Source organism: Cygnus olor, chromosome 3 (assembly GCF_009769625.2).
Source record: "Cygnus olor isolate bCygOlo1 chromosome 3, bCygOlo1.pri.v2, whole genome shotgun sequence".
NCBI classification, from domain to species: domain Eukaryota; kingdom Metazoa; phylum Chordata; class Aves; order Anseriformes; family Anatidae; genus Cygnus; species Cygnus olor.
In genome coordinates, this window is record NC_049171.1 from 47,212,298 (window position 1) to 47,273,245 (window position 60,948).

The 60,948-nt window shown below is 40.9% G+C and overlaps 2 long non-coding RNA genes across 2 annotated transcripts; both read right to left on the bottom strand.

Moving 5' to 3' along the window:
• Positions 1 to 6,895: 6,895 nt before the first annotated feature.
• LOC121067814 lies at positions 6,896 to 16,204 on the bottom strand. The gene is made up of 3 exons (XR_005818463.1): positions 16,100 to 16,204; positions 7,863 to 8,293; positions 6,896 to 7,220 (listed from the first exon to the last, which is right to left on the bottom strand). It is a non-coding gene; the product is annotated as an uncharacterized LOC121067814 (long non-coding RNA).
• A 20,045-nt stretch (positions 16,205 to 36,249) lies between these two features.
• Positions 36,250 to 52,986, bottom strand: LOC121068472. Its single transcript, XR_005818903.1, has 3 exons — positions 52,907 to 52,986; positions 37,289 to 37,424; positions 36,250 to 36,374 (listed from the first exon to the last, which is right to left on the bottom strand). It is a non-coding gene; the product is annotated as an uncharacterized LOC121068472 (long non-coding RNA).
• Positions 52,987 to 60,948: the final 7,962 nt, after the last annotated feature.

Here is a 60,948-nt window from a genome sequence, read left to right on the forward strand (position 1 = left end):
TTTATGGTTACTACAACAGACCACTGTGTTTTGCCTGATAGAGGTTTTTTGGTGTTTTTTTTTTCTTCTTCTTTTGTTTTTTTTTTTCTTTTTCTTTTTCTTTTTTTTTTTTTACTTCCTATTCTGAGTAAAATAGTTTTGCAAGCTAACAGGAACAAATGGGCAGTTTTTTAAAAGTATTTAGGGACTTATCCAATGTCAGGGCAGTTAGGTGTCTAAGTGCACTTAAATATCTGGGCCAAAAGAACAGCAAAGCCAGCTAAACCAGCTAGTATGGCTATCACTGGGGATAGGTGGTGTCTCTGAGCGGCCTAGAATTAGCATAGCCTAAACCAGATTGAAAGCAGGGCCCGTCCTTTTAATAAGTGTTTGCCTAGTGACTCACATCATCGGGGCCCCCACCTCTAACTGAAGCTTCTTAGACTGAAGCTGCTGGGGTGCTATTACTAATAATAGTATCAGGAGCCATACCTCACAGGGGTAGATCTGTACCCGGCAGTAGCTGCAGTGTAATAGGGTGTAGCCAGCTCCAAAGGGGCTCTGGAACGGTTCCACCTCGATGATAGAGCTTGGGCTGCTCTCCATGGCTCTTTCAGATTGCATCTAAACACTCCTCCCTGGAACAAAGTCCTCAGGCACTTCTCCGCTTCAAAGCCTGCCTGGGATAATAGGAATGAACAAATGCTTTGTCGTGTATGTTGGAAGTAGGAAGGAAGATGCATGTCTCAAGTGTGAGGCTTCTTGTAAATAGATCTTCCCTGAATCTTTCAGCCATGCCTAGTCTTCCTGCAGCTGCTGTTCGGGCTATTCTTGCAGCAGCTGTCCTGACCTTAGCAGGTCTGTGGTTATTTTGGTGTTAGCTCACTTGGGACCCACGGTGCAATTCCACCTGCATAGTGACTAGATCTGCCAGAGTCATCCTGGCCTTGCTCTGCCAGAGCATGGAGCAGGGTAGGGACTCAAAGGCAACTGCATGGTATATGCACCCTGTAGTCTGCAAATTGCCATGGCTCTGGAAGATCAAAAACTGCTCTATACCATGCTAGAGAGGTTTCTTTCTCCCGGGGTCTGGTCTGGGGAGGCTCTTTAGATACACCTTCCCCTTTCTTCACTTCTTAGCCTAAGCGAGTGCAGAGGCTGCAATAAGAGATGTGTCAGGGGTTGGTAAAGGAAACAAAGTCAAAGTGAGTTTTCCTGACTGGCTTCCATGTCGAGAACGGCTCCCATGAAAGAAGAATAGAGTAAGGGTACCCCATTGCTTCTGCACCCCCCTGAAGCCGTGCTGGGAGTCCTGAGGAATGAGGAAAATGAGTCCCCCTGGTTCTCTCACTAACATCCATTTCTGTCATGTCAGGCAGCAGGTTAAGAGAAAAGTTTGCCAACAAAATTGGCAGCTTGTAAGAGGGAAGTGAGAAGTCTGAATTTGGGATACTGCCATCACAAGCCAAGCCACTGCACTTTCAGGGTGTAGCTGGGCTGCAGTGGGCAGCATAGAACAGGGGAGAAAGGAAACGCACAAGCAAGGAGGCTTTACAAAGAAGAAAACAAACAGACAATGAAAGGGTGTGTTCCTGAAATCCTTCAAAGGGTGTTAACTCTTTCATAACAAGACTAATGACTCCCCCTTTAGCTGGTAGTTTCCTCTGTTCCTCATTAAGGTTAATTCAGTGGGCCAGATTCATCCCAGGAGTCCTTTCATTGAAATCACTGGAGTGATATCACTGATAACCACCACAAAACAATGAGCCAAACACCCTGTATATGAAAAAAACAGTTGTGCTGAAACTTTTTGTGAAACTTTTGGCAGGTTATGGCCCTGCCAAACTCTCTGGCAACATTTTCTTGCTTGCATGAATGGAATAGAAACATGTCAAAAGTAATTTAGGAAACTGCACTTCAGCCTGAGGTCGGGCTTGCAATACGGTCCAGCAAAATCAGCCCTGTCAAAGAGCTGGGAATGGCTTGCTTCTGAGAATGGCTCAGACATAGCTCGTGGAAAGACTGGATGATGGGACTCCACAGGTGGGACCATACACGGTTGCATGCTGCTCCCTGGCCACTTTCTTTCCAGTGAAGGAGAAGGTGGGTGCCAGGACTGCAGCCATTTCCTCCTCCATGTCTGTGGTTTGAAGGCTCTGCTCCATCCATCTCTTCTGCAGGGGTTCAGACTGCAGGTGAGGGCACTGCTGATACCTCCCTGCCAGCATTGCTGCGTGTTGGCCAGCTCTCGGTGACATCCTGCTCAGCACGCAGGAGCTTTGCATCATCCTGACGAGGTGCTTGGGGGTGCTGCTGTGCCTTGGGGTGCGGCCCTCCATCTATTTTCTTTGGCAGCAAAACAGGCTTGTGAGAGTCCTGCTCTCCCCCACGCTTTATTTCCACCCTCCTAACCACGGCTTGCCACCCCCTCAGCTGTGCCAACACAAGTGCTTATGAAGCCACCCCGCTCAGCCAGGTTGCTGAAATGCCCTCCGGTGAACTGGGGCACAAGGAGGGAAAGGAGCTGAGGGAAATGGGCTGAGGGAAGCAGGTGCGAGTCGCTGCATAAAGCCTTGCTGCTGAGCAAAATGGCTGTGGAGTTGCACCCAAAAATACAAAGACAAAATAAAGGGTTTGGGCATTCACTCCACTGTGTTTCCACTCTGCAAGTCAGAGGTCTGAAGCAGAAGGCTTGCAGCACCCACCTTTCTGTGCTTTCATCTCTTATTCCAAGTCTTCCTTTCCTTTCCTCTCTCCAGAGTTATTGCTCTTGAAGCTAGGAGAATATCAAGCAGGACAGGGCATCATGAATGAAACATTGCCTGGCTGGGAGCTACAGCTGAGGCAAAGACAAAATTTAAAACCCTGGAGATATGCTATTGTTCATGAGTTCTAACAGGGCATTTATATCCAACTCCAATGCATCTGCTTTCTGTCTTTCCTGAGAAAGAGAGGCAAACAAGGAGGCTGAAGAAAGTCAGGGAAGGAGGGAAGGAGGGAGGGAGGGAGGGAGGGAAGGAAGGAAGGGAGGGAGGGAGGGAGCGAGGGAGGAAATATGCTTTTGAAGCAGCTTTTGAGTTCAGTACCAATTTTCAGATGGGAACACATCATCTCTTCTTGTTCTCTCAGCGGGTCATCCAAACATCACCAAGCGCCAGAGATCTGAAGTGGTGAATTATTTGGAGACTGAAATTTGTTTGGTGCTGATCTGTTTCTGATAGGGCTTTTATTGTTTTTCTTTGTATTTATTTTTAAGACTTTTCTTCCCCTAAAAAAAAAAAAAATCAAGTTCATCTGATAACTGTCCTGTAAAAGTGGGAGTGAATGTCTGGGAGGAGGAGGAGAAGAGCAAGCAAAGATTTTCTCTGCAGTCATGTCCTTGATTCCCAGTGGTCCTTGCAGTCTGAGGACTGAGAGTTAGTTCAAACTTTTCTGTCTGTCTGCTGACTCATGTCCTCTCCTGCAAGGAAGAGGCAGTGAGGGAAAGACTTTCTCTGAGAATGGGTTTATTTCTCAATGCTTCCACCATCTCAAGCCCACCGAGTTTTCCTAGTTCTTCACAAATTTTGTGATGTGCTACTGTTTCCTGGGTTGATGCTCCAGGACACCTGGGTTCCCAGTGCCCCTGGGCACTGGAGAAACAGCATTATTTTCCAGCTGAAAACCCTAAAAGAATCTCAGCAATGATTTCTTATTAAATTGAAGGATATACTAAAACATGTATGGCATATCATAAAACACCACAAAATGCTGTGACATGTAGTAGTGGAATGAGTAGGATTTTATTTCCCCTGGCTTTGAACTACCTTTCAGTTTCTGCAAAGCCCAGCTGTGCCCAGAGATACTGTTGATGCAGCTTGTTACAAAGGAAATATTCACTGACCACAGACTTGGATGAACACGTTCCACCATCACCAACCTTCCTAGTCTGAACTAGGCATTCATCCTTCAAGTCCAGAGGAAGGAAAAAGACACTGACAAATATTCTAAGCAAATGCTTTCATTTTAGAATATCTCCCAGGTTCTGGTGGGGGTTGTGGAGAGAAAAGTAGTTTTAATCACGAAAATCAGTTTATGCTGTTAGCATGGTAATCAAGTCAGAACAAAATTGTTGGCTTTTTTGCTTTAGAATTGAGTGACCACAGAGTGATCCAATCTGGAGTCACCACAAAACAGCTTAATCCACAATAACTGTGCCAGCCAGCTTCTCTGTGTAGGCATTTCTTACCAGTCTTGTCTGGCTTAGGAAAATTAAATGAGCTTAGCAAATGCATTGCATAACACATATTGATCATCCTGTTTTTAAGTGTCAGATAAACAAAGAGTATTCCAATGTTTAAAAATGAATGTATCTAGAGATAGTTTGATACCTCCAGGAAGGTTTCAGTTGGATCTTGTTAACACAAAAGCCTTCCCGGGTTTGATCACTGCCAGCTAACATGTTTTTCCCTGGCAATTTCTAGTTAATCAGGATTGTTTAAAATCTTGTTACCCACTATGTTACAAAAAATACCTTTCTCTTGGTGCAGAGAGCACTTCAAAGTAGTAGGCTGCATATTTCTGTCTTTGCTCAGTCATTTTTAACTAACCATTGCGTTCAGAAGTGCTTACTGGAGAAGATGAGATAGCAATCAGTTATATGCAACTTTAGGAAGTATGCAGTAATGTGAGCCTTCGTGAGACCGGACTTCATGTGCTATGAGGGGTTTGTTTGGTTTTTCAGTCCGTGGCTATGATGAGAAAAATGATATGGGCATTTTGTGATTTTACCATCAATAATTCCAGCCCTTTACACACTGCTTTGTCGTCATTTTAGACTGTGCAAAGTGAGTTGAAGTGGGTGTACCAATCAGACTGATAGTATTTTACTCCCACTCTGCAGGGACGATAGTGACTATGCATGGTTGCAGGTAATGGAGAATCACGGTCTCTGTTTTTCCACATAAAGGTCTAAATTCTGCCACTCCTACTCAGGCTGAAGTCCTAGTTTTGCAATACAGGAACTTCAGCAGAAACACCGTTGTAAGGGGTTCATGTTAGCCACCCCCGCCTTCAACCGCATCTTTCCAGGTATCAGCATGCTGCCCCTACGTTAGCAAGCTCATCTGGGTTTGAAAATACCCCCCCATTTCTGAAGGTTGTTTTTCTCCTCGGTGGTTGACGGAGGAGGCGGAGAGTGCACTGGGGGCGAGAGGAGGCACACGGAGGCAGGCAGGAGCTCCTTCCCTCCCGGTGCCTGGGTAGCTTGCCACGGCAGCCCAGAGCATTTCATCCCTACCCGACCTACGGGCAGCTCAAAGTCTTCAGGGAGTCTCATCGTGCACAATCCCGCCCATGTGGGTTTGTGCCACGGCAATGAAAAGTTGTTTAAAAATGGGCTTTGTTTCCCTTTTGCATTACTATCTCAGTGGTGGATCTTCTGACACTCTTGTTTACATTTCTTCTGATGACCTCGCCAGTGTCTCAGGAGTGTACCTTCTCAAAAGACATGCCCTTTCCCAGAAATTGCCATAGGCCTAACACCAAGGCTTGATACAGGGGGAGCTGCAGCAAGAAAGGAAGAACTTAATATATAGGAAACTAAACTAGATGATCTAACAGTTTCTCTAGTCCTTATTCAGACTCTATAGGTCCAATATGAGAATTTGCGAGTAAAGAGTTAATCCTCCAAACGCTTCCCCCACTGAAGCCTGTTGCTGAAGCCAATGGTATAGCTTGTGCATAAGAACTTCACACACATGGAGATTTAGATACTGACAGAGCAATGGCTTTTTACTAAAGAGTTGTTAGGATTTTGCTGTTATTTTCTATAAATTATTCTTTTATTCCTGGAAAGTCCATAACAATGATCCAAATTTTCACTCATACAGTCAAAATACTTCCCCACAGGCCAGGACTTCCAGTATACAAAGCACTTCTCAGACATCCATTAATCCTTAAAACAGCCTGTGAGGTAGGAAATTGTAAGTGTTATTATTCCCACTTCACAGGTGGGGACTCTGAGGCACTGAGATTATGTGATTTGCCACAGGCTACACAGCAAATCCATGCCAGACCCAGGATTAAAATTCAACAGCACCTGACATCTGGGCAAATACTCAAGCCCTGGTCTCTGCCGCCTCTAGAATACGCGTTTACTTGTGTACATGCCTATCTTAAACAGGTCTCCCAACGAGGACTCACAACCAGTTACTGTATGTCCCTGTGTAGTACAAGGGTGTTCGCACATACCAAGAATGTACAAATCTAAGCAAAGAACAGGCTAAAACATGTCAATTTGGAGAAATCTCCACAGAAGTCTAAAGGAAGATCTGCACAGCAAACTTTCAAAAGTTATATATTGCTAGTCAACTTCAAACAAAGCAGTAAAGTCTTGAGAATAGTATGTTTTGTGTTATGCCAACACACATACAGGATATTATTTAAATCGGTGTTTTCCTGTCCATTTGCTGAAGAAAATGCATAGACTGGTCTCTGTTCAAGAGCAGACAAAAATCCCAGTTTCTTTGTGCTAGGAAACACAGGCTTGATCCTTAAATTAAAAAGAAACACCATAAAATTTCATATAAGAAGTGAATCATCCTGAGCTCCATATTTTGTTTTGAAAGAGATAGATAAAATATACCTTTCATTGCTCATGTATCATGCAGGGTGTTTTTGTCTCTTTTCATACTACCGACTTCTCTTTGTCAGATCATTATGCAAAACCCTGATCACAGAAGTTTAATGTTTTTGTTTTTCCACAGTGGAAAGTACTTCTTTGCTGTAGTTGTCCTGTCAGTTCTTGCCAAAACATGTCATTGTTCATTTTCCATCTCAAAGAGGGTTATGAAAAGATTAATTTCTAACCTTGACAGAAAGAAAACCATTTTTATTTCTGTTTTCTTCACAGTTGTTGAGCTGTTTCTAATGAACACTGAAAAAGGCAGGAGATAAAAAAGTACGAAGACAGAAGGTTTTGAATCAAATTTCTTCGCTGGCACTGGCAGACCCTCCCTTTTGTCTTCTCACCATGCGCTGCATCAAGATTCTGTGGCCTAAGTTTGCATAACATCCTGTCAGACCCTTTCTCCTCTGTGATTTCTAACCTGAATCAGTACAGAACAGCTACTCATTGAACCACATCTTCAATAAGACTATGCACAATCCCTCGTTCCTCCAAGTTCTTCTTTCTGAGCACAGCCCTGTCTTCTTCAGTGTTGCTCACTCATTCTTACTCATCTGCTTCCTTTCATTGCAACCTTAGAGAGACCCATAAGGTAAAATATTAGAAGCAGAGTGAAAGATGAAGAGAGAAGGGAAGACTGAGATAATAAAAGATAAGAAGATCTTTCATGAAAAGAAAGTAAAATAATAACAATTTTAAGGCTTTAAATATATGTCCAAATATTCCTACACAACAATTTCTTTTATTTGCTTAAATAATTTTGCACTGCTGTGTGTATTCTGTCAAAAACAAAAAGTGCATTATGATAGTCAAATGTTAATATTCATTCAGATATTTCCTGCAGAGAGTATTGCAACACTGATAGGAAAATTAGTCTGCACTGCTAAAGCAAGCATGCCTAAAAGCCAGCAACAACTCACCTTTCCCCTTTAAAGCAGATTATCTATGTAATTAACCAAAATATCCTTCCCAATTCACAGAGCAAATACATTACTTGCTGCCTTCTTAAATATACATATTTTTTCTTTTATTTTCCTGACCAGTTACACAGAATGTACAACAGTACAACTATTCCAGTCACTTTGATTTATTCTCACTCCTTCTTTTCTTTCTCTTTTGTTCCCCCCCCCCCCCCCGCCCATCTCCCCTCTGCCCCCCATCCCACCCTCCTTTTTGCAGCTATTGAGCTATTGTTCATTTTTCTTATTATTTTTACCAGGGTGTTTCATCATGGTGTCCCATCCTTCTATATCGAGTGGTAAATTGCTGCCTCTGGAGATCCTTGTGAAGACCCATCACAATTCATTCATAACTGTAATGAAATTATTCTTCTTCTGCAAAGGTGCTCACTCAGTGGTTGCCCATGTTATACTTGGGTTTGGTTCAAAATGCAATATTTAAATTTGCTTCCTGAGCTTTTATCACTGAGCTGTGCAGTTCAAACCTAGCTCAGATATGAACTTCTCGTAATCAGGTAGATTGCCCATTGCCAAAGCAATGTGAGGCAGGAGAGCAGTAAGATACAGTCCAAGTTGCTCCAATTGAGCACGGGGAGATGAGTTGTTCTCCATAAACTTGGGAGCCAAGTAAGATCTCACTGATTCCCCAAAGTCCATTTTGCTTAAGAGCTGTATCAGCCTTTGACACCTGGAATGATAGCACATAGTAAGAGTCATTTTAGAGATAAACAATGCATATACTCGGACTGCAAGTACCAGAAATTAATATGCAACACCAGTTCCTGCTGGGACTCTTCTGTCTGGTCTTAGTCATACAGATCAGGGGTGAAATAGCAACGGTAATATTAGAAATATTGCTTAAAGTTCATTTTCTTTGCTCTCTTCATATAAAGATAAGAATGCCCATTATTTTTAAATCACTCATCTGCACTGGATAAATGTTACAGTTTGTGGGTGTGCCAATTAAAGTTAATTATTACTTGACTGATCTGACTTAGCATTAAAATGTCTGGTAGAACTGGCTCTGATCTTGCAAAGTGGACTTTTTCTTCTGTATTCCTGTGTGATAAGGAAGCTTGCTGCTTTGGGATCTGGATTTCCTGGTCATCCATAAAAAAAGACAAGATGCCTGATAAAATGTGAAAGTCATTCCATATAACAAAATTCAGCTGCATTAGGCCTGACCTCCATTTCCTTGGAAAGATGTAATTGGTGCAATTCATCCCCTTCATCTTAACAAGAGCTGTACAAATCTCAGCATTGCCCCAATCACTTTTCCTGCCTGAAGGAAAGAAATGGGAACTTTGGAGCCAGACCATCCTAAAAAGGTGTTGGAGAGAGCTGATATGAATCACGCTCCAACAAATGTTTCTTTCCTGTCATTGGCTATACAAGAAATTCACAGGGATTAGTTTAGGTTTAGACAGCAAAGCTTTAGATGCTGAAATTAGATCAGATAAATCCCATTCATTTTCATTCAATGGCAGACCATGACTTTTGGATCTGTGGTGGGTAGATTATCTGCATCAGAATACATCTTTCCCTTTCCAACTTACATGTGTGGTTTCAATTACAGCTTTCAAAAGTTCAGTTTTAGTTCTTTCAAGATTTTTTTTTTTCATTTGTTTTGATTTAGTCCGAAACTACATTTTTAGCTAGGCAATACAACAATAACAAGACAACAAAAATGTTTACTATTGACTGAAACTTTTCATTCAGCTTAGAAAAAGATGTTTTGCTTTCAGTTTGCTGATTTTTAGCTGCTCTTTGAATTTTCTTACCCTTTTAAAAATTAGCATTAAATGCAGACAAATTTTGAAACAAGCTAATGCCTCAATAAAAGATCAGAACATATTTCAGAAAAAGTTAAGATGAAATAATGCAAACTCAAGCAAAATTTGTGTCAAAGCTATCCATAAAATCATGCCAAATGACGTTTCAGATCTTCAGACATTTTGCATCTTGGAAAAATAAATCACTTGTAAGAAAAAAATGTTGCTCAGCCCTAGTTTTTTGATAACTTATTTCAAATCAACAGCCCTAAACAAAGCAGTTATTTCTCTAATGTGCCTCCAAGTATATAAAAATAGGCATCAAAGCCTGCATATATACAGAAGAGTAAATTAATAAATTTAATTGTCTTAGTAAGAAAAACAAAACAAAACAAAAAAAACCACCAAGGATTAAGATGGAAGTGGAAGGAAATTTTATTTTATTTCTGAAATAATTTAAGCATGTGCTCTGCTGCACTATAGTCTGTTAAACATTTTGTTAAATTACAACTCTGAACTTGGCAACTAAAATATGTGGAAACATATATTAGTAGTTATGTTTCTACTGAAGTAAAAATGGAAAAAATGCATGTTCCAAATGCATGCGTGCTGTCCATTCTTGACACTAGCATTGTTATTGTCTGGCAGGTAGATGGTGAAATGCGGAGGTGGGACCAGTCTACCAGCCATCAGGGTGCTGATGGTATTAGAGGCCCTTGAGAAGAGATGTTATTGTACTGGGGAACGTTTAAAATACAAACACCCACTCAATTCTTTATTTTGTATTCTGCATTGTGCTGTCCCCACCTTACCATTCATAGATCCTGTATTCCCTTTGCTCCTCACCTCCGCAGTTTTTTTTTTCTTCCTTTTGCCTGTCAGGAGGCTGTGGGTGGGGAGCCCTCAAGTACCTTTTCCTCTTTGTTTCTTTCATTCATTCATTCATTCATTCATTCATTCAGGACTCTGGGTTCCTTTCAAGTATTGCTCATAACAATTTCTAAAGATGCTGAGATCCAAATTTGTCTTCAGAATAAGCTCCATTAATTGCACAAAGTTCCTAGGAAGATACTGATTTTTGCCTCTAATTAACATGCATGAAATGAAACATAAAACAGAAGAAATGATCTAAGTTAGTAAGCAGAGTTATAATAACACCTCCTTAGAATGTCTGTGCTATTATGACATTTATTTCTTTAAAAAAATCTTCCTGTTCTGTTTCATTACCATTAACTACTCTACTTTGTACATATTAAAAAAAAAATAAAAATAAATAAATATATGTCATAGAATTGGCGGTGCTTCCAGAGACAGAAGAGAAAAGTGTAGGGCTGGGGAATGCTCTAAGCCCCAAACGCGAAAGAAAAACATACCTCATGGACCCTTTACATTGTCAAAGACCTCAAACACTGCCCTAAAGTTCTCGCTTAGCTAGTGGAATAAGAGTACAAAACAGCATTTCTTGGAGTGGGTGAACAACACATGGAGCAGGTGAATTACTCCCAGTGAGGCTCGGACATGTGGTGTGCAGGATCAGAGACTAGGGTGGGAGCCAGGTGTTCTCTTTTACTTACCCACTCAACAATTTTTACAACCATTTGAGTTCACGTTATACTATGCATATATATGTCATCATAGCTGGGGCTTATTAAAGAGGTAAAAAAAATAGCCATTTAGCACACTGCAATTCTGTGCCAAGAGATATTGTCACATGCTCTCCATATCGTAATCAGAGCTGCGCATCTTTCCCTTATGCTTGGCACAGCTTACTGATAATGAGATCATGGCAGATGGGAGTCTGGACATGATAACGCACTCGCTAGGAACTGAAGCTGCTGCTGGTAGTGTCATTTAAAATTTTTTAAAGAATCCTCAAAGTTGACCTTGAAAACTCCCTCATCTCATCCTACTCTGATTACTAGTAGCGTTATGAACATGGCATTCCTGAGAAACTGTAGAAACTATGCTAGAAGTGGACCCAGAGCAGAGCCATCTAATTGCAGCAACACATCACAGTAGAGTGTAGCATAAGAATAACAATGAATATTTGTCTGGAAACACATTGGGTTTACCGGCAAAAAGGCCTCAAACCCAAGGAGAGAGTACATCTCAATTACACAGCTGCCCTTGCTGACTCCTGGAATGATAGGAAGTTGGTTGAAGCCCTGGACTGATAGAGCCTAGATAAGGTAGCCCTGCCTGCCACGTGGTGAAACCTGATAGCCAGCTTCAGTTAGGTCATCAGAGAAAATGGTTTCAGTGATGGATCTTGAGGACACGCACTGCAATATAAGAGGTATCTACATCTTTTTTTTTTTTCCTCAGAAGAAAAAGTAACCCACTCAGAAAACAATTACTGAATTACTGTCAAAACACTGTAGGAGGGAATATTACATCAGCAGGGAGCGTTAACGCAGCCGTTTACAATAGCTCACATTCTGACTTCTCTTCCACTTATTGTCAAGTACAAAGGGATGGTCAGGAACTGTGTAGAATAAGAACCAACCAAACAGTACATGAACAAAAGAAGGAAATGGTGCAGATGCAGTCACTCATTCACTTCTGTGCCAGTATCTCTTCACTACCACCCAGATGCGAGGACATACAGCTTTCTTGGTCAAAGGCGCTTTGCCCCATAGCTAGGCTGGCCTGTACATAAACCCTCAGCAGACATGGAAGGATGGCAGCTCCGTATCATCCTTAAAAGGAGCTGTTTTGTTGCATACTATGCCTGTATTTTGTGGTGCCGTTCCCCTTTGAGTCCAACCTTGTGTCTTTTACTTTTTATTTCCCGCCTGATAATTGTCTTCCTATTTCCTTCCGAAGCTCATTATCTATTTACATGCTGAGAGCCTGATTTCTCAGGGCCCACGAATTCCCCACGTCCCACCAGGCATATCTCATTTATATCCACATTATTCCATTACCCAGCCTGGCAAGGGAAAACTGGCAGGATCACATGGATACAAGCTGTGGGGCATGACAGAGGGGTAGGAGTTGGAATAGGTGTGGTGACAATCCATCCCAGAGCTCTAGGGAGCCAATAGAGACATGATACTCCTTTTACTACCTGTAGAAAAGATGACTTCAAATAATATTCATGTTTTCCTATCCACTGAAACAGGATTTTTATCTCCGAGAACAACTGAAAGACATTGTGCTTGCTCTTAACAAGAAATAAGTGTCATTTCTTGGCAAATGAGGGAAAAAGAGTTGTTATCTAAAAGACAAGCAACTGACAGAGATGGTGGAAGAAGAGCTGTTAGTAATGCTGAACTAGAAAAATACATGTAGGGTATAAAATAGGTCATGTCAAACAGTTTCCTCAGGATCAAAGGTTCAAACCATTTCCTCAAAGGCCCTTTTAATGTGTAATGATCAGGAGTGAGTGCTTCCATGCTGGCCAGGACGCATGATAAGGTATGGCTTCAAGGAAACTCTTTGCAATTTCATGGAAAGATAAAGTAAAAAGCAAGGTCCTGTCTTAAAATAACAGGAAAATACCCCTTATGAAACCCTGCCAGATTTATCCATCTAAGGAAAGAATGAGTTGGAATTCAGTCACACTACTGAAGAGTTTGGAAAAGCTAGATTTGGGTGAGTTCATGCTTATCCATTCTTAAAACACGTTGCCTGAAATCATAATCAGGGCTATACACATGTATCTATATATGCACCTATGCAATTGCTTTTAAAATGCCTCTTCTGTAAAATACGGCTGTAGTGTATGCCTAGAGACGTGGTGACTGGTGGTGACTCAGCTAGCTCATGCGGATAGTTAAGACATTTCTCTAAGGTACATTAGGAAAGTTTCCAAATCTGTTGTTTTCTCACCCTCAAAGAGAGTTAAGACATAAAATACGATTTTGTAAACAAAGAGATTTCCAGTGTACCAATGATGTGGCTGTATTGCACAATTAAGAGACATGTTTAGGAGTAACAGACTTGAACGCCAAGGGACTCTAGGCTAAAAATCCTTGCCTGCAATTCTTAATAGACCTTTCTCCTCCAGAAGACAACCACCAGTGACTGCAGAGCAGTTCACGCGAGGCCACTGGCTGCTAGTCACTGCACATTAGGTATCCCTTCATGATATTTGCTCTACAGAGGTTTGTGCTTCTAGCCGTGGAGATCTCTGTCTTGATTTGAAGTGCTATCTGAGATGCAGTACTGATACATTAGCTCTGGGAAGGGTAGTTGTGAAGATACGGCAGCAAGTCTTCATCTTCCTGAGTAGAACACAGGACTTTCAGCAACTGCAAATACACCTGGATACTCCTGCCACACTTTAGTAACTCTTTCGCCCAAACAGGCTTAAACAAGGACAGCACCCGTGTGCCTCTAAACCAGCGTGGCTTCTGCCAGCAAAGCTCTGGAAGCAGAGCAAACAGGCAAGCTTCACAACAAAGCAAGCGTGCGTGGTGGGCTCTGGGGTCTCTCCCATTCCCAGGGGAAATAACAGCAGAGCACCTGAACCCTGAGCCAGAACGGAGGCCAAGAACCCGTGAGCCCTGCTATTTCCATCCACAAGAAAGCAGTTGTGCTATGTGCTCAGCATGTGCCAAAGTGCTCTGCTTTCCTGCAGCCCCAGCACGCCACTGAGCTCACTGCTAACACAGAGAAGGAGGGTACTGCTGCTTGTCAGTGCAGAGCAAGCTCTAAAGGTAGAACATCTGCCACTTTTCCTGAAGGTTTCGGACCTTTTCCCTATTAGTAATGCCCCATGCAATGGTAGCTTGCCAAACAAATTACAGAAATTTCAGGCTTAATAAATACCACAAGAGTTACAAGTTCAAGAGTTTGATTCTGTTTTAGTTTTGCATGCTACAACATGAAATTAATCTACTAGTGCATCTTCAAGTGCTTTCCAAATAATTCTGTTTGTTACACACTTCTCTATGTTTACAGAAAAAAAAAAAAAACATTATTTCTCTAGGTGCTCCTCTTTCTATAGCCCTCAGTTATTGTCTTATAGTGGGTTTTGAAACTGTGAGAAACAATTTGCATTGACTTCACAGCTATAATTTATAAGGAACATAATGAGTCATTGTCACAGGCTGTTTGCCTTTGTTCTCTTCTACTTCCTTCTTTCTAAAGGGAATTTTCTTAGAAAAAAAAAATATATTCATTTTGATAAATAGCTTCAGGACTCTTTAAAAAAAAAAAAAAAAAGAGCATTTCTGAAAAGTGGTGTGAGTCAAATACAAAGTTTGACCAAAGAACAAACATGTGAGACAACGTGTTTTATTTATTGCTAAAACTTAAAAGAAGATTTGCATAAAGACTATTATTCATTCCTTACAAACATAGCCACCCATATGCTCATACTCTTACCTCTGTTGCCTAACGATAGCCTGGCTATTGCAGCAGTGAAAGTAGCAGAAAACTCTAGCTCAAAGAAATGTTTGCACTTTGCAACACTTAGGGTTTGGCCAGTCAATCGGATTGAAGGGCAGGTTTAATAAGCAATTTTATCTCCCTGAAATAAGACTCTCTTTCACTTGAAGATTTCTGATCTCATTTTCCAACATAAACATTACTGAGTGGGGAGGAATAGTATGTTCTGTCTGGTTTTGAATCTCTTTGAAAAACAAGAAGGTAAGATAAAATGTGGACAACTAGGGCCATAATGTTTGTAACCCAATAATTATTTAAATTGCTTAAAGCCCATAAAGTGACATGTAAAAACACACCCAGCACAAATACCTTTTGCTCCTTTCTAATTCCACACAGGGACAAGTGATTTTATTTCCCTCTCTCCCTCAGGCTTTCATAAAACCCTGCTTTTGCCCTGGTTGCAGGTGTGCAGTGACAGGCAGGGTGGCTCCATGGGCTCCCCAGCGGCTCTCACCTTGCTGAGCAGAAGACCCTGTTCTGCTTTCATGGCCTACAGAGTGGGCCTTTCATAAACCCCTTCTAAATAAGTGATACCCATTGGCAATAGCTGCCAGTCACCTTCTACTGACAACTTCCATAGACACAGGAGTCAAACTCTGCTTAGGTTTCTGTATTCAATACAATATTTCAAGTGTTTTAAAAAAAATGGGACTTTGCTATACCTAGTCAGAGGCTGAGCCAGTGTCACTGAGCTGGCCTTCCTACAGATTTTGGTATGGGCAGAAATAAATTCTTGCAACTTGGTTCAGAAAAGCATCTAAGTGCTGTTAGATTTAGGTAGCCCCTTACAATTATCACTTGTGTTTTAATGATCTTGCCTGAATGGGGTCTTACAGACTAACATGTCATGCAGGGGAGATGTTGCCTTCTGTTCTAATTCTAATGTGAGTGGTTGTACAAAAATACATATATTTATATAAGTACACTCACATACATACAAAAATCATGAGTTTATGATAAGCTGATGCTGACTATCTGACTAAGATGACACTAGGGTGAATCACTACTGCATCAAATTTGCTCAAGGTCAGACATATTTTCTGTTTTCTTTTTCCTTTCTTAATATGGCTTTTTTTCAAGGTGACCCGTTTAAAATATGAAAAACAAACAAACAAGAAGTGTCTTTGAAAATGGTTGTAGCTTATTTGCATAAGTAAATCTTTTGGAGGAAAAGAATACACATGCTATATTTTGTCTGGTGGCATCTATTTATCTCTTTTCTTTACTTTTTTCCAACCACATTTAGGATTCAACTTTCTCGTGTGAAACCAGTGAGATTGCTTTTCTGTTGCAGACATCACACAAATGACCTGTCAGATACTCACTGTGTGACTCACATGTCATAATGTAGAGAGATCAAAAGCATTCAGCCTGGAAAAAGTGGAAGAAAAGGTCTTCACACTCAGGATTTCCTCACGTAAGTCAGGAGCAGCTCTGTGAAAATCAGAAGAGTTAAGTGTGTATAAAACAGGATAGGGCCTCATGTCAGCAGCTGAAAGGTTAGAAAGTATGAATTGTTGAGATGATGTGATATTTTTAATTAAGGAAAAAGAAAGAAAGAAGAAAGAAAGAAGAAAGAAAGAAGAAAGAAAGAAGAAAGAAAGAAGAAAGAAAGAAAGAAAGAAAGAAAGAAAGAAAGAAAGAAAGAAAGAAAGAAAGAAAGAAAGAAAAAGAAAATGCAAATACTCCCCAGCAAAACAATCAGAGAAACATCCTGAAAATAGATGTGTCTCAAGCAGCTAGCACTGAGGTAAAATCAGCACATCACTGTATGAGATCAGAATCAAGCCCAGAAAACTCAGAATAAAAATGTCTTTCAAATAACACTGCTAAGAAGTTTTCCAGATAGCTGATACCATTTACTGTTACGTTTCCAGCAGTCTCCTTGAAAACATGCTCATAATCAGTTGCACAGAGGCCACGAATGCCCTGCAGTTAAGCCAGTCCTGCACCCACAGCTGAAATCGATGAGGACATTTGGCAAGACACCAAAACTGTTTCCTGCCTTCTCCAGTACAAAAGTAACTGATAAGTCTCTTTCATTTGGAAAGCTGCTGTTGTCCCATGCACCCAGGGACCTTATCAAACCCCCAGGCTCTGCCCTTACTGGTGCCTGCTGGTGGGAGGCAGGGTGGAAGAGGTGGGAAGAGGCAGCAAGCCTCTGCTTGGTGCACATCAGCCAAGGGCTCCTGGCTGGGCAAAGCAAGTGGCTGGAGCAGAGGCCTGCCTCTGCCCATGGGGAGAGAAGAGCCAGTCAGTTCACTGCATGCATGGGGCCACCTCATTGATCATCTGCTTAATGGTTTCCAGATAGAAAAAAAGACCTGTAGCTGCAGCAGAGAGGTGCTGCAGACCGGCTCTGGGGACTGGCTCTCCCCCATCAGTATGTACTACTATAGCCCAGCATAGGTTGTCCCCTTGTTGCTGGCACCCTGACATATCACTCCAACAATTAATGTGCCTTGCATCAGGGTTGCACCCCATGGGGAGGAGAAACATTGGCTTTTCATCTCTAATAGTGACAAAATCCGGCATTGTGTGTGAAATTACATCACTGTGCAAAATGCAATGATCTAGCAGGTAATATCCTAATACTACCCTTGTACCATGACTTCAAAATACATGCTACTGAATTACAACATGCAGACACTACTGTGCTATGGAGGTACCTGCAAAATTAGTCTTGTCCCTGCACATTTGTGCTTCCACCACCCACCCATCTCCTTCCCCAGCCTGCAGTTGCTGATACTGGGATTTCTTCTGATAGTAACAGCAGGAGACATTAAAATTGCACTGCCTGACAGGAAGCCCTGCCTGAATTAAGCACAACAAGGCCAGTGTGAGGAGCAGAACCCTTTGGCCTTTTGTAGAACAAGTACTGCTCCTGAAGAATTCCTTTATGAAATATATTCTTTTCAACAGACTTATTTCCTGTAGATATTTTCTTGGACCCAGGATAGAATTTCTTTTAGGATCAGAGAAAAAATGAAACAAGCAAGTAGCCAGGGATCTGTGAACTTTGCTGCAATCTGGAAAGCACTACTTAACATGTCTAACATGCCCCATGCAGGACAGGAAATTTGAAAATCGTGGTCTCCCTCACCTCAGGGGAATGCCATGACTTCCAGACTCCTGGCCCTTAGTATCCTCCCTCTCTCAAATTTTGAAATTTAAATATCATAATCCCAAGAGCAGGAAATTCTAGGGAAATGCAAGAGCAATGAACATTTCAGCTAAAAAAAAAAATAAAATAAAATTGTACCTATCTCTATCAATGTTTCTTAATTTTCAGAACAAGTACAGGTTTGTGTGTCTGGGAGCTCAATTCGTAGCTTTGCACTAAAAACGCCTAAACCATGATGTAACCATAATAGCACTAGCACAAATATTCTGAGTTTACTTTGGTATCAGTGCAGAAGTTTTCAAGTTTAAGAAGAGTTAGACAACCAAATGAATGAAAATGATCCCCTTTTTCTTCTCAGCCATCTCTAATTTTTTGTTCTGGTCCCTGCTCATCACGTATTTTCTTACTCTTTTTACCAGGCTTTATTTAAATAGGCTGGTGCCATCCAGGCAAGCCCCAGCTCTGTGATCCTGCAAGGTGCTGAGCATTCTTCTTTTGATCCAGCAGAAACCAGAAAAATTCACTTCCCTTCAGGTCTTTGGGACTATCTTTGCACGGAAATGTATGTTTTAGCTCCTTGTGGGATTAGAGCCAGCAGGGCAGCACTTTGCAAGGCATGAATCATTTTTATATCTTGGTTATTAGCATTGACAGTTTGGGCAACATTCTGTACACTAAAGCACAAAACCGTGATAATCTGTACTGCCCACAAAGTACTGAAAGTAGTTGTATACCAATATGGAGAAAAAGGTTGCGTTAAATTCTACCTTCTGCTTTGCTGATTTTTCATCAGAGTGATAATTCAATGACTACATTTTTAAGCCTGAGGATTTAACTTGCAAATGTACACTGTCGTCAATGAGCTCTCTTAAAAATATTGACAGAATTATTTTTTAACTGAAACTGTCTACAAGGAAAAAAAAAGGATAATAATTGCTGACAGATTTCTTAAGGCTTTTGTTCTCAAATTTTTATTTAATTTGTTGAAGCTGTTAAAATGTATTTCTGCTTAAGACTCCTGAGACAAATCAAAATACACAAGGATAAGGAGAGTGCTTAACTCAGACTGATATCGTTTTTGAATTTTCTATGCTACCTATTGCATTAGGTCTGTAAAGCCTTATGCAAGTGAATAATTTTGCATAGTTAAGTAGTCCTTGCTAAGCTAATTTTTATCAATTGCATACAATCCAACAGACCACTGAAATCCGTAATGCTTATGAATTTGCATATATCTTTGCAACTCTAGGGCTTTTTGTTTTCTTTCAGACAGACTCAAAGTTGTAAAAGGCAAAAAAGAATAAAAATATTAAAGAGAAAGCAAGTCAAGGGAGAAATATTTATATATATATATATGTATATATTCATGTAAAACCAAAAAGAAACTGAAAGACAACTGCTGAGTTGACATAAATAGAAGATTAGGCTGTATTTCAGTAACTCCACCAGCCATGGAGCATATCAGCCAAATCCTGAGCTCTGATCTTACTCAAGAGACTGTTCCCTAGTAAAACTATAATAGCATTAGAGTTAGAAATCTCAAATACTGTAAAAGTAACAGAATTCCAGAGCAGTAATAAGTGAGGGAATTCCAGACAGTAGGACAAGTAGCCTAGGGGCCAGAAAGGGCTTTGGCAGATTCTGGTCTTAACTATGTGAGCTTTTTACATACACAATTCCAGGACTTCACTTACTTCACAGCTAGCCTGGTGCAAATGAGATCAGACTAAAGTATGCCTCTGATTTCCCTCATAAAATTACCATAGACTACAATGTGAGGATAATCCCCCACCCCAAAACTTAATGCAATTCCCATTCATGAGGGAATCATAAAAATGTAAAAGGTATTGGGCATTTAAACTTCTTTAACATGGCAAAATAACAGCTTAGGAAATGTATTTTGTCCCACTGGGAAAAGGAGTGAAAAAGGTTTTTGCCAAAGTTCGTTAGGACATGAGGTCAGCTGAGATAATTAGAGTCCCAGAAGTATCATGTGATTCTTAGTCATAACCAACCCGGTTTGAAACTCAAAATGCACAGTGAAAAGCAGCTTCAAAATTATTTAAGGCATTTAGAAAGTGAAATGCTGCATTTTCTACTTCAGTGAACATTTTAACAGTTGCAGAAGAAAATACTTCCAGCTCACTGCCTGTTTGGGATGCAGCTCGGACTTCGGCAAGAAGCACTTTATGGCCCATGGGAAATACTCGTCATTGCTGCCTCACCAGGAGTTCTTCAATCAACCTTCAGCAAAGCCATGCACCGGTACAGTTTTCTGTGAAGTCAGTAACAGCAGTTAACACCTCCACATGCTTAGGGAAAAGCTGCAGTTCCACAAGAGATGATATAAAAATACTTTGTGACCAACCAAAATGTAGCCTCTTTGAAGAACTTGTTGAAAGCTTTTCTTAGTACCAGATTAGGTGTTAGGAGCTTGATGAGTGACGGCACGTGGTGTCTTATTATTATTTGGTGAAATAGGTTTCCTTCCAACCACCTCAAAGAAGCTGACAATTTCCCCCATACTGGTTCACTAGCTGCCAATTAATTTAAACATTAAACTCTAGGCACTCATAAAGGTCAATGCATTGCAATTGTATTGGAAGTCTACAGGCTCGAGTAAAGTGATTGTATAACATAAAGAGACTGTCTGAAGCAAGAACTGGAGATGGCCAAAATCCTTCTCTTTCAAGAGTTACACTGGAATGAGTTACCTATTTATGTGACTGTTGACTCAGTCAATATTTAAAAGTGCATGATGTTAAGACATTTCAATAATAGCAGTGTTAAGAGTAGGCATGTTTAATATAGTATCACTTAGATTTAACTAGAAATGGGGTCCCCATTGTTCCAGATGTTATACAAAGAGAAAGTGACAGATAATCACTGTATTGAAAAGCTTGAGACTACAGCTAAAACAAACACAGAGTGCAAACAATCATGTAAAAATAATAATGAGTTTTGAGGAAGACGGGGAAACGCAGAGTCTACTGTCCTCATCCCTAAGGGTGTCTTCTGTCATGTTCTTGTGTCATACTCCAGGTTCCAGGAATCCTAGGGGCCAAAGAAGGGTGATGGTGTTTATAGAACGGTTGCAAAAAAAATGGTTCTTATGATAGGGGACTTATGGAGCATCGTGACAAAATAAGGAGATTGTTTACTCAGTATAAATGCACTTGTTGAAGTTGCTGAACAATAGCTTGAACTGTGACTCAAGTCAGACCTCAGGAGACATTTTGTCCCCTTTATATCACAGGCAGGATGAAGGAAAAGTATGGTGAACAATTGTTGAGCGAGCCATCCTGAGAATGGACCTAGGATACAGTATTATCAGTGGATTATATCAAAGGAACAGAAAGATGAAGGGGTGATGCCTTTGAATTTAACTTGAGCAATTTGGGAGCTACCACTTTAAAGCATTTTCTCCATTCTGCGTTTACTCTAGGAAAACAGGATTAGGAGTGGAAGACAGTGGCCAAGGAGAGATGTGCACTGGCACCTCCAGCCCCAAAGTCTGGGCAGCTCTGGGTGACAGTCCTAGAGGAATTCCTGGGAACACAACTAATGCACCTGGTAGGCTTTGATGTAATGGTCCATCCATAACTCTGCGTCTGGTCTCAGTCTGAAGTATCTAGTGCTAAGCCTTGCTAGAACAATCTCATCCTTAACCCTGCCTATCAGGTGAAGAAAACTCCAGCAGAGTGTCTGGTGCTGAGCTCTCCATGTCTGCAGAGTGGTGCAAGTGGTTACTGCAGTGGGAAGACCTGCCCTGAAGGACCTCAGCACCTACCTGTGCCACGAGATTGTTGAGAGTGTGGACCATGGCCAAGACCTGTGACACAATGGACGAAGTCCGGAGTCCCAGCAGATGCCAAAGTGTGCTTTTGGGAAGCACCTGGCAGCAGGAAGGGATCTGGTGCCCTGACGGGTATCAGTACACAGGCACACAGAAAATGCTGGGTCCATTCCACAATGATGAGGGTTTGTGAAGGGGAGAGAAAATACAGAGAAAAGGAGAAAGGGTTGAAAAGGAGAAGATGAGGAGTACAGAGAGATGCTGAAAGGAAGAGTTTCAGAAGGGGAGGGCAGGACAAGCAGCCAGTTGGCATAAGGCAAAGGAGGGCTGTGCAAAGGGGTGTCCCGAGGCTTTGACTTCATCTGTTGCTGTTTTCACCAGTCTCAAAGAATTTCTCTCACCTCCTCATGCTGAGATGCTGAGGCAAGAGGAAATCACCTTGCTGTTCCTCATGTCTCAATCATTGCAATATCTCCCCTACAGAGCTCTGGCTCTGACATGCTGCTTGTGCAGAATGGATCCTATTATATCTGGGAACTGTTTTTACTCCCTTCCTTGAAGTAACTGCTGTCCGGGGTGCAGAAGCTCAACATTTCAGTGGCTTTGATGTGGTCACACAGGCAGACTGGGAGAAACTTTTTAAGTGTTTTGACTGACTTCAATGGAGACAGTAATAAAAATTGGTTTATTGTGTATAGGAGCATCATGGATTTCAGGTCTGTTTCCCCTATCACTAGCATCATCAGCAGTTCTCCAAGATTCACAAGGTGGGATCAAGCAAGTGGCTGGTCTTGACTTGGGCTCTCTGCATGGGTGAGCACTGGTGGACCTTCGTGCTCTCCTGGCTCTCCTCAGCTGGGCTTGAGGAGCTCTAGATTTCAATTAGGGCTGCAGCTGCAAAGTTCTGATCTGAATCCAAATTTCCCAAAGCAGTGCTCAGATGATTTAGTTCCTTGTCGAAAAGAGCCAGCACTGAATTTTAAAACTGAAATCAGAGCCAAACTTCCTCAAAGTCTGGGAATGTTCTGATATAGTGGGCTTGCTTGGAGCCCATCTCTAATGTTAGCCATATATACAAAGGGCCTAAGTCTACTTTAATTTCCGTTCACTTGACGTGAGAGCAGGTTGGAGAATTCTCTTGCAATACAAGTTTGTTGGAAAAGGATGATAGAGTCAGCCTGTTCTTCTCCTGATTATCTACAGATTGAAAGGAAAAATGCTATACAAATGTAGTTTAAAACAGAAATAGTTCTCTCCCCAAAAATGTTTCTAATAGTTTTCATTCTTATTGTTTCTAAACAGTTTTATGCTCTTACCTTTTTCACAATGCATCATTTCGTCATGACATACAAGCATTCTGGCATATCGTGCAATTATAAGTATTATTATTGAGGACATATCATCATGTCATGATCATAAGTGATATGTTCCATTTCATTCCCTTTATTTTGTGTGGCAGCACTGCTTAATATGAACTAATACGTCTCATCCTCTTTTCCAGCTCAATATACAGCTTGTGGGAAAAATTGTCACTTGATAGATATACTGTGAAATTTTATATTATTCTAAAAATGATACACAGACAAAATACTATTCAAAACAAAAATGTTAAATATAAGTATGGTTATGAAAATTCAGTCATTAAAAATGACTTGAAAGTCATTTCTTTTCATTTTCTGAAATCCTACTTCAAGGGAGCTTCTGGAAATCCTTGATATGATCTGGAAAAAAAGTGAATGAGTGAGATGGAAGAGCCAAACCTGACCAGTTCAACTTTACCTGTATCTGCACAGAGTTTAGAGGATTAGGTATCGATTTTTCTTAGAGATGAGAACCACGTCTATAGAAGTGAAAAAACATTTGCACACAAATCTGCAAAAGCACAAAAAAAAAAATCCCTCTCTGTCAAAATGCCTTTAAATGACAGGCCGAATGTAGCCATGATGCAGCGTGGTGATCCTGAAGATGGACAGTCTGATGGAGGCATACCCTTCCTGGCATGGACCTAACCCAGAGGGCAGGCAGTGTGGCACAATAGGATGGAGGGGAAGAAAACCCAGTATCACATAATGTTCCGGGGTGGTTGCTAATCCCAGGAACTGGAAGCCTGCTTTGCTGTTGGCAAAGACTATTTACATCTCCCAGATTCATTGCCTAGACAGAGCAGCATCAGGCATAACACAGCTCTTGCTGGGCAGCAGCATTTGACCCTCCAGCATGGTGTGGATGTTGCGGATGTGCCTGGTGCCCTGTGCAAGCCCCTACCCTGGGCAGATTCTGGCACTGGGACAGTGCTCAGGCAGGCAACGAGGTCACTAATCATGCTGACATGTCTCCCAGGATAGAGTCATTAACCTTGAAGGAATGCTCTACATGCAGATTCAATACATCCTTCGTTTTTAATGACTATGAGGTATTAGGACACAGTACATTGAAAGTCGCAGCCACAAATAAGTCCACAAAGGTATGAGCCTGAGACTTGCTGTCTTGGTTACTAACACACTGCATAATGCAGGCCACAAATTTTCCCAGAAGATAAACTCTTTTGGCATGTTAGCACACACAGAGATAATGAACAAAAACTGGGGGAAATGATATGTAGTAATAATTTTAAATGTTGCTATTCAGGGTGTTTGGTATCAAAGAGCTTTTGTTTGCTTGGTTTGAGTTTCTCTTTGTTTTGTTTTGCTCATTTTTTAGGCCATCCTAGGTATGAACATCCTGGCTTGGGATCTAAGATAGTGCTATCATCTGTCTTCTTTCAGACTTAATGTATTTTCTTTGCTCAGAGCTTTTCTGCTACCAGCAAACAGCACTTACTGGGAGGAAATCACATTTCAGTCACCAACCGTTAATTTATCATGGTAATGCTTTAATTTGTATTAGTGTTAGATTAAAACCATTGCTATGATTATCTTAAATATTCAACAGATACAAGATTCCTCACTGTTAATACCATGCGTCTTTCAATTGGCCTGTTCAAGAACAGTATTTTCAACAGTAATCCAGAAAAAAAGATGCAGTATATGATGATGTTCACAATAAAGACATAACTGGCATAATACTTTGTGCTTAATTAACATAAAAAAATGGTGATGTAAGAAATAAAACTCTTCACTTGATCTACCTGAGCAAGTCAGAATTTCCCAAACCTCTGTATTTTGCTCAGGATTTCTTAGGTAGACCAATATTACCCCTGTATTTAACAGCACCCATTGAGCAAGTATCATGACCCTGCTCTTCACACCATGGACAATTACTTCGTGCAGTAAATCAAGGACTTCTGGAACACACCAGACTTTCAGCACATGCACAGTCCATCTGGGCACTGCATGTATATGAACGCCTTAAAATCTGCATTGACAAAGCTTCCGGATGAAAAAAAAAAAAAAAAAAGGATATTTACAGGAAAACCCAGATGTATGATAGCTATATCTGAGTCTGATCACAGGAGGAATTGTGAAAGGGCAGACTAGGCCACATATGACCAGAATTCTTAGAAAATACTGTTGCTGAGCTCTGACAATCAGCTACAGTACATATGCAAAATTCAACTTTCTTTTCATGGGGAATGGAAAAACCACACTCCTGACAAATTTCAAATTCCAGTAGCAATGAAAAGAAGCACTAGCCCTTCCTACAAGTGAGGGGGAAAAGTGTATTGAAAATCAAATTTTTTGTCAATGTATTTTTCCTAAATGTCATTCTAAAAGAAGCTGAGTGTGTGTTGCTAGCTTCTGTGAAAGCATCTAAGGGAGATATACACCTAGGAAGCTTTCACCCAGAAATGTCAAAAAAATCAGCCAGAATTGTAAACATCTGGCACAATCAGAAGTAACTTCAAAAAGCAATCTTACACAGGGCCATACCAGACAAATTTAGCAATGTTGATGCTCTGTCCATAGCTAAGGGTGTTTAATTCAATTTAAGAGTCTTCACAGATGATTGTATCTTTTTAATTAAATTAATTTAAAAGCCTATTTTATTTTTAACTGGTGAAAATTTCATGCATAAACCCAAGAATAAACAAACAAATAGAAAGATGCTAAGGAAGCAGGACAATAATATTCCTTTATGTACAAGACAACTTGATTCATTAGAGTAGCGTGGCAGAAGCAAACTTTTAAAAGGGACTTAAATGTGGTCAATGTAATCCAGATCCAAATCTAGCCTGGTTACTTCATTGTAATTGAGATCAGATTCCGATGCCACCAGCAAAAGCTGCAAATACTCCTCTGAATGCTATTACTTCATCCCCACATTTGCTGGCAGGGAGTAGAGATACATTTTGGCACCTGGGACGCCTCCTTCCCGGATTGCTTCTGGCTGCTGCGGCGAGGGCACCCTCTCACTGTGGGCCAGCGGCCAGAGCTGCTGGCATGGGTATAGCTGGCCAGATGATGCCCAAGGCAAAAGCCAAGCCTGCCCTGCTGGGGCTCTGTCCAGGGGCTCTCTCCATGGGCACAGGGACCCATCAACCGGCAAAACAATCACACGACAAAGGTGTCTGAAGTGAACCAGGTAAGAGGAAAAGTGACCCGATTCAGAACAAACTCTAAGTCTGATGGAGGGGAGGTGCATCTGTATTTTCCTAATTTTGACCAGGACTCAGAGGGAGGGAGCCAGAAAAAAAATAGCACTAAGGGAGTTATTTTCTCATGGTATCTCCAGCCAAAAGCAAGTTGTTACCAGAAGTCTTCTGAGACACATTGAGTCAGGAACAAAAAAAAAAAAAAAAAAAAAAAAAAAAAAAAGAAAGGGTTCTGGGACTTAAGGCAAGATTTAGATGACTTGAGGCACCCACTTCCAAAGCTGTCATCCAGAAAAACTCCACCCAGAAGCCACATAACCCTGCAAGTGCCAGCATCCACAGGGCTCCAGTGGGGTGCAGACGTGGGCCTCAAGCCCCACACCGAGCTATGTGGCATGGGCAAGCCCAGCCACAGGCACAGAGACAAATCCCTGGCTACAGACTGTTAATACTCCCAGAGACCAGGAAATATGAACCAGGAGGGTTTTGTCCACAGGCATCTGTGCTCTGAACAAAGCTACATCTCTGCTGGCTTCTGCTCTCCTTTGCCAGCACAAGTCACATTTACCCCACTGGGTCTTTTCACACATTTTATGGGCGAAAGCGAACATCTGATGTGGGGTGGTCTGGCGAAAGATGGCTCAATCCCGCTCTGGCCCGGAATGCTCCAGGACGCGGGTTCTCTGAAGAGGTGGGCAGGTTGCTCACATCACAGACAGCAAATTATGGAACAACAGGGCCTGTGGTAGTTCACTGGAGTCCTTAAAACAAACAGTACCCCTGCAAATGAAGGCACTGCACCCTAAAAGTGATTCACTTTCTTTGGGCTGCATCCATTCTTCGGCTGCTCTTCAGGTGTGAGTGGCAAGACAGCATTAGGAAGGAGAAGAAGGCTTTATCTGTTTTCTGTAATTTTCATATGCATATCTATTACATAGGTTTATGTAAACAAGTATATAAGTGTAAGCATTTACATGTGTGTATTTTCAGTTATGAGTACTTGCATATCTAAAATATCTGGGTATTTACTTAGATTACGAACAGACTATTTCATCCTGCATTAGCAGCACCTCAGAGCCTCAAACAGTACTTTTGTGAGGCTGGAAGCCTGCCTGTTTATGCAGAAAATTGTCAAATGTAATTTTTCCTTTACCTCAGACCCTCACTTCTCAGTTAATACTATAAAATCAGATCAAGGCACATCACCAGAGGTTCAGCACTGTGCATGTGTGAGCAGGTGTCCCATCCATCTCTGGTATTGATACTAACATCAGCCCATGAGAAAGACTCAAACAGCAGTAAATAAGTTTGACACTGCTTTAGCAACTCTTTGAGTTGTTTTGTTTTGTTTTGTTTTTTAAAAAAAGGGAATTGAAAGCAGTACTAAATAAAATAAGAGGGGTCACAAGTCTGTGGCCAAAATTGAACAATAAGCATAGTAAACTGTTGGGCAATAAGAAACAAGAAGAGTTTTTCTTGATTTTTTGTTTGTTTGTTTGTTTGTTTTCTACCCTCCTTGAATGTTTTCCACTTCATGTCAACCACTGGATTGTGGAAATTGATTCCTTCTGGATCTTTCCCAGTTGTGTGTGCTGGGACACTGGCAGGCAGCAAGACAGGCAAAGCATTTGCCTCTGATTCAAATTTCTCCTTTCTTCTGTGGAAATGAAACTCTTTCCCTCTACAGTGGGTTGAATTTATCCTGTAAGAATGGGGGCTGCAAAGGGGTTCAGAGCTCCAGCATCCACCCAGTCATCTCAAGTGGCTTCTGACCCACTGGTGTTAAAATGCATAGTCGTCTATATATTGCAGCTGTTAAACTGCCAGTCAGAGCAGAAGGGGTCGTGGTGTGCTGCTACATCACTTTCCCTCCGAAAGGTTTGAGCCTGGTTTGAAGACTGGCTGAGATGCTGAAGGCCAGTCAGTTTTGCTGTCCTGTCAGCCATCAAAGCCCAGACCTACCTGATGGCCATCTCTGTATCAAGGAACAACACAACCAGCCACCAAGCACCACAACATTTTCAAATAGAGTATTGAAGCTGTCAAAAACATTGTTAGGATCTCCAGTTACTTCAAACGGGCTTTTGCTCTCTCACCCTCATAAGACCTTATAGACTGTTATTCTGATGGCTTCCCTTTACTTGTAAGCACCTGGTAAATGCCTCGGACTATCATGGGGTCAGTGAGCAGTTCTGCCTGCAAACCGAGTCCAGGGGGTGTGTGGACTCGGCACCTGGGAGGGCAGAAGTCACAAGACAAAAGCTGCTGTCACACATGTGCCTCGGAAGGGACTTCCTCCAATCGCCTCCAATACGTGCAGAAAAGATCTTCAGGTTGCAATATAGCTGAATACTCATCAAGAAGAAACTGCTGTGGTTTAGATGAGGTTGATGATCATTCCTTGCTAATGGAAGAAAGCTCAATGCGTGCATGACCTTTAGAAGAGTCACTCGAATGACTGAGAACTGTCTAAATAAAAGCAGAGTTTGGCTCTGAATAATCAGTAGCTTAAGAATATCAATAGCATGTCAGTGGCTTAAGGGAAAAATGCATTACAGGTGGCTTTATAATTGACCAGAGAAAATCTTGGAAATTTAATCAACACATTTAGTCTACACATCAACAATTCAGTTCACAGATGTTTTGTTAAGAGGCCCACAGGCCTTATGTTGAGGAAAAAAATCCATTCAGTGATCTCTATTTTTACTCATATTGTTGAGTGAGGAGAAAATAGATGCCTTGGTTGACAGTCAAGGTCCCATTTCACTACACATGGTCTACATGTGAAGCAGCAACCAGTTCATCCCAGTACATTTGCAAAGTGAGCTTATAACAAAAAAGCAGGTGCATAAAAGGAACACAAGCTAATGGATTAAAATTAATATCATACACTTCAGCCAGCACCACACACCAGCCTGTAGCCATTCTCAAATATTTTGTTGATTAACTGGAACTTCTCAGATGCATGAAGCTAAGCAAGTCTGAAGTTTTCTGTCAATGTGTGAGACATGTAGTTTACACCCTGATGCCTTTGATGAGTACAGCTTCTTCTTAAAAAAAAATAAAAGAAAAAAAAAAAAGTGTTACGTATTTTTTATCATAGTGTTTCATTAAAGGTTATAGGAGGAAAGAAACTTTCTGTAAAGTGAAGAGAAAAAGCACTGTTTCTGAATACAAAGTATCCATGTAAGATGTTATTGTTTGTTCCTCCAATGCAAGCCAAATCTTTATCAGCTCATTTTTATTAGCATTATTGATGCATCAGGAAAAAAAGTAAACAACCAGAGAGTGTTCTTTAAACAGATAATAAAATCCCTCATTCTCAAAATCGAAAACAGATTGCTTCATGGCTGAAAAAAATGGTCTCATCGTAGGCATTGTTTTACAAGGGAAAAAAGACTATACTCATTTGTAAAATGAGGAACTTTCACAAACAGTGAAAACCAAAAGTGCTGACACAAGAAAGTAAGAATGTTACCACAGTGCGATGTGAAGAAAAGAGACAAAAAAATCCAAACCTCTACACTTTCAGTCCTATACATATATGCCCTCACTACACTCGCTCACTTACTCATTCTCTTTTTGACGCAATTCAAATATTTTAAGGGGGAAAAAAATAAAAAAATCTTCCTGTTAAGTTGGCTTAAACTGGGTTCACACTGATAAGATGTATGTATGCCCAGAAGTGTTTTCTTCTTCATGTGTTTAAATTTGATTGTTTATTCTATTAAGGAAACAGAAGAACCTCATTCTGTATCTGCAGACTCTGCATAAAGGTAGAAGAGGCAGAAGCATTCTTGTTATTGCCAACCTTTCTCTTGTGCCCTTCCTTGTTTCACTTATTTGAATGATTTTTGCTTTAAGTTCTCTGGAGCAGGGATTATATTTCCCAAAAGTTGTATAGTGACCAGAACAATGGTTCCCTAGCTTGGGTGGGAATTATTACCACTACTATGGTCTCAATAATAACATTAAGAAGGACAGATTTCTCTTTAAAAAATGCCCCATTCCTTCCGCACTGAGAGGAACATATGAAAAATACATTTAAAATTAACCTACTTTATTATGTTGGACATCATTTACCTAAGAAAAAGTAGAAACAATGAGTCTAAAAATCCCCCAGAATAAACCAACATAGATAGTACTACTGAAGAATTTTGCACAAGTGATAGTACTCCCATAATTATCTAAGAACTAGAGGGGAAAAAAAGAATCAAATTAATCAATTTTGACTTCTCCTTAGAAAAATAGTAACTTTCCGTCTAGCAAAAAGAGTAACTCTCTGCTTCCTGATTACTGTCTTGAAGAACATATTTTAAGCATCCTGTTTCTTCAGTATACCTAAGCTGCAGACCAAGACTGTGATCTAACACTTAGTCAAGAAGGGATCTTCCCGGCATTGAGTCTTCTGGTGGGCATCACACGAAGACTTGGATGAGCCAAGCCTCACATGTTTTTTTCAGAGGCTGTGATGACCACCTTATGTTGACATCAGAAGAGACATTTGCTTCTCCAGACAACAAATTGTTGAAACACTAAGACCAAACTTTCTTATGAAATCAGAAGTCTTAAAGGACATGCTGCCAGTAGGACATGTGTTTCATCAACCAAGCATTACAGTCTGAGAAGACAGAAAACTCAGCAGTGAGTCAAGAAGGATGATTATTTCAGATTTTAATAGCAGCAAAAATCTCTGTACTAATATTTAGGGAAAATTAATGGACAATTTGAGTAAAGGACATCTTTGTAAAAGGTAAATAGAGAATGATAATCTCTTTTACATGGATTTTCAGTCAATCGTCATAATGATAATCTTTATAGAAATAACAATGATAATAAACATATGAAGTGTTAGCTATCTTGTCCAAACAAAAAAATACGATGAACTGGTGAGGTTTCTTAAATAGTAGTACTCCATTTTGCATTTAATGCAGGAAAAGCAGAAAAAGTGGGGAAGTAGAAGAGTACTCACGACTCTTTACCTGAGGGACCATAGTTGTTGCAGATTGTGTTGTAGGTGTTATGACAAGAGAAGACAGCTGAAGGAAGATACAACAATAACAGATTGAATTTTGTGGGAAGCATTCTGGGAAAAGGCATCAGAGAATGTTTAAGAGAGTCATGCATGAGAAGGATTCAGAACTGTCTTTGAGCCAAAGGAAGGCCCATAAAAGGGATGTATAACCTCAGTCAGATAGATATGCTGACATTGAGCTGTACAGAGTCCTCAAAGTAAAGGTGTAAAATATTTATTTGGCACAGAGATGAACTGGGACAGGCTTTATATATAACAGATATCTTTTTAGATCTCTTCTTTACAGCTTCTTACTTATGGTGTGATTCCTGCTTTTTCCAGTCATTGTTTAACTGTCTTTTTATTTTAGATAATGACTTAAAATTAGAACTGCTGAATATACTTGCTAATTGGGGAGCATCAAGGAGACTGAGATATTTGGATCACTTAGATCCAAATAAAGCTCCACTTGTAACTACAGATATTTTCCAGATCCGTGAAAAATCCATGCAGCTGCTCAGGCACTGAGATACAAAAAGATACCTACTCACCCAAGTTAAAAAAATATATATTTGCTGTGTGCTCTAGTGAGTTTGTTGGAGAGCTATTATCTGAAAGATATTTAGTTAATTGTACCAATGCCACATTTTGTATTGAATTTGACAATGAGGATAATGGTATTCACTGTTTTCTTCCTTCTCATTAAATTCAGATTTGCTCTTCTGTCTGGTATCTAAAATATTGGAAACAGTAGAATGGAAAATCTATGTGTGAAGTCTGGCTAGACCTTAACAAAACTATGAATCTATCTGCCCATTTTCTGTGAGTCTATCAATTAATGTCTTTTACCAGCTATGCAACTACAGTGGAAATGCAAGCTTGTATTTTCAGATGTACATGAGTTACACTTTGGAATGAGTAGTAAATACCAAGTATAGCCAAGATGTTCTCATATATCCTTATGAGTTGGTGGTGATTGTCAGGACCTTCCTTTGATGGCTAATGATGCATCCTAATAAAACTTTGGGGAGTACAGGTACAGATGTAAGTCTTGATAAGTCTGGGACATGGGCTTCTCATTTTAATCTGCTTAAAGGAATATGTTGGGCTTTGAAGGAGAGGAGATTGAATCAATAGCAACTTTCAAGAGAACCATGAGGGCAGAGAGAATAAATGATAGTGGCGACAAGTTGAGAAGACTAGAGAAGTCTGTAAGTAACTGCTACAGAGATTTTTCTTTTGCAAGGCGTTTTGTTATCAGACAGTTGCAGCTTTCCCCTTCCTCATCCAACACGTGTGACATAAGGCTGCTGAATAAGAGGGTTCATTTGCTATGTGAATGTGAAATTGTGATCTTTAGACATCATATTAGTGTATAGAAATGGCTAATGAAATATTGTGTCTCACAGAAAAACACCATAAATATGACTATTTTGAGAACCATCATGAGACAGCTCAAACAGAGTTCCCACATGCAAGAAATAGGTTCACCTTTAGTGTATGCTTCACTTGGTACGTTCAGGTTTGGTGATTACAACAGCCTGAAACTAAAATAGTAGGCTAATTATGAGCTGGAATGAACTTCCCGAGTCACTGAGTTCATCATCTCCTGGCGTTACTGGCAATGTTATATAATGGCCACATAAAGCAAATGAGATTCAGCTGAAAAGTTACTCAGTTTTTGCTGCTCCTCCCACACAAAGGATTTCCACACCCTCTCCACGCTGACGGTCTAGAATGTCTTCTCTTTTCCTGCCTAATTTCAGATATAGTATATACCCATTTGTTCTTCTGCCAGCACTGAACTTTGGCATGTATGGTTCTTTTCCCTCTCCATTTTTACCTGTTTGATTTATTTGTAGAGAACAGTCATATCCCTGTTTGGCTTTCATTTTCTTAGGCTTAGAGAGCTAGACTCTTCCAGTTTCCTCCTGGAATGTGGTCTTCTCCTCCCTTAATCCTCTCTGCAACTTCTATGTACCTGACCAGAAGAGTACATAGTAATCTGGACAAGTTTTGCTAAATACTGTACTAGGTAGATAATACTCCCGTCTCTGCCAGAGAATTTCCTAGGTGTCTTCTTTAAGACTGTGTCATGTTGGTAGTTCCCAGTGACCCTGTGAGCCATTACTATGAATACATATTGTTCTTCATAACACATCTCCAAAGAGTGAGTTTCAGTATATAGAGAAAATCTTGGCATTAACCCTAAACAGTATGATGACTTCGTACTCAATATTAAATTTCTGCTTCTATTACATGAACCCTCATGGTCAGCCCAATTATTCTAGTATTGCAGTATCATCTCAGCTCTCTTTGGCAATAAAAATGCCCCCACAGATCTCTAGGGAGAGCCTGACATTAGATCAACCCTCAATATCAAATTCTTCAGGATTTGCCCTTGTCTACATCCATCGAAACATAAAATTTTCTTTGGAGCACCAGGTATGGTTGCCCTCTCTTTTCATTTTCCACCATACAGCTCTTGTATGTATCCCCATCTCTCTGGTCTGGGCTGTGCTGCAAGACTAACTGGTTTGCTGAAGTCCAGAGAGTTTATACCTATTGTAGCTCTTTTGCCTAGAAAGTCAACTGTCATATCACAGAATAATGTGTATGGAATAATACCCCACCAGAAAATGTACATTGTATTTTGTCCCATTTTTGAAATACTTGATTCTTCCTAGTGCTCAACAGTACATCCTTCCAATCAAGACATACTGAAATGCTGCATGTAAAAAGTTATCAGCAGCTACACCTGTTATGCAAAATTAATCAGAGTGGGAGGCAAGAATTACAATGGTAAAGATTTGGACAGATAGAATATGCTGAAAAAAAATGAATGCTTCCTGACAACTCTCTATTTTTTAATTCATAACAGACTTTACATTTACAGGAAACCACTTCTAAAATGCACCAGATTGCAATATTTTCCATGTCAGCTATTTAAACTGTTCCCAAGAGCTTTCCCTTTGCCTACCCTCCAAACTTCCTTCTCCCAGTTCAGCCTGGAATTCCATTATAATTGAGCTGATCCAATTTTTGCTCAAACCACTTTCACCGCTGGCAGTCACTAGCCTCATATGAAATAACTTTGTGAAGCTGACAGAACTGGAATTTGATCTCCTATGCAGGTCCATGTTTTCCAAACACATTCTGGTAAAAGTAGGAAGAGATTGCATCATTAAAGCCTGCAGTCAATTCAAAGGACTTTTCTCAGCTCTGCATCGCACTTTGTGACTTTGCAAAGAAGCGTTCAGAAAGTTCACACACAGTACAGACCAAAGTTGCCCATTTCCTTCATCATCATAGGGTAGAATTAAAAACATTTGGCCAAGCTGCCTAATAGGCAGCTGCTTGCAATTAGATGGAGCATTACATTCATTTCTTAACTAACTTCACAACTGGATAACTACAGTATGAGCAATATACCGTGAAAATTTGCCAGCATGTTTAACTTATCTGCATTTCTAGTGGTTTCTGTACCTTGTCCTCATTTTTCCAGTCTGCCTGCATACTGTCTGACTCTCAGCATTCCCACCCTGTTGCAATATGGCTGCTTAAAGTTTTAAGCAAGATTTTTGTCACTCTTTACGTAGATGTGCAGCTCTGTGGTAGGACATAGGTTGCAAAACAAATGTATTTGATCTTACTAAAAATAGCATTAGTGTCTGAACAGAAAGCCAATGATATCGGGTTTTTTATATACTGCACTTTCATTTCCCCTGCTAAGCTGAGGTTAAGTCCTACTCATCTCGCTTACACGAATAGTCCTACTGATGTGGTCTTGCACAGAAAATTAAGAAAACATTTCTACTGTTTCTTCCCAGAGCAGAAACAAAGTGAATGGTACTTCTGAAGAAGCAGTTGCTTTTGCTACTCCTTTTAAAAGACGTCTCAAATTAAGAGACAGAAAGCCTATGCAACAGAAAACACATCTAACTTCAAAAGCTATAAACTCTGAAACTGTATGGATACTGAAAAGTAAATTAATAAAATTTCTGCTTCCTATTAGTTACTACTGGAAGGCACCAATATTCTTAGATTTATCAAGGGCCATAATATTAATACAACTGGCCTGAAGACAGATGCAAGTTCAAAGAGTAATTGGATGTAAGGGAATCTATTGTGCCCAACTGTGCAAGATGATTTGTTGAATTTCTTCTCCTGCTCTGACTAAGAAAAGAAACTCAGTTCATGTCTTAACAATTTTACTATCTGAAGAAGAGCACAGTGGAAAAATGTGGGGTACAGACCAAGGTCAAGGTGAAGGCTGGCAAAGATCTCATTCTTTCTGTGCACTCAAGGGAAGCATCGTAGAGAATTGTTTAAGGAGAGCAGAGGAGACCAGTTTGCTTAGAAAGCTGAGGAAAGGAGAAGGAAGAAGGACAACAAATAGTGATATAAGTGAGGGTAGAACATGCACCAAACATAGATATCCTTTATAGCATAAGAAATCTGAGGATCTCCTGTAGCTGTGAAGGTGGAGCACTGCCAGGGACAGGGCTTTTTGCTGGCTACAGTGGAAGTCCTGCTTGGCAGCCAGGCCAGTCAGATAAAGGGAAGGGTAGGTTACTCTGAGATGCTGAACAACAAATTCTGGAGTGTTAATGTGCACTGTGGGTTAGTGTGCACCCATCCCTATATTGATTCTTGCTGCTTCTGTTGTTGTTTGATAGGGAAAATTGCTGGTCAACAGCCCTACCAAGGTGGTTGTGACTGCTTCTTCTCACACCAATGTATCTGGACAAATGACCAAATGAAGGAAAAGTTCACCAGGACTTGTCTAATGATAGGCAGCACTGCCCCAAATGATAAAGGCTGGTCCAGGTGGGGAGAAAGAGATAGGACACTGTGAACTCTGTACACCTCTCCCAGTGCTAGGGGAAAAACTCTGGAGTTTTCTATGCGGAGTAATAAAGAAAGCATATTCAATAGGGTGCAAAGACAGGGAAGTGTTCACCTGAAAACAAGCTGATACTCCTTACACTTACAATGTTTAGTCTTTTATCAACATTTCTCAAAACTACTCAGAATCAGAAAATTAAGCCTACCCTGGCGGCTCTTCTTCCGGGAAAGCGCACAAGCAACCAAGCACTGCTGATATTTTCAGAGTGTAAAAAGTATTTCTGGGCCTGTGTGTGACAAAGAGGAAGATAGTCAAAGCTGTGAGAGTTTACTGGTCTCTCATTTGTAATGTTGAAGGTTACAGAACTATCTATTCAAAGACAGACTTCCTTAAACACACATGTTTATATTACATCTTTAACCAAGGATCTCAAATATGAGTTCAAAATTTCACTAAATTGGATAGTTACCAAATTTAAAAGAAATTACTCACTGGTATCCAAACTGTCATTTAATTTAAGTTACTGATAAACTTGAGCTGACAACAATGGGAACAGGAATTAGTTTTTCTAAGAGAATTGGGACAAAGAAACTCTCATAAAAGAGCTAACTTCAAAGGAGGGAGGTCAAATAACCTGCTGTTGCATAACACATCATTATGTTGGCATTCTCCTTGGTTCTTGAATTTAAACTCTGCAGAGAGGATAAGGATACTAAAAACTAAGTCCTTAGAGTTTCCACTTCCTATTAGTAACTGTGCTTTACTGGAAGCAATTAATATCTATAAATGTGTCACGGGATACAATATTAATGCATCTGGAAAGAACCATCATGTGTTTTTCCCTCTCCCATCCTTACACATATATCCTGTGTTACAGGATTTTCTTTCTTTTCCTGTATTCAAGAACTCGTCTGGAGCATCTAACATTCAGAGCCTATTTCCTCACCCTAGCCCTAAGCTGGTCTTCAAACAGTTGGTGCAGAGAAATTGTTGAAAATTAGTTTGTACTAAAAAGCTTTCAAAAGAGCACTCAAAATAACTAACAACATAGAAAACTTAGAGCCTGTTTCCTTCAGCCCGCCATTCCCCTCCCCTTGAAAGTCATGGTTGCCTTGACTTAAACAAGCAAAATTAGTGTCAGAACTTATCTCAGAGGTGAATTTGTGTGGCCAAAATGGAAATATATTACTTTGGAAATACCTCTGTGCCTCAGAAGTTTGGCATTTTCAGCACTTTATTTTCCCCGATCAGCCTTCATGTCCCAGAGTCTCCCACACATACGTCCATACTGCACCCTAGCAGAAACAGTCCAGCTGCCCAGCAGCATCAAGCTTTCCTGTAAAGGAACATTAGACACAGAAGCTTAGCATCACAAGAGGGACAAGCATGTCAGATGGACAAGTTTGGCAGCTACAATTGGCCAAGACATGTATGTGTCTGCAATGTACGCCCTTGGTTTCCTAAATTCAATGCCTGGCTTTCCTGCTGCCACCAAAGACATAATGTCTCAGAGAAGTCCTGTTCTGCCCATAGACACAAAATTTCAGAACCAATGCCCAAGCATGCTCCCGTCACCAACACAAAAAGATGGACTAGGAAAGGAAGATATTTTTCATGTCTGTTCCCACCATTTTTAATATCATATGTTCATAGTTAAAGCACAGATGTAGACTGGGGAGTTGGACACCATGTTGCAATCCTTCTTCCTAAGGGAACTTAAACCTGTTCAAAGCAAGTGCCTAAATGGTGTTTGCAGGGTCATTCTCACATTATGGCTTGATGAACACACATTCAGATTAAAGTGAAATAGACGCCACAGGAAAAATAAAAAGATTTCTAATGCATTAACTTTAACGCTTCACTGTTGGTAACCTGGTAATTTGTTCACCTATGCTGCTGAGTGCTATGAATCTCACCTCTGCACAAAGCAAAGCAGCCTGTGCATCTAATGCCTTGCTAGTCTCAACCAGGGAGTCTCTTGCCTTTTTTTCTTTTTTTTTTTTCCTTGATATATATATATGTTCTTATAGTAGATATAATGGACTACAAGGATTGCTTAATTTTGGTGTGGAAACCATTACTTTAAAACACACAAGCAATGACATATCAGCAAGCATCCACAGTTAAAATGCTGGCTAACTAGCTAAGGTTCTGGAAGGCTTCTATCTCTAGTGTGAAAAAGAAAATGTGCAAAGCATCTTTGAGAGAATAAAAGCCAAGGTCAGCTCAGTCCCCAGGAGCTATCCTTGTTTACAAGTACGGAAAGAGTTTGCAAAAGCTGGAATTAAGTTAATCTAAAGTTACAGTAATGTAAATGAGATTGGAAACTGGCACTATGCACCTCTATAGAGATTAAGTGTGAGGAAAAAATGCCCTTTGATAGTTATCATCTCATTGTCAGGCTGTGAATTTTACCACAAACCATTTGATGTTTGTCAGTGACAAGAAAGATTTATCCTTCTCACATGATGTGACACAATCTCTGGACCCAGACTCAGAATATATCAGCCGATGTCAACACTTTCTCCTTCCACTTTCTAAATATTGCTGATCAGGCCAAGTTTCATTTCACTGAAAAGGCCACTTTCTTTGCTGGTTGGGTGGAAGAGAGAAACTCAGAAGAGTTCAGACACGATAGCTATTGTCTCTCTCAGTTTAGACTGCAACCTCTGCAGATTTCACTGAAAACTTCCCTAGATCTCAAGCGTGCAAGGCAGCAAAATCCTCTTCACTTCAGGACATGAATTTGCTGTCCAGGTACCAGTGCTTGGGCCATGCTTATCTGCCTCCCATCCCCTCACTGACCCTCACTCAGACCCATTCTGCCAAAAGAGGTACTCCTGAAAAGAGAGCCAAGAGTGAAAGCAGAAATGTTTACAAACAATTTGGTGAACTACAAAAAAAAAAAAAAGAATTTCAAGATGCCATGTTCCCACCCTCTTCATGTCAATTTTGCAAAACTGTTGAATTAATGTTTATGATAAATACATAAGTAGGATAAACATTTTTTGAGTTGAAACTGAAACAGAGCTCTGATATAGTGATTGATGGTGATAGGTGCATATGATGCAACAGGATGTCTGACAACTGCTGGCTTCTGTCATTTCTGGTCCTATCTAACACACACAGTCTCCATCCCAGAGTATTCAGGCCACACTTGTTTTGTTCACTGTCTTTCTACATACTTTTGTCACACACATTTGTCGTTTACGCCTTTTTATATCAACTAATCTAAACCAAGAGACCTCCAGGAAAAAAAAAAAAAAAAGAAAAAAAACTTTCTACACATTTGAAGCTACCTGTCATTAGCAGTTTTTTCCATTTGAAATTCACATTATTCATGTTCTAAGAGTGCTGCCTTCACATGTCCTCCTCCCTGTCTTGGTCTTCCTAGTGCTTGGTCTTCCTTGTGCTTCATGATCTGTTGTCTCCTCAGGAGTTAGTGGCACTAACATAATCTTATTTTTGTCACTGAGGACATGAAAAATACTATGCTCCTCATGAAAAGGCCTTTGAAAAGAGAGAAATCTAAGTCAAAAGAGTTGAAAATGATGGCCTTGATAGCTTACTAGCTACACTGAAGAGTTAACATGGGATTGGTTGTAGAAATGGTATCCTGCTCTGAGAATATTTCTGTCCAAATTTGAGTATTTATTGATTAGGAAATATAAGATTTAAAAAAATAAAAAATAAAAAAAATAATAATTAAAAAAAAATCTTTAAAACATAGCAAAATATTTGAAATGGCAAACCTTTTAACGGAAGGTCCCCTCGGTGGATAAAGGACATCCAATTCTAATTTTGTATTCAATTAAGCTTTTTATTTTGGGCCAAAAAAAAAATGTGATTTCACTCAGGGAATTTTGAGTTGGTCCCTTCGAGAGCTGTAGGCATGTTCTTCTCTTGGCAAAAACAAAGAAGAGGGAGGAGAAATGGGATAGTACAAAATGTGAAGCCCAGTTTTAGTGTTTCCAGACAAAAGGGGTTGGTCAGTCAGGTCAGATGCTCTGGGATGACAGGTGAGCCAGGGTGGGCTTTAGACCCTGTGATAGAATATTATCTGGGTAAAACAAAATCCCTTTTCTTCACCAGACAGGCATGGGCTGCTGGGACTGTGGTATGGGGCTGCGTAACTTGGCAGGTGTCTAAAATACAGAAAAGCAGGGAAAAAGACCCAGAGAACCGAGCAAGGGGAGGAGAAGGGACAACATGCAAGAAGAAGTCATAGGGTATGAACACAAAACAAGGCACGAGAAAGTGGCAGGCAGAGCACGGTCACACATGTTTAAGCCTGGTGCGGTCCCATGGGATGGGTGAGGGGGCCTCCCAGCCAGGCTGGTCTGGATCATCCAGCGACTGGGGCTTACTAATAAAAGGAAAAGTCTCCATGGCAAAAGAGGCCCTTCCACTGGGGAATTCCCTAAACGTCTGCTCTGCCCAAAGTTTCCCTTTCCTCAAGATGCCAAAAAAAGCAGAAAGAGGGAAGGGAAATACAGACTTTCATTATTTCAGTCAACATTTAGGACTGAAATGCAATACCCAGATTTTGTTCTGATTTCCAGTTTGAACACCTTTTTGTTTGCCACATGGGAACTTCAGGCTTTGGTGCCGCTGACAAACTTTCTCATCTGCACTAATTTCAGTCTTCTGGATGTAAATCAGTTCAAGATTCAGGCACATAAGTACGGGTGACCTTCCACAATATCCAGTGGAGTCCCAGCCAATACAGTCACTGGGGCCTAGGGAGGCAGGCAACTCCCCATCCAATACATACTCGTATTTGTTCAGCTCAGAAACTCTTTACATGCCTGTGCCAGTACTGACGGGGGGCCGGCTTCTCTTGCCCACACATCGGTGCCTTGTGTCATCCCAGATGCCCTCAGGGATCCTGCATGTCCTCTGTCTGCTTCCAGATGGGCAGAGCACTCCCATAGGTCCTGTCTCACGTTTGTGATCTGTGTCTGAATCAGTAGGTGATACTCCCTTGATCTCTTTTTCATCCTCCATGGTATAATTCATTGCTATAGGTAGCATAATGCCTGCAAACCTGTCCCCTGCCCTCCATCTCTGGGTTGACAGTTTCCCCACACATGGAAGGACTTTGGACTGGTGGATCTGCACAGCTCCATTCATCCCATCGTGGGCTCCACAGTCTGCATCTGGCACAATGCATGTGCCTAGTCCTGAACACATCCTTTCTCTGTTCATGTGTGAAAAAGAAGCAGACAAATCTGCATGGAAAAGAAAGCAAACCAGCAAATTTATACAGGTAAGCCTTATCTCTAATACCAACGCACTGTTACAACTACCTCATGTAGATGCATTCAGCTGTTGGCTAAGAAATAGAAGAGAAAATCTCTTCTTTGAAGAATCCAGCTACACATATTTCCTGAACCTACATTGTGATCATTCTCTGTGTGATACTCTCACTGCCTACCTCTCACTCTTCACGTCAGCACAGATCAGGTCCACACACATCCCAAGTGCTTTAGAAAATGCATGATTTCCCTTCCCTCAGTGTTGAAAACAGAGTGGCCAGAGTTTTGTTTGTAGTCTCTGCCCCTTACACTGTGCCCATGCCATTGAAACATAGACCACTGGTCTGATGGATGTTCAGGATAATACAGACTAAAGCAGTATGAACATTTATTGCTAGTAAACAGGTCTTCATTTCATAAAATTGCATGAGTACCATAAAATCTAAAAACAAAATATCTGAAATACATGTTGCTTTAATTCTCTGGAAACTATAGTCTAACGACACATAAATTCAATTTTATTATTCCTGTGTCCAGAAATTACCGCACAAACTGATCTCTTGAGGGAAAACTAAATCCCTGTTGGAAAATGGTCAGCATTCATTGACCAGCTAAAGAGGATTTGCATTTTAATGATCAAATATTTCAGATGAGACAAAAGAAAACAAAAAAAAAAAAAAAGCATTTTTTAAATTAATTTGGGTTTAGAACGAAGAAAGTGTTAAAAAACAATTTTTTTTGTGAAACACATTTATCCCAAAATTTGCAATGGGTGAAGAAGTAATGCAATTATTCACACTGTGTTTTAATGGACCTACAGGATTATTTGTGTGATCGATTTTGAGGCCGGAGAGATCAGAGATACTGTCACCTACTTGTAGGCTGGCAGCTGATCCCACCTTTGTGCCTGGGGCAGATCTCCTCCTCCTTTTTTGCCATAAAGCTCCGGTGGCAATCCTGGCCACACACCAGGCTCTGCAGAGCCATCCCTGGTCCCCAAAAGGAAAATTTCCCATGCCCAAGCCCTATAAGAGGAATAGTAGGAGAAGCTGAGATGAAGACAACAACAGGGCTGGAATTTGCCATGTGTTTTAATGGACTTCCATCAACAAAGCTCAGACCCTGGAAGGCCAGCAATAGGACACTGCAGAATATGCAGTATCTTTGAAACAAGGGGAGTAAAACATGAGCTGGAAGTTGCCCCTAAAGCTGGATACATAGGGTTGTGTAGCTGGGTAACAGTTTGACTAATTTTTAATAGAGGAATATTTGATTGTCAAAGGATAACTGAAAAAGGTCTTATAGAATTCTTTGTACTTCTATACTAATTCAGGGAGATTTGAAGAAATTTCTTAAGGCCATGCTTTATGATTGAGAATATCTTTTTCTCATATTATTGTTTTTTACAGTTTTGTTATGTCCCTGTAGCTTCCAAGTCTGTCTCTTTGCCTTTAGGGGATTGGCAATATTGACTTACAAAAGGAGCAGGAAGAGAACAAGAAGAAACCTCAGTAATTTTTTCTTCTTGTATGGGTAATTTACTTGTTAAAAAAGTCATTTCAGGTGGATCAAAATGAGCAGATTTTTTTCAGATAAGGAATGTAAATGAATTGCTTCAGTGTCTCCTTAAAGCAAAATATTTTGATGTTTTAATTCTGAAAAGTCTGAAATGAAAGGGAATTTTGATTTCAAGCTATATCAAAGTTGGCCTGACATAAGACTGGTGATATCAGAGAACGCTCTTGTTTTACTGGGAAAAAAATGAAAGTATGACTATAGTCGTACAGAAATTCACATTTCTTTTAAAATATTAACTATTACAGAATCAAAAAAAAAATGTGTGTGAATAATGAGAGCACAATTTTATTTTATGTAGGATAATTAAGTTTGCATTTGAATGACATCTGCTTTTCACAGTTGGTTACCTATTTCCTTCGGTGCAAATAGTCATTATACAAAATGTTAACTAATTATTTCAAATGTGTTGTGGGGAAAGGTCTTCCCATTTTCTGAACTCAAGATCACGGTTTTTGAAAAAAAAAAAAAAAAGAAAAGAAAAGAAAAAAAATAGATCTTTTTCTGTACTTCCCCCAAATATTGAAATAACTGTTACACCACCACTTCCAAGTCAAAAACATATTTATTTATGGTAATTTTCCTATGCCATTTCTTATGAGTGTAGATGTATGCAAAGTTTAGGGTCACTCTACAACAGAATATTTTCCTTTCAAAAAATGAGAACTAGCAGGCCTTTGCTAAACAAAATACTCTCTGTAAAATACTCTCTAAGGACATGGGAGAAAGGCCTTTTTTTTTAAGTGGTTTCTTTGTAAATCTTAAAATTTAGATGGAACAGAAAATAGAACCCAATTCTAATTAGGGTCTAATGGCCCCTTGCTGGCTGTAGGAGAATTGTTTCAATTACACTGTGACCAGTGTCATTGCATATCAATAGCTGGAGCCTCTAATAATGCCAATAAACTATTTCTTTTGTTTCCTTTGTTAAACTGTTTGGTTTGAAGCTATAAATTGGGGGACAACAACATCAACTGTCAGCCTATGCTTGTGAAACCATTATGGGGTGCAGAACGGTCTGGGTTTTTAAATGTCCATTTCTAGCAGGGCCTTTCAATCCTCCAGACAGCAGTCTCCTCAGGTGCCTGTTGCTCCCCGTGTTCACACTCTGGGAAGGAGCAGCTCTAAAAGATTACCAACTTCAGATCCGAATGGAATACACTCCTCTTCTCCCATTGCTCTGATTGAATATAGCACTTGAATTCAAAACTGACCTTATATTGCAGCTTGTTCTTAAATAATCAGTTCATTAACATGTGACATATCATAAACACCAAAACTTTAAATAACTTCAGTCACCTAAAAAAAGAACTGATAGACATTCCTAAGGGGGAAAAGTACTAGTAGCTTACTGAGAAAGCTTAGCCTCCAAGGCCAGTCTAGCTAACTATGGCCTTAGGGCCTAATCCTTGCAAAGTCCATCTGGAGAATGTCCTAATTCCACTGCTTGCTCTTCGAGATCATCCTTCTGCTTTTTTTTCCCCCCACCCTTGCATCCGTTTAGTGTCCTCATTTGCTTTCTAATGACTTTCTAAAGTGAACTCAGCTTTGGTTTCTTTCCCAGATGACCTTTTGGTGGTTTTTCTTCCATGCTTCCCTACAGCATGGCAATGTTTAACTACCACATCTTCCAAACCCAGAGCAGGTAGACAACAATGAAGCTGAGACATGCTAAAACACACCAGTACCTTCCCAAAAGGCAGATGGAGCTGGGTTCATATCTGAGCCACTTCTCTTGTGCTCAGAAACAAGCAAATGCCCTGAAAGATTTTAGCCCTGGTAGCCACGGCCAATGTTTTATGTGGGCTATTTCCAATCTAATTTCCTGTGGAAATTGCTGCTTTTCTGAACTTTTGATAATTCAACCCAGCGCTCTCAGCCAGAGATGAGGCAGTGACTCTGTTCTGGACAAGGCCTCATGTCGTAGCAAGATGATTTCAAATAATTCTCTTTTGCCAACCTGATTGTTAAATGCTGCAAGTGCAGTGAAGCCCTTCTTCTTCCTGGAGACATTATTAATTTGCCGTCAGAACTGGTAAGAAGTGTCACGTACTTACCGCAAAGCTACTTTCATTTGGAGTCAAATGTGACAATAATAGCCTGTGTTATGGTATTGTGTTTATTGTTTTACTTTCAGAGTATGAGCACTGTTTCTTCATGTTAGCCTCTAATTCATACATTTTTTTCCTTTTACACTATAAACTTTATATCATTATATTTTTTCTGAAAAAGACGCGCACGGAGAAGATGCAGAGTGCATCCCCGTGCAGCAAATTTAAATTCTGCCACAACTGGGTGTTTGTCTGTTATCTCCCACAGACCCCCAGAGAAGAAGTCTGGGGATCTCTAGTGGCCTGTGGACCACCAGCTGAAAAGCAGGAAGCCAGAAGTGCTCATAGAAGGAAGTGAAAATACTGCAATGTTGTAATCACTTTAACCTTACACGTACAAGAACATAAGGCAAATGAGACAATTCATTCTTGCTGTAAGTTCTTGCTACTTACACTCTAGTTTGCAAGTGCAAACTCTTTAAGCAATTAAGTCTTGCAGTTAAAAGAGCTTGTCGAGGAAGCCTTGTACTAGCATTAATTCTCTTATGTCCTGACACACTGACCTGAAACACTAAATTCTTTTTATGGCATCAGGCTTCTTACTAACTGGGAAATCTTGTTTGATACTGAAGATTTGACAACCTGACAATGCAGTTACATTTCCAAAGTGAAAAACTCCTTGGGGAAAAACAAGGTGGGTTAAATAAATACACTTAAGCTAATAACGGGTACCTGTTTACATTAATTCATCAAGTTATTAAAAGTATTAATATAAATAACATCCCAGTTATATTTGTTAAACCCATTTCACAGGAAGATTAACTAAAATGGAAAGAGGTTAAGGGCCAGATTTTAACCTCTGCATAAGTAGGAGGCTAATTGTGGCTCCAGACACACATGGTGGAGGGGGGGCCCTGAATAAGGATGGATCTAAAAGGTACATTCACACGTAATTACTTCCACGACACTTGAGCTTGAGACGTGCCATGGGATCAGCATCTGAGCAAGAAGAGCAGAGACTAACGGAGTAGGGAATACCTTTTCCTGCTCTGAGGATAATACTTTTCTCTTTATGGTGAGGCTTTTAAATTATCTCTCAGTATAGGATATTAACAACCTTGTTTTTTCTGAGAGCTGGTCCACATATGTGGTGCGTCTGCAGATGCTGTGTAAGTTGTTCCAGCTGCCCCAGTCCTGCCAGGTCTGTTCAGTCCTGACTCGCACACTGTCCTATTCCTTTTCTTTCCCCAGCAGAGGTTACCAGCTGTGAGATGCACTCTTATATTCTAGGAACGATGATGTTATTACCAAATTTACTTTTCCATGTAACTTGAGAGAGGAATAAAAAGCAGATTCTCAGCTAGTACATATCATCACAGCCCATTTATGATGGGGGAGGTTAATCACACAACACAGAACAATGTTGATCTCTATCAAATGGGAATTTGACTCTCAAAATCCAGACATTGATGAAGACTCCATCAGCCCTCAGTCAGCCTGGGTCTCCAGAACGGCTAGACAGGAAGATAATTCAAGATAAAATGCTTTGGGCACTACATGGGTTGGACCCCTGTTCCATTTTCAACTCTTTTTTTTTTTTTTTTTTAATGAACCTTGAACCAGATTCAAAAAGCCCTTAATGGACAACAGGGGATGGAGATGGAACTGAAGTCGCTAGTTCTGCCAGTCCTCCAGCTGCGAGCCGAGCTGTCGGCCAGCAGCCCCACGTGGGCCATGGCTCACAGCACTCTCATTCCTCCGTCCTCTGGTAGGCTGCCTAGTCCTGCCCCAACCAGCTTCTGCTACTCCTGCAAGCTAAAATTTCTGCTAGCTAGAAGTCGTATCGATTCAGAGAGTCTGATGAACAGCACAAAATCATAGGAAGAAGCATATGGGTGTAGATGGGAAGTAGTGGGCATGGGGACGGTCTGATTTGGACCTTCTCCAGCAGCGGCCCTGAGCTGTTATGTTGGCTCCTGTCCTCCCAAAACTGTAGCCCACATCCAAGACTAACCACAAACTTCTGTTCAGCTGCCATCAAAACCCTGGAAGGGCTTTGCCGGTCAAAACCTTGGAGGCATTTAGCTCCAGGACTCTGTGCAATGCCAGGGTTGTCCTGACAATGAAAGCTGGGTGGCCTTGTGCCTGCACCACAGCCAATATGAGCCAAGTCAATTGCTCATGGATGGGCTGCAGAAGTGAGCCGTGCCTGGAAAGGGAAGTCGGAGCCTGTTGGGATGTGTTTGCTATGGAGATGGGACTCTGCCTCCACTTCCACCCAATTCTGTATAATAGCTTCAGTCAAAGAACTGAGAACCACATTCATTTTAGCTCTGCTGGAAGGGATTAAAACATATCTCTGTCATCCCAGCTACTCAGGTGCCTGGAAGCCACCACAGTGCAGGTAAGGTCTGGGGATTTCCCAAGTAGAAGGGAGAACAGCATTGATCCATAGGGTCAGGAGGGAGGAGACGTGGGTTTTTGCCCCTGCTCCCAGGACTGTTTCATGATCACTGATAGAGAAGGATATGATGAAGACGTAAGGAAGAGGGTCCTTACAGCTACACACAACACTGACATGCAGCATCTCATCCCTCATGCAGAATTTCAGAACAAAAGAGCTGTCTTTGGTCAGCTGCTAGAGCCATCACAGGATGGTTTACACCTTACACAGTGCCAGATCCAGAGGAGGGGGAGCCAGACACCTCCACGACCAGAGGACCAAGCTGGAGGACCAGAAACTATGATGTACAAGATGTCTCCTCGGTTAACTCCAGGCAGCTGTGTACAGGGTATTGGCAATAGGCAGGTCAGTGCATCTTGCAACCTATTCTGAGATGCCAAATCTTCCCCAAAGACTCAACAGCCAGCTAAAAGCCTTCACCCAGAGTCTGGGGCTCTGTTTGGGAAGTCAGACATCAGCGGGTGTTGTGCCATTTAACCTGTGGGCAACTGTGCTCTTTATTGGATTGGGCCTGTCAGATCAGATCTTTAAAGTTATTTGTGTTTGTGCTTCGCTCAGCAGTGTGTGCAAGAGAGAAGAAATGCAAGCTATGTAGATATCCATCCTGTGTAAGTGCTTAAGCACAGCTGAAATAATTACCAGATGGTGATGAAAGTGGCCCACAAGAGAATCATATAACTCCATCCTAAACAAGCAAAGATAAAATTATTGTCGCAGAGGTAAAGGGATAATAGCAACAGGCTTCATTAAAGGAAAAGGAGACTTTTAATCTCCTGTACAGGGACTTGTTTCTCTTGCTGGAGATAATACCTGTAGGAATAGAAGAATCCTACTGTTCCCATGCTCCCTTGTGAAATACTTTGAATGTGTTGCTGGTAACTTACTTTAAACACATATTAAGACTGCTCATAAGGAATATGAATCATTCTGATTTACCAGAACAATGAATCGAGATTATTTTTTTAATGTAGTTGGTTTCTGTAGAATTTAGCTTATTTAACTCTGAGCTGGATTAGACATATTGAGAAATGACTGAAGGCTTTATTTAAGCTGAAACAGAAATTGTTTGTCATTTTATTCTAAAGACTCCAAGTTAGTAATTTCAGGTTTAAATGGTTTCAGCAGGTTTTTAAGAGGGAGAAAGGTATTTGAATAACTGTAAGTTTACAGGTATACTGTATCACTTCCAACTACCTATTTAACCTAATGAATTATCTTAAGTATATGTGAGAAGAGAGAGCAACTTTATAATTTTCTGAGTGATATCTCAGCATGTGACATTGCCCAACTGGGGGCCTGTGGCAGAGAGGAGACAGACAGAGGCTGGGCAATGTGGTGGGAACAGGAGGCGATGCAAGCCCTGCCTGGGGGCCCACCGAGCACGGTGCTTCTAGAGGAAATCAGCTGAGTCTAGATCTTGTCTGTCTTTAGGAAATGCTGTAAAATCACTCTTCACACCAGAAAAAAAAATTATTTGGAATGAATATTTTCTGTACTCCATTAGCCTACCTTTGCTCTCCAAAGTATGAGGGAGAACAAAAGAAAAAAGAAAGAAAGAAAAAGAGAGGGAAAATTGCTACTGAAGTCATGGGAAGATGAAAATCCAAAATATCACTTTGAGTTTGTCTCTGAAAAGGGTGAATTCAGTAGAGACTGTGCTGTCGCTGCTGATTTTATGTAGAGCATAGTCAGATATGAACAATGAAGACAGCAAGATTATAAAACCCAGATAGGTGCCTAGATAATCAGACAGACTGACTGAGCTTATTTGTTTGCTTGGTTTTTCTTTTTGTTGATTTGAAGCCAAAGATCCAAGCAAAGATCTCTGCAAAGGCAGAGCAGTCTGTAAATGTTATTTTCTCACATCAAGTTGTCTGAGAGGCTGGAGAAGAAAGATGAAGAGAACTTAAAACAGTATTTTTAGTGCTTTTTTTATTATTTAATTAAAATGCATTTGGACTACATTCTCTATTCAATGTGCATGCAGATGAACCTTAATAATATATGTTTGTTATATTTATAAATTTCAAAGAAGAAAATACTTCAGAGAAAGGATAAGGTAAGTCTGAGGAGCCTTAAACAAACATCTTTACATGGTCTCATTTTCTTCCAAAAGTTTCTTGGAGAAGACACTGAATTTCATCATTTAAATCATGTTTATAGCAGTTGACAGATTTAATTTCAAATGCGGTTCTGTTTCTCAGTCCAAGGGCACATATGTCCTCATGTCACATAAGCATCTGATTATTTATTAAATCTTAACTGTGCAGAATGGGCAAAGTTTCAGACCTTTGTTTAAATTTCCCTGTAAGAATTAGGTCACTTCTAATCTTCACATTTTAATAACTTCCTCTTCAGCTGAAATTTAAATTGCTGAGAACCTGTGTGGGGGAGAGGAAAACTCCTATTATCCATTCCAAGCATCTCATTTGAATAACTTGAGAAAAACAGCATGGGTTCAAGGATCACTCGGTGCAGGCGAGCAGGATTCTGATGAGCAGCCACAACTAAGTGAGTGGCAGCTTGCTTTAGACTTAGGGTTAGAACAAGTAGGATCACTGATGATGACTGTTTCGGAACATCCTTCTGCTAGGCATGAGCATGGATGGTGCAACCCACTGAGGTATCTCCACTCAACAGAGAGAAATGGGTGGAGAGATGGCTACCTCTGTGGCTCTGGTGTAAGTGTACTGTCTATGCAAGAGTTGCAGAAGAAGTACAAACCCCCAAAAGACATACCAGATGCATCCTGGTGATGCTTGGGACCTGTAACCCGGACTGTGAAGTCTCCAATCCAAAATCCTACGTGGAAAGGTAATAGCTGATTAATAGCTGAATAATAGCTGAAAGATAATAGCAACAGATATGCTAGTGAATTAAATATTATTCAGTGCAGGGATTTTCCTTTTGCAGGATGTCGAGCTCTTCAATCAGCCTGGTGTGGTGGGTGGGGAGAGCAATGATCTCCCTCCAGCAACAGTGGCTGTAGTGTAATTCCTCACAAATCGGTACTTTCGGAAGCAGTGACCCAGATGGAGAAGCTGAGCCCATCTAACTCTGGTTTTGCTGCAAAGAACCATGTACCCAGGGCCTGGGGAAGAGGAGAGGATAGAAGGAGCTGTAGAGAATGGAGGAAGGTGGACCCATTACAGCTTTGAATTCAGCAGCAGCTAGCCATTAGGTCAATGACTCAATGTCTATGGCACTTGTAAGGAGTGGACTTGTAAGGACTTCAGAAAGACCCTCAAAAGGGGACTTCTGCCAGTATATAACTGTCCATCTTTTCAGTAGCTTTTCCTTCTGACAGTGTGGACTTTCCACTGTCTACTACATGGGATTGCAGCAGAAAACAGAGCCACTTGCGTCTGAGGAAGGTTGACTACATCCTTGTCCCAGGCTTGGCTAGAGAGAATCCCCACTAACCCTGAAAATTAACCTTTGACAGGCAGGCAGAAGTTTGCATCTGAGCCAGCATTTCTTCCCAAAATGGACACTACCTCATTTTCAAAAATTATAAGTAAATTTCACAAATTACTCAGAAAAAAAATATATATTAAAGAGATCTCCTCTAATGCTATTGTGAGAAACTAAGATCCTGTCTGAAGAAAATTAATTGAGATTTTTCTCACACTATCAATGCCAGCTTCAGTCTTAAGCATGATATGTATGCTTTCTTAGTGCAGAATGCTTTTTTTTTTTCCAGGAAGTTGGTGCTGAGAATAAGTTTCTTACACAAGACACAGTAAGTGCCTCAGAGTTCAAATGGAACAGATCAGAAAGGGTAGTGTCTAACTCACTCAACTTTTTCCTAAACACTCTCAGTCTCACTCTTCCCATGCTCACTTTCTCTGCTGAATTATTTCTTCCCATTAAACACTGATATAAAAAAAAAAAAAAAAAAGAAAAAAAAAAGTATGCTTAGGCTGGCAAAACCTCTTGAACCACTACTTTGTGTTTATGAAAGGAGAAGCTATGATGGATCAAATGTAAAGCAGGACTTCCAGGAGTCCTAAAGGACAGAAGTTCCCTAGGATGTCACCTAGAAAATCGTGACAAACTGGACACAATCTGGCTCCGGCACCATTCTAACCCCTGACAAAGTTCTCTTTGAGTCCATTTTTCACTTATGATGGTTGTTATATCCCCTATCAGCCCCATCTGGTTTTGCTGTTCCATAGTCCCTCTACGTTTTGGAAACAGAGAATGTTGCATGCAGACTAATCTGCTCTCCTGGGATGTGGAGTGGTGCTGTGAAAGGCACTAGAAATAAGAACGCATTCCTAATCCCTGCCTCAGAATGATGCAAAACTGCTTGAAAGACAGGGCTGCAGAAGATTAGTGCTATGAGTCTCCTACCCGAGCAATCTACGCTGCTGGCAGCCTCAGTTCTTTCAAAGCATTCCAGTCTACCATCAGCTTGCTGTACATAACGTGACTCCTTCTTGATTCCTACTCCTTATTCAGCAGATAATTCTTGATGAATTACAAACCTCCCACATCTCCTCTATTGCAGTCTTTTTTTTTTTGTCTTTTAATTATTATTACTATTATTTTTTTTGCAGGGCCGGGGGGGTTGGGGGGAGAATGTGCTTTTTCCTTTCTCTTCCCAGTTTCATTGCTGTGTCAGAAAGCTCACAATGCACAGAAAAGGTCTTCAAATTGCTCAGCACTTAGCAAGCAAATTAAAATAGATTAAGAGAAGTGTGGGTCTACAGCACGGGGCCAAAAAAACATCACCCTCCCTATCTTGCCTCGTCTTCTCCAAATAGGAGAAGGGCCTAGACATGCTGGCTGGAGCAGCTCACAGTCCCGCAGCTCCTTCCCTGCCTTCTCTTCCTTTGCATGGACCAGGAGAAACAGAGCAGTAGCAGGGGAAAACTGACACTACCTCCCAAACTGTCACCACCATATTCCACTTGGCAGCATCAAGGGTCTGATGTGTCCACGGCTGCACCCCATAACCACACAGACTTTAAGCTTGGTGTAGGCTGGCCCTCAGATCGTCTTGAGAGCCTGCCCACCTCTCCTTCTCCTCTGCACTGCATCTCCTATACAGAGCTAAAGATGGAAGGGAAAAGGGAAAGGTCAACCCTCCCAGTCTTGTCTTTCAGCTCCAGCAATATCTCATGTCCCACTCACGTAGATGTGACTTGCCTACAACACGGGTAGTTCAGCTTGGAGCAGGGTGATATGCTTTCTCCCACCATCTCCATTGGCTCCAACACAGCTAACAACTCTTTACCATCAATTTGAGATGCCTTATATGAGACCTGTCCAAACTCTGAGGACTTCCTCACAACCTGGAAGCTCTACTCTAAGTCAGCAATGCCAGATGGATCCCATACTACTTGCCCAGCTCACTGAATGCCCTTACTGCTTTGTCCTTGTTCCCATCTGCTCCAGGGCTACAGGTCCTGCTTAAACCCCACAGTCCTCTGAGACCTCCATAAGTCCTGCAGTCTTCTCTTACCTCAGCTAAGTTTGCAGGCCCTGCCAGGTGCCTCCTTGCAGACGGCTCTAGAAGACACCACAGTACCCAGAGTGTCCACCTCCACACCACATCTTGGCAACACCTTTATGAGCTCTTGCCCTCTCATTCCATTGCCTCATCAACCCACCCCACTCAGACACAATGTGCTAAGAGCTCTCCCCACCAGGAGAATACAAGGAGCATTGAAGGCCCAGCATGCATTCTGAGCTGATTTGGTGTCCCTGGTAGCTTGGTAGGCAGAGACAGTAAGTCCTGTTTCCACTGCCTGGCCCTGCCATGTCTCCTTGCAGGGTACCATAGGTCAGCATCCAGCAGGTACTTGGGTGCCTCAAGGGAGCAGTGGGTGCAGCTGGGGTGCTCTGCCAAGCGTTCCCTTCTGGTTCCCTATTTTTAACCTATTGACTCTCCACTATATCTACCTTTTATCATTTTTCTCACCTGTGATCACTTGCTTTTTTTTCCTCTCCAATGTATTCTCTTCACCTATTCTCTCTCTTTTTCTTTTTTCTTTTTCTTTTTTTTCTTCTTTTTTTCTTGTTTTGTTTTTGTGTTTTAGTCTCTGTTAGGGATGGGCTGCCTCCCATACCTAAAGGGGAGAAAAACATGGGGACAGTGGCCAAAAGCAGATAATTTTGAAGGAGTACAAAACAAGGAAAAATACAGCAATGTTTTCCTGGTACACTTTCCCAACAACCACACTCTCCTAGCCTCCAGCAACTTGCAGGTCAGAGATGTAAGCAAACACTTACTTCAGAAATACTGTTCATCAGAACTCTCCTGCTTTAGTAATCCACAGTGGTGCATGTTGTATTATCTCCCACAAATAAATGAATATTAAAGGATATGTCTGGCTAGGGCAAACATTATTGAGTGAACAAGGCATGCTGCACCATGCCCATAAATGAGAGAGACCCGTGATGTCCTTGGAGAGAGAACAGAACTTTTATAAAGCCATGGAGGTTCTTATAACAAGCTCCATTACAAATGCAGACCGTCTGCCCATAAACCAAAAGTCAGTTCCTGCCAATTTCCTTGTACACTTCTAGTTCCTGGTACCTTATGAACCAGGGCTGGGTTTCCTTTCAGTAATGAAATGGAAAATGAAGGAGCATGAATGGGCAGCAATGGCATGCTCTAACAGAACAATAAGTATGAAAACTAAAATTCTTACCTTCCTGAAGTTAGCAGGATGTTAGCACTGATTTCATGGGGCCAAAATTTCACTCTGATCTGTAGAAGTTGGCAGACAAACTTATCAGTCTTTGGAAAGTGCTGCTACGCTTGTTATTTGCAGTATTTTCAGCAATTTTAATGACATTAAGCCCTAGGGGGTGAAACCCCAGGAAACAGAAGGATGCAGACAGCCTGAGTAATAGTATCATGAGTCCTGCTAAGTCTCCTCACTCAAATCAATACCATCCACTGCTCCATGCAGAGCTGCAATGAAAGGAGCAACACAAAGCTACCAAAGGGATCCTGAAAGTTTTTGAGGGAAAACAAGTAGAGATCAGTCACAAACACAATGTTCCGACCAGGCCACTTTTTTTTTCCTTTTTCTTCTTTTCTGTCTTGGGATGTAACAAGAATTCACCGCTGTGCTTCCGCTCATTCTCTGGATTGCTCATATTGCAATTTATCTTATTTACATTTCTATCTTTGCCACAGTACCTACTTTAACCACAGCTTGTTAAAGAATTTTGGGCACATTATATGCAGGTGCCTTGCTTCACTGTATTTACAGCAGCACGGCCACTTAAGAGTTTTCACGTGTCCTTTTTAGGCAGCTATTTATGTGTGCTCTAACTCTTCTGATGCATTAGAGCATACAGGTGAAGTTTCTCTTTAAAAGTACAAATAGTGACATCAAGTATTTCCTAACAGACAAATATGCTTCAGGTAATGCTTGTGCTGTGTTGGGATCTAATCCTTTAAGTATTCCATGCCTGGCCCTATTAATGTCTTCTTTAGATTGCTATAGCCTAACCCATGGTCTGCTTTCTTTTTAGTCTTTTTTTTTTAAAAAAAAAAAAAAAAAGTGTTCTCACCTCTACCACTTTATTCATTGGCAAAATACCCAACCAAACCAAGTGGCAAAAGAAGCCAGAGAAAGACTGCAAAGAGAACATATAAAAGTGCTCTAATCTTTAAAAAAAAGAAATCTAAAGTGCATGCAGCATTTATTGTGTGAATAGTGCTTTGTGAAGGTATATTTTTATTATTTAAATTAAAGTAGGAATTTAACAAAAACGTCTGAAGTTTTAAGAAGTGAAGCTGGTGATGACAGAGACTAATGTTCTGTTTCAGGGTATCCACTTATTAATTTTGTCAGGCTGAAAACAACGGTTAACAGTTTCCAAAATAGCTGAACAATGTCAGCAAACATTTACTTTGACTGAACTGAGACCCTCCCTCGCCCTAAGATCAGCTCCAGGACATTTTCAGAAAGGCTTTCTTTATCTCTTGACAGTGTGAAAAAAACTTTACCTGCAAATTGACTTGTGTGTAGAAGGAAGCTATCATTCATGCTAATGGAGCCCATCAGCTTGCTTTCACTGTACCATGATACCCTGGAGCAAAAAATGTGAAGCCTGTTAAGCCCTGGGCTTAGCAATAGGATTTAACAACTCTAAAATGCCTACCTTCCTCTGTACACATATTGTCCACCACTATCCCACACATTTCTCTCTCTTTCTGTGACAGCTGGTCAATGTAAACTAGCTCTTAAAAGATTTTATGTTGATTTTTATGCTCTGGGAGCCGTTTGCTTAAAATAAACCCTACAAATTAAAAAAAAAAAAAAAAAAAAAAAAAAAAAAAGCAAAAGCACAAAGAGACACTGGAAAACTGAAGTAGAAAACTGAGCAGAAAACTGCGCAGAAAATTGTTTACAAACTTCCCAAAAATTTGGTGATGCAATACATCTCCCCTGCTCACTGTGCTCCCCAGATAAAATGTTGGTGGGCATGTTCTGAAAGCTTTAGAGATGACAGGTCCTGCAAAAGCATCCATTTTATAAAATGAGAAAGAATCAGAAAGGTTAATCCCAGACCACAAAACTAGAGGATAAAAGCATGAACTGGCTGGTCCCAACCGTGCTTGACCTAGAGGCTTTGATGGGGACACACAGGTGAGTTAAGATGCACCAGATGTCTCCAAAGGATGGGCAGCAACTTCGTTAGAGATAATTTACCAGTTAATAGTATCATAATGCCAGCACGTGAAGAAGAGTTCAGTGGGGGGGAGAACTGGCTTTAAGCCACAATCAGCAAATGGGGAGCATCAGACTGCTCTCAGCTTGGCCTCCTGAAAACTGGAGCTGTGCCAGCCCTGGGAGCCAACACACCCCAACTCAGGCAAAGGAAGAAGGGTAGGGACAGCGGGCTCACTGACAGGCCCTGCATCTCAGGTCTCCTCTCCTGCACATAAAAGCTGATCTTAACCCTCCAGAGCTGGTTCCACTGGCCCCTAGCCCTCACTGGACCTTATCCAGAGCATCCCACAAAATGGGGTAAGAGCTGAGGGCTTCCCTGCCTGAGAAGTGCTGAGAACTTGTTTTCGCATGATAAAAAGGGCTGACTGAGGTAAAGAAGGAATATTTTTTCTGGAGGTGCTAAAAAAGCCCAAAATACACAATAAGCTAAAGGGCAATGCTTGTAGACAGCTAAAAGAGGATGAATCAACATTTTCAATAAACAAAAAAGGTATCTCTCACAAGCAGTTGATAAGACCTTTTCCTCCTTGTAGCAGAGCAGTAATGTGTGTCTAAAAGTCCTTTTACTCTGAGTGCTAAGACCAATTGCAACTTGGTGGTGGTGAAAAAGCAATGTTGTTGAGATGCCACAAATAGATCTCCCCTTACATGTTGGTGAGTTGATGGAAAAGGGAAGCGTCTTTTCAGAGATGGGAAAAAGTTGGATTGCTTTCATGTCCACAGGAAAAGGGCAGTCATGTGCAAATCTTCACACAGAAGAAGTGTCTACCACAATCCTGGACATATTTGGTTCAAACACACAGCTACAACAGAGAACTCCAGTGACTTCCCAGGTAATCACCACTGTGTCCACAGGAAGAACAGCCAATGCCCCACAGCATCATCCCCTGCAGTCTGGCCTGTGACAGACAAGGCATTTTAATAGAAGAACCATGAATGATCTTGATTTTCTTCCACCAGCATGCATGTTCTTGGAGTATGTCTCCCAGGTGGAAATTCAACAGAATGCTGTCAGGCTGAAAATAGAAATAACAAATGTTTCAAGGTGCCTTGATACTGGAAGATCTAAAAGTTGAGAGAGATTTATGGAAACTTTCTTCACCTTGGGATTGTGTAGCAATCACCTCTTCACATTAAACTTCTGGATTTTTTTTAGTGCAATACTGGGCCACCAATTACACTTTGGATAACTCAATTAATTCTTACACCTATTTAACCCCTGGGAGGAGAGCCATAATCCATGAGACTCTGGCTCTGCTACAAGCATCTACATTTGTTATCCATTACACTTCTCTGAATACCTGGGATCACTGTAACCACCTGCAATACTTCTTACCGAAGCAAGTCAAATTTTCCAGCTATAAGTGTGGATCTGAGATGCCCTCCGGCTCTCCAGTATATGCAGTCCCCCGTTTTCTGGATGTAGAGGCACTGCTCATTGTCCACACGGGACACGTATTCAGCATGTTTTCAGTCCTCTAACTCAGCCCTTCACAGGCAGTCCTAATGTGCTACTCGGTGCAGTGACTCACCTGTGAGTCAATTCAGTCTGGTCTCAATTCATTTGATGCCACAAAGTCTTCTTCACTGATACTAAGTCCTCCCTCCAGCTGTAGCCAGCACTTGCATCCTCCGTCACTTAGCCTTGGTCTTTTGGTTCAGTGCCCGTCTCTCAGTGGGTATGGCACCAAAGGACCCTGAGGCTAGATAGGAGTTTCAAAGGCAGATTCATAGTGCTCAATGAAGACTACAGAAGTCCTAAAAGGAAGGATAATAAGTCTTTCAAAAAACGATTTCTTTGCATCCTGTTGTACCATAAAAGTACATTACAGCCCATAGATTGTCTGGACTTACAAATGAATTCCTAATGTTTAATCTATCTGAATTTCTTTCTTGTGGTTTTCTACTTCACTGTAATCCTTCACTAAACATTTTTCAGCCATTAGCTCAGGACTATACATTTTTCATTATTAAACTGCCTCATGTTTTCATTATATCTGCACGTCAGATTTTACTTAGTGATATATCAGTGGGATCACCTCTCTTATTACTGTACTTGAATTCCTCTTCTGAAAGAAATACAGTTATTTCACATGAAAAGGGGGTCCACAAAGCTACGTTTCCACAAAACGTATTGTCAAAACAGTTATGCAGATAATTATAGCCGGACCCATGACAATTTGTATGAACCAAAGTAATATCAAAGTAATATCAGTTATGAGAAGGGAACCAAACTAAAAATGATCTCTTTGGAGCAACGTGCTATGTGTAGCTGAAGGAAACACCTGCCCCATAGGTGAGCTGTGTAAATAGACAGGACAGTGTGAGAAAAGAAGGGTTGCTGCCCCATATTACAAACTGGGACTTGAGTCATAGGGTGAGTAAGTGATCTGGAGAAGGTCACACAGGAAATCTGTGTCACAGTTGGTTATTAAACCCAGATTTCCTGATTTGCCACTGAATCCCACAATTACAATACCATCCTTCCCATCCGTTCCAACACTATCCATAAAGTACCTCACCAGTTGGGCAATGTTTTACAGGAAGAAAAAGCCTTCTTTACATCCTTACATTCAGATAACTCCCACCACTGGGTTTGAATCTTTGGCCCCAGAGCCTAGCTCAGAAAATGCATTTCCTCGCTCCTGCCAGGCTGCTGCCTACCCTTGTAAAGATGTCCTCCCAACCCAGCTTGAGCCCCAGTGCGCAGCTAATCTTGGACTGACCTCCCCTGCTATGTGGTCACAGATCCTCTCATGTCCCTCTGTGCGGGTATCCGAACCAACCCTACCGCTGCCTGCTGCTTTGGTGGGGTGTCTTCACATCCTTGGCTGTGGTCTGGCTAGCGGGGATGGAGAGAGGAGGCCCTGGAGATCTTCAGGACTGGTTCTGCAGCATGCTTAGGGATCCTATTTGAAACAAGTGAAATGGGGTCACGGTGTGCACTAAAACGTCATCCCTCATTCTTTAAGAAAAAGGAGGAAAACAAGAGAAAAGAAGGCTGTCTTGGGGTGGGAGAGAACATACCCAGAAGGTTTCTGCCAGCAGGGGGAGGAAACCTGAGGCTGAAATTTCCTGGAGATTTAGGGAGCTTCTGGAAATCAGAAGACAAAGGAGGTTGGGCTGGAACTCTTGTGAACAAGAGGTAGAAAACAGATGTGAGGTGAAGCAACTGAAAGTAAGCAGCAAATCTCTGAAATACTGAATTTAACAGGAAAATAATTATACAATATCACACATTTCTATAATTTGCAGAAGATTAGTCAGATCTAAAAATGAAACAAGAATTTGGTTCCTTTCCTAACAGTCTTTTCAGGGGGTTAAAATCTGCTTGGGGGAGTGTTAAAGAAGTAGGTAGCGGAAATAAAGATATACAGACAGGCAGCCTTCTCTATGGAAGAAGCAGCAAACTGATTTTCAAGTTTAAAAAAAAACAGGGCCATATGGCTGGATGGTAATGCTGGGCTGAACCCTATTTAATATCAGCATTAACACTATAGAAGCTGTTGCTATAGTAGTGACATCTGGAAGAAACCTTCAAATAGATTATTCCCTAACCTGGATGAAGGATTCTGCCAGTCTGTCTGTCAAAGAAAGCCTTCAGAGCAAATCAATAACAAAGATCTTGTTACCTGAATGCAATGCAATTTAGTGGCTAATCAGTTTGACATCAGAAATATAAGGAGAGAAGAAAAGAAGAATGGAAGCCAGGAGATATAATTAACAGCCAGGAAGGCAGGAATGATTCCAGAAACTCGAGGAGAAACCTCAGACTTTTGTATGCTATGATCCACTGAACTTGAACAGTAAAATCACACCTAAACTCTCTAAACACACCTCTAAACTGTTCCCAGTCTAACCAACACTCTACTTAACAAGTAGTTACAGTGCCAATGGATAGTATTTCTGGTAAAGACAAGAGTTGCATGAGCAAAATATTGCTAATTGCCAGAAAAGTGATTTGTACAATGTCCCATCTTTGTTCAATGCTGGTTTGGATACTTGTTAGTTTTTTTTGTTTGTTTGGTTTTTTTTCAAGTGAGAAAGTTCCTTCTGACTAATTAAAAAGAGTCTGCTGAGCAGAGACTTTTGGCAGCCTCTAGAAATTCAATTCCTCTTTGTATCTGGCCTCTCTAGCTGAAACAATATATGAAAAGGTTGTCCAATATATGAAATGGTCCCTAGAAAGAGCGGGTTTGTCGGTCTATTTATTGGTTTATATTATGCTTACACAAAACCATTTTGAACCTGATTTAATTCTTCTAGCATGGAAGAAATCACTTTAAGTTGACAGGATCAATTCTCAGAGCTGCTTACACCTCTGCTTGCAGCCCTTTAAACCATAAAAGAGTGATGAAAAATTAACGGTGCCATTCCCATTCCCTTGCACAATGCACTAAATAACTGCATGCCACTCTGATGTGAAATAATGATCATTGTATGATCATGACCATATGTTTTTGGAAGGTAAGGGTTTGTATGTGAGGATACAGCTTTTAACTCTAGAGATGTCACTAAAAAAATTGTAGAAATAGTAACTGAGATTTTTTCACACTTGCCTTCAAAAATACTGTCCTTTATATCCTTTAATGTAATGTATCTCCTTGTTTCCTGTGGGGAACAAAGCTATTCACTAACTAGACCTTGACGTTCGTCAGAGGTCCTACCCCAATCCCTTCCAAGTTGGTGTGGGTGAATACCTGGTCCAACCCATTATGCACTCAGCATTCAGTGGAGCAGATCTAGCAGAGAGCAAAGGCATGAGGCAATTCCTGACTTGCAGCCAACAAGCTTCCCTGGGGAGCTATGG